The 65,578-nt window shown below is 36.6% G+C and overlaps 2 protein-coding genes across 3 annotated transcripts; both read left to right on the top strand.

Moving 5' to 3' along the window:
• The first annotated feature begins 16,965 nt into the window (after positions 1 to 16,965).
• On the top strand, positions 16,966 to 27,570 carry LOC112506951 (protein SCO1 homolog 1, mitochondrial). Of its 2 annotated transcripts, XR_003068497.1 has the most exons (8): positions 16,966 to 17,188; positions 17,269 to 17,454; positions 18,065 to 18,155; positions 23,820 to 24,032; positions 25,615 to 25,704; positions 25,803 to 25,944; positions 26,677 to 26,880; positions 26,966 to 27,570. XR_003068497.1 is itself a non-coding variant. In XM_025111297.1 (7 exons), the coding sequence occupies exons 1-7, from the start codon at positions 17,048 to 17,050 to the stop codon at positions 26,792 to 26,794; spliced, it is 981 nt and encodes a 326-aa protein (XP_024967065.1). In that variant the 5' UTR covers positions 16,966 to 17,047; the 3' UTR covers positions 26,795 to 27,570. The 2 variants fall into 2 exon arrangements, 1 of the variants encoding a protein (XP_024967065.1); XM_025111297.1 differs by having other exon boundaries at positions 26,677 to 27,570.
• A 7,038-nt stretch (positions 27,571 to 34,608) lies between these two features.
• On the top strand, positions 34,609 to 40,907 carry LOC112506489 (chlorophyll synthase, chloroplastic). Its single transcript, XM_025110580.1, has 15 exons — positions 34,609 to 34,805; positions 34,904 to 34,951; positions 35,242 to 35,330; positions 35,680 to 35,767; positions 36,136 to 36,221; positions 36,318 to 36,404; positions 36,487 to 36,552; positions 36,626 to 36,709; positions 37,294 to 37,355; positions 37,914 to 37,989; positions 38,449 to 38,511; positions 38,606 to 38,687; positions 39,528 to 39,604; positions 40,085 to 40,132; positions 40,593 to 40,907. Exons 1-15 carry the CDS (start codon positions 34,685 to 34,687, stop codon positions 40,653 to 40,655), a joined length of 1,140 nt encoding a protein of 379 aa, XP_024966348.1. The 5' UTR covers positions 34,609 to 34,684; the 3' UTR covers positions 40,656 to 40,907.
• Positions 40,908 to 65,578: the final 24,671 nt, after the last annotated feature.

Genomic DNA, 65,578 nt, shown 5'->3' with positions numbered 1-65,578 from the left:
GCCTTAGTGGTTGTTATGTTAATTATTTACTTAATGTAACATGATCTTATGATATCTTCGACATACAAAATGTTGAAATCGCCATAATCAGTTTTTGTTACCTTGAAGAATATTGATTCATGAGTTTATTGACGTTGGAAATCCTTTGTATACACATATATTTTACTTGAGTTCGTTCATGGGATTCCTTTGTGTATGTGTATGTGTATGTATATATATCATAATATTCAAATGTTTCCCTATGAACTCACTAAGCTTTATGCTTAACCTCTTAGATGTTGATTTTCTTTTACAGGAAGGATAGAAAAGGAGTAAAGGTCTAATGTAGGAATGTCGAGCTTGAAGAAGTTGGTCGCTATGTAAAGCTCGTATTTTGGGTATTTTTTGTTTATGTACATGTTATTTATATATATAGTATGTAAGGGTAGTTATATGCCCCTTCATCAACGATACTTATCTCTTTTGGTGAATAATTTTGTATCCCGTTTTGTTTTAGAGTTGTATATTGAATCTAATATTACCTGGTGAAATTAGCTTCCGTTTTAGTGTGGTGTTACATTCCAGCTTCTAGAACAACCAGTACCTGTCCTTGAATGCTCCTTTAGTGAAGCTGATCATCATCAGCTGGATATGAACCTTCAACAGACATAAGCTAATGCCTCCATGGAACAGTCGCTACACAACCTGGTTTCTCGCCTCCTCTCTCCATTGATGATGACAAAGAGGGGAGAAGGCCAAGAACGATGATGTTGTGGTTACAACTAACCATGAAGACCTTCCACCTCTGCATTTCCAAATGTCGGTGAAGATTAGGAGGATGAAGACGATAATGATGAGGATCCTAAGCCCCAAATCCTAGATGCAGGTACTGACCTTGGTGGTGATGATGATTTTTCCTTCCAAGTCATACCAAGACAAACTGCTAAAGGAATCTCCTTCAAAGAACCTGCTTCCCAGGGGGAGAGATCCTCACACCAACGCTCCTACTCTGGCAAAGGGAAAGGGGTTGCTGGAGATAATTTTGCCCTACTTATTGGAGCACTCAGCCATTCTGAAGAGGCAAACACCTCAACCACGTTTGTACCCTACACCTCATAAGTTAAACCCTCTTTTTCTCTACCTTTATCTTTCTCTGCAACACTTATCCTTAATCTCTCAACCCATCTTTCTTCTTTTGAAACCCCTGAGAGTGATAAAGGTGAAGATGAAGTCTACAACCTCATTCCCAGGAAGTCGTCAAGACATCTTGTATGCTCAAAGGATGAAGAATACTTGAGGATGGCTCAGCTTATAAGTAAACTTGACCAATCCAGAGTAAAATTTTCTCTTTGTACCTCTGGATGTGGTGAGTTCGACTCCCTTTTTGAAGCTCAACGCGAGGAATCCCTAAAAGCTGAACAAGATCTGAAGCAACATCAGTAACAATTGAAAGACAGCTTGGAGTTAGCCAAGACTCTAGCTGATCAAGCTCTTGAAGAAGGGATGTTCAAGCAAAAAGATCTTCTCAATGCTCAAGCCTCACTCGTAGAAGAAGCTGAACAGAAAATACAAAGGGTGCTGAAGTTAAAGAATCATGATCTGAATTGGTGCAGAGAAAGGATCGAAACAAGAATGAGCCCTCATAAATTTCAAACGTCACAATCAGTAGACGAATGATAGATGGTGGCCTTTCTGGTTTCTATGGTCCTCTTTCGAGAGAACAACGATGTTGTCACTAAGTATCATTCCTCTCTCAGTCAGTATGGTTTATATGAATGGCTCGAGATTTGACAGGCAATTCAAAATTCCAAATCTAAGCATAAGGATTATATTGAAGAAGTTCTAAATGAACAATTCAACAAAGTGTCGAAGATCGTCGAGGTTTCTCCTTTGCCACAGAAGTCCTCTCGAAGAAGAAACCTTTTTGCTCATGGAGAAGGTTCATCCCATAGAAACAAGCATGAAACAAAATTTTCAGTGGATGAGCTCTCCAAGAATAGGAAGAAGCCCTATATCTCAATATTGAATCTATCAGTGCCTGAAAAGGACCCTTTATTCCCAATACAATGCATGTGAAATCTGAATATGGACTTATGTTCATTGACTATTGTTGGTCCTTTGAGGGTCTACAAGATAAGTAAAACAATTTGTAGAAGGGGGGGGGGGATGAATACAAACACAATATTTTCAAATTTAAAATGTATATTAATAAAGAAGATCAATACAAATTTTACAAGATTGTTTGCGGCAAGATAATGTAAGAAAACCTATCTAAATAATCTTTAGTTACACACATATTCTTAGCAAATGAGAAAAGAAATGTTGTAAAGAAAAGTTCTTTTACTTAAGCTCTAGAATGCTCAAAGTAAGAATTAGGTTTAAAGAGTGAGTTGCGTGCACTCTGCATGGAGAAGAAACACTTCTCTTTATACCCAATGCATTAAATGTTCATTTAATGCAATATGGTAAGGTTAGAGTGTGTATCAAGCCTTAAGAGGAAGGCTTGTCCTTTGCTACGGTGAATAGTACAAAAAGGACTATTCATGAGCAGACATCCTTACCTAAAGTTGGTAGGCAATAGAGTCGACTAGTCGGCTCTGTACCGTACTAACTATTAGAAAGGGTATGGTTTTGTCCTTTGTGTGTATAAGGACAAGACAACAACAATCGTGCTTGGCAAGCTTCCTTTGATCACTGAATGCTGGAATGACATGGAAGTCTCTTCAGCATTTGCTGAGGCTTGAGCAGTCTTCACACATGTGTAGACAGGATTGTAATCACTGAGTACCGCTTCAGATCACGTATTCGCCAGTCTCTAATCTTCAGTTTCAGTCTTCGACGTTAGCTGAAGGTTCTTTGGTGTGAGTGTTGTCTTCTTGAAGTGTCACTGTCGCTGATTGAATTACAATACAAGTTCTTCATAGGTTCAGTGAAAATCGCTGGAACTGAAAAGACAAAAACATAAAATACTTCATATAAGTGAAAAGAGATTATCATCAAATCACTGAGAGAGAGGATCAACAATCTCCCCCTATTTAATGATAACAAGACAACATAAAGAAGGTTGTCTTATCAAATAATAGTAAAGAAAAGTTATATATAAAGTACATGTCCCTTTTTACTATTTTGGGATTTTTTTCAGTGAGTCAGTCTTTACTTGAGAATTTTCCTTAAGTCATATCTTAGAGAAAATTATAAGTATGAAAACTGAAACTGAAAGCATATTCACTGACTTATAGATCGTCAGTGAATGTAAAAAATAACACTATAACTCATAGACTTGTGTCCCTATTACTTTTTTCAGGGATCTTTTTCAGTGAAGTACAAGAAATACTCATTTTATTATCATTTGTAATATTACAAGTAGTTCAGTACATGTCTAATACTTACATACTAGAAGATTAATCACTGAAAGTAGACATAGTAAAGAAGAATTGCAAGGAAAAATTAACTGTATTACAAAGAGAAACTATTCTAGAACACCTAGATCTATGTACCTAGGTACATCTTCACCAAGGTTTATTCGACGTAGGCATTCCCCTTGTATCTTCAGATCCACGACTTTTCCAGGCATGCTATCATCTATCCAGAGCAAGAGGTAAACCAAATGACCCATTGGACATAGATGTAGCTCTGACATTGTCTGAAATCTGACTTCACCTTCATAGTCAAGGAATATAACTCCTAACTCAGGTTTGAAATGCACAACATTGGGTGTATAGGGACCCTTATCTGGCAAGTCAAGATTCATCATAGAAATGTCTATACTCTCATGACCCTTCAGGACTTCATCTAAGGAGAACCTTGTTTCATGTTCGTTCTTTAGGAATGGTCCATCATTAGGATTAGAGAGCTTTTGTTTCTTCTTCCTACCTTTCTTTAGAGAAGGCCTGTCAGGGACTGTGACATACCTGGACATTTGTTTGATGAGATCGCTGATGGTGTCCTCGATAATCGCCTTATGTCTTAACTTGGATCGCTGAATGGCTTGCCTGATCTCCATCCATTAACTGTATCTATATCGGCCAAGGTAGGAAAGGTACTCGGTGATGGCATCAAGATTATCCCTGATGAGGATTGAGACCAGTGTTCCACCATCTTTTGAACGTCTGATGATGCTGACGCTGATAATCGGGCGGGGACTGACTCTTTTTTTCAGTTTTGCTTTGCCATCGCTTGTCCTTTTCCACCAGCTTCAGGTTATTCTCATGCTCAGCTTCTTCAATAGAAAGAAGATTAGCCTGGCTTGGACAGCATTCACCTTCTTCTTGGACTTTCTCTTGGGAATAATCTTTTCAGCTAGTGACTTGGCCAGCTTTAAGCTGTCTTCAGTCTGCTTCCTCTAAAGCTCTAGCTCTTCTTCAGCCCTTAATGCCTCGAGTCTTTCAGCTTTTGAAAGAAAGTCAAACTCACCACCACTAGAGGTACGAAGAGAGATTTTTACTCTAGTCTGGTCGAGTGACTCCTTTAGCTGAGACATCTGCTGGTCGGTGGGAGCACTGGAGACAGGGTTTTCAGGGACCCACTCCAGTCGACCGCAGGTGGTTGATGGAATTTGAAGTTGATACAGAGAAGTGACTACTACCTGAGAGGTAGAGTATTCAAATAAGGGTTGAGGGATATTAAAGAGTACCTTCAGATTCCCTTCTTCAGCGATCGCTTTGTCTTTCGACTTCTGGTCCTGGTTATTTGATGGAGCAGACTATCCTTCCCTTTGCTCCCCCTGGGATGCAGAATCCCTGAGGGTGACTCCCTTGGTAGCGGTTGTTGGCTTTTGATACTTGATGGTAAAGTCATCTTCATCATCATCGTCATCATCACCATCTAGGTCACTTCCGGGGTCTGGGATGGTAGGTTCGTCATCTTCATCGTCATCATCTTCGTCTTCATCATCATCACCAGCAGCAGCGGTGATGGGAAGAGCATCATCCCTAGGGATAACATCTACTGCCTCAGCTGAAATAGCTTCGATGGTCGGGATTACAGGAGCAGTAACAGCTTCAACTCTAGGAGCTTCAGCTGCAGAGATTGCTGGAGCTGCAGCAGGATCATGAGCAGCAACAGCATCAGATGGTCTAGCAGCGTTGGACCTAATCTCCCCCTCTCTGGCTAAGACATGAGAGTATAAGCAGAGAGTTCGTCCACGCGCTGATGCTGGAGAACCATCATCTCCTCTAGCTTTGACAGAGCACTGGCTAGAGTTTTCGTTGCCTCACGTGTCTCATTGAGCTGAGCGCGATCATTAGCAGAGAAAGAAGGCAGGATCACTGGAGCTGGTTGACAGACAACATCCAGGATCTGCTGAAGAAGTCTCGTCTGCTGAAGGGCGAGAGCCTGAGCATCATCAGCCCCGCTGGAGAGAACAGCAATGGCTGTAGTGTTGGCTCGAACAACTTCTTGGAGAGTTAGGAGGTGACTCTGAACTTCTTGAACGTCTGCTTGGAGAGCTGAGAGGTTCGCATCAAGTTCAGCCTTACGGGGCATCTCTTGGTGAACTTCAATTATCCTACAGAGAACTGAATCAACGGCTGATGCATAGAAGAAGGACCTGCAACAGAGGAAGTGTGAGCAACCAAAGGCTCAAGGTTAGTAGAAATGAAAGGGTAGGAAGATGGAATACCTGAAGGGCCATCAATGACATCCAAAGGATTGTCACTGGCGTGAGCAAAGATGTCGTCGAGAGGATGGACATCTGTATCATGAGGAGCATCGAGAGGAGCAACCTCGGGTCCAATGGTGTGTGTTTCAGTATTAAGGAGGACGATCGCTGATACATCATCAACACGTGTAAAGACCAAAGAAGGAGAAGAAGTGAAAATGGTTGAGAAGAGACGTGGGTGTTCAGCGGTGGCGGCGCTGATATTCACACCTTCAGTAATTTGGGTCACTGAGGCGGTTGGGATAGGTATCACTGATACGACAGTGATGGGAGGAATCACTGAAGAGCTATGAGGGTTAGCTAAAGGTGCCTCGGGGGTTAAAGCTAGTTTCAATAACTGAAACCTATCGAGAGGCTTCAGCCAGAGACGTGGCTATCCCCTTTTTGGACTTCTTGGCTCTCTAAGGAGAACCAAGAGTTAGTTGAGAAAATCGTTTTGAAGAGGTTTCGGTGGCTGGGCTAGACTTGGGGGGGATTTACCCTTGTCTTGGCCACCTGAGGAGAAGAGGTAGTGAAGGACACTATAGAAGAGAGTGCCACATCATTGTCCCTCAGCTTATGATCCAGAATCCTGGATCCAAGCTTGGAAACCTGGAGGTTACCTTCCGTGGAGTAATGATCTCCAAAGATCTTAGCAAAGACCATCGAAAAAAACCCGATGTAAGGCACCACCTTTTCTCGCTGGCGCTTGTTCAGCTTCAGCACCAGGTCATCGAAAATGACCGCAACATAATTTATATTGCAACACTGAATCGCATATACGCCAATCGTCAAAGCGATCCTAGAGGCCTGGTCCTGGCCTCCAGTCTTTCCACCCATGGACTGGATGAAGTGAGAGAACAGGTATTGCCAGATCGCTGACATCTTGTTCTTCTCAATCTTCGATAAGGACTTTATGGGAGCATTTGAGTCCTTCTTCATTGGCCATTGATAGCCAATGGCATCGAGACACTCGATGATCTCGGCCGTTGTGGGTTCGCTGTCGTAGGAGCCTTTGGGAAGGTGAAGAGCCGTCCTCAAGGTGTTCACGCCAAACTTCATTTCCATACGGTTGAAGGTGAAGTTGACCTGTTCAACTTGTCGTCCAGGCTTGACCTCGACGTCCACAACCTCAACAGTGAACCAGAACTGCTAGAGAAGTTCTTTGACCATGATGGGTTCATGGTTGAGAGCGAAACCTAATGACGACTGTTTGAGAAAGTCGGCCGCTTCTTGGTAGTCTGCCTTAGATGAGGGGATATCCAACAAGGCAATGTGATTGTTGGCCTTGAAGGATACCTCATCGAGAGAGAAGCTAACATTCTTGGCAGCCATATGTTTTTAATAAGAATAAGATAAAACAGATTATTAGTAAAACCAAGATTTGTTTTGGAGAAGAATATAGGTAAGTTTTTTAATCAATAAAAACTTCTTTTGAAAAATCTTTAAAGAAGATTTAGAGTTTTTCAAGTAGAATGTGTTTACAGAAATAAGACTATAACCAAGTAAGAGTTGGTTAAATAATCATCGTTGTTTAATATTTTAAGAGAACATGTTTCTTAAAAAGATTAAACATATTTCTTAGAAGAAGATATAAGAAAAGAGATATTAACCTTAAGAGTTTAGATAATAAGGTCGAGAACTTCTTGAAAAGATTGAGAGAGTTCTTGCTTTGGAAATTTTTGCAGAGGTTCGTCTTAGAAATTTTGAAAGCGTAAAGAGAAAAGTGGAGAAGAAGTCTCATATTTATAGGTAGGAGGAGAGAGAAAAGACGATGGTTGGGGAAAGGGGCCATGATGAAAAATGGTACGTTCTCATCCATGATTGGATGACATTAAATGAGGTAGCGTATGACAGTACCTTTTTGCGCGTCTCAAAGCGTTGCGCATTGTAAATAGAGAATGTAGTCATAAAGACGGTTCATTAACTATTTTCTTTTAAAAACGAAGGGTTTTTAAGAAAACGAAGAGTCATACAGTGTTTAACTAAACACTGAAAAGATCATTTAAAACAAATTCCTCACTGAAGAAGAAAAGCTTCAGTGAAGGTTTTAAGACATCAGTCTCAGTGATAATAGAATCACCGAATTTGGCATTTAAAACCATTTTAATCATTAATCAAAAAGATTCAGTGATCATTTTTGATTTTTAAGAGAATAAGTATAAAGATATACTTATAGATATGGTCAGTGATAAGAGGATCACTGAAACAAACTTTTAAAACTTTAGTCACTGAAGAAGAAAAGCTTCAGTGAAAGTTTTAAGTTGAAGAAAAGAGAAGAATAGTTATACCTTAGAGAGAATAGATATATTTACTCAAAAATTCAGTGTCAGAGATAGAGCACTGAATCATTTCACTTACTGAGTGATGTTTAATAGCTGAAGATTAGTCTTCAGTGTTTAGCATCCCCAGTTCGCTGATCAAGATGTTGAATCTTGTCTCATCAAGAGGCTTGGTGAAAAGGTCAGCGAGCTGGTACTCAGTTGGAACAAAGTGAACTTCAATATCACCATTCATAACATGATCTCTGATAAAATGATATCGGGTCTCAATATGTTTGGTATTGGAATGAAGTATAGGGTTGTTTGCAATTGCAATTGCAATAGCACTAGTGCTATCGCAATATATAGGAACCTTTGAAAATTGAAGATCGTAGTCCATCAGCTGGTTTTTTATCCAAAGAATTTGGGCACAACAACTATCAGCGGCTACGTATTCAGCTTCAGCTGTTGATGTGGACACTGAGTTTTACTTTTTGCTCGTCCAGCTCACCAACTTTCCGCCTAGAAGCTGACAGCCTCCAGTGGTGCTTGTCATATCAATTTTGTAACCTGCAAAATCACTATCCGAATAACCGATTAGGTCAAAATCTGAACCTTTAGGGCACCAAAGACCCATGTTAGGAGTTCCCTTAAGATACCTGAAGATGCGTTTGACATCAATTAGATGGGATTCATTTGGTTCAGCTTGATATCTTGCACATAAGCATGTAGAGTACATGATATCGGGTCGACTAGCTGTTAGATACAGCAAGCAGCCGATCATTTCTCTATGAACAGTAACGTTTACATGCTTTCCATTTGGATCCTTGTTGAGAGAGAGTGGATGAGCCATTGGAGTCTTCATAGATGAACTGTTTGATAGATCAAACTTTTTCAACATGTCATGAATATACTTACTTTGATTGATAAAGATACCTTCATCTGATTGTTTGATTTGGAGACCTAAAAAGAAGGTTAGTTCTCCCATCATGCTCATCTAATATTCTTTTTTCATGCGATCAGCAAACCGAAAACATAAAGAGGGATTAGTGGAACCAAATATAATATCATCAACATAAATTTGGACTAGAATGATGTGACCCTTAACTTTCCTAAGAAATAAGGTATGGTCAATCTTTCCACGAACAAATTTCTCAGAGATGAGAAATGAGGAAAGAGTATCATACCAGGCACGAAGAGCCTGTTTTAACCCATAAAGAGTTTTATCCAACCTGTAGACATGGTTTGGATACTTAAGGTCGAGAAACCCTGGAGGTTGTTCAACATAAACTTTCTCTTAAAGTTTCCCATTTAGGAAAGCGTTCTTTACATCTATTTGGTAGACTTTGAAGTCTCTATGGGCAGCAAAGGCTAGAAAAAGTCGAATTGCTTCGAGTCTAGCTACTGGTGCGTAGGTCTCATCATAGTCGATCTCTTCTTCTTATCTATAACCCTGAGCAACAAGTCGAACCTTGTTACGGGTAACCACACCATCTTCATCCAACTTATTACGATAAACCCATTTGGTGCCTATCACTGATTTGTCAGATGGATGTGGGACAAGGTACCAAAATTTGTTCCTATCAAACTCAATGAGCTCTTCTTGCATGGCAAGGACTCAACTAGGGTCAGAGATAGCATCATTGATTTTCTTGGGTTCAACTAARGAAAGAAAGTTGACAAAGAGACAGATATTTCCTAGACCTCGATGATTCTTAATACCTGCATCTGGATCACCAAGAATTTGATGAATTGGATGGTCTTTTGTCCATCGCTGAGCCGGTAAAGGGATTTCATCTGAATAGGTGAGTTTAGGAACAGAAGATGAGACTTAAGCTGCATTATCTTCAGCAATAGGAACTATCGCCAAAGGAGCCTCAGATTTAGCGACTGAAAGAGGTTCAGATATTGAAGGCATTTCATTCACTGATTGATCAGTGTTTGAAGTAGAAGGAGGAATACAGCTAATGGGCACGACATCGATCTCTGAAGAAGATGCGTTGGAGTGACTAGCTGTAACTGGAATGATGAATAGATCATTTTCAGCTTCAGAAGATTCAGTGTTGAGAGGAGCACTATAAGAAGCTTCAGGTTGTCCATAGTGAGAGAACATCCAGTTTTCTAATTCATCCTCATCATTTAAGATGGGTTTTGAATTAGCTGATTGAGATTCGTCAAATGTGACATGAATAGATTCTTCTATCGTTTGTCTTCGTTTGTTGAATACTCTGAAGGCTTTGGATACTGAAGAATATCCAAGAAAGATTCCTTCATCAGCTTTGGGATCAAACTTTCYAAGTTGGTCGYGRTTGTTGAGAATGTAACAAGTACAACCAAATATGTGAAGAAAACTTATAAAAGGCTTTCTTCCATGGCAAAGTTCATAGGCTGTCTACTTGAATCTTTTTACGATCAGCGATCGATTTTGAGTGAAACAAGTGATGTTGACAGCTTTAACCCAGAATTGAGTAGGGAGATGGAATTTGCTAAGCATTGATCGAACAGCCTCAATGATTGTTCGATTTCTTCTTTCAGTGACCCCATTCTGCTGTGGAGTCCTCACTGAAGAAAAGTTGTGAGAGATTCCCTTATCCTCAAAAAAGTTATCCATAGTACTGTTTTTGAATTCAGTGCCATGGTCACTTCTAATAGATCGTACCTTGATGTTGTTGAGTACTTCTATTTTTTTGATGAACGAAATGATTTATTCAGGTGTTTCATCTTTGGATCTGAGGAAGAAGATCCAAGTGTACCTGGCATACTCATCAACAATGACAAGTGTAAACTTCTTTCCAGCTATGGATTGCACGTTGACTGGACCAAAGAGATCCATGTGCAATAGCTGAAGAGGTGTAGTCACTGAAGAGATTTGCTTAGACTTAAAGCTAGCTCTTGTGTGTTTTTCTTTTTCACATGCTGAGCAAAGAGATTCTTTTGCAAAAGAATGTTGAGGAAGACCAGTGACAAGATCATTTCTTGACAGCTCGCTGAGTGTCGTGAAGTTGAGATGAGAAAGTCGTTTGTGCCATAGCCAGTTAATGTCTGACGAGGCTTTAAAGAAGAAACAGCTATTCTCAGTAAGAGAGGAATTCATATTGATGATATATACATTCTCTAGGCGAGAACCGGTTAAAGCAACCTTATCATCTTTGTCAAGAACGTGACATGAATTCTTCAAGAATTTTACTGTGTAGTCTTTATCACACAGCTGACTGATGCTAAGAAGATTGTGCTTCAGTCCTTCAACATATGCAATGCGTTTGAAAGTTGTTGCACCATTGGTTAATATACCAAATCCTCTGGTATATCCTTTTCTGTTACCTCCAAAGGTTACGGAAGGTCCTCTTTCTTTTTTGAAATGAGTTAGCAGGCATTTGTCTCCAGTTATATGTCTTGAACATCCTCTATCAAGATACCATATACCTTTGACGTCCTGCATAAGGAAACAATTTAAGAATGCTATTGGTACCCAGCTATTAGGGTCCAGCTTTGTTAGAGGCATCATCCACTAGTGTTGAGGAATCAGTATCAGCAGATGGCATCACTAAACCTGAAGAGGTTTGAGTGGAGAGAGGAACAACCTCTGACACTACTAAAGTAGTTTCAGTGGAAGTCTTCACTGAGCCTGAAGAAGAGGCTTCAGTGGTAGGAACTACAACGTCTGATACTGAAGACTTATCAACAGGAGTTGTCTTCACTGAGCCTGAAGAAAAGGCTCCAGTGGTTTGCTTCACTTTGGTTGCTTTTGCAGCCTTAGTGGATGATTTCGCCTTGGTTGATTTCTCAGCCTTGGCTACTTTCTTGCCCTTAGCTGGTGAACCAGCCTTGGCGGCAGAAGAACACTTGCTGGCAATATGTGTTTTCTCACCACAATGTTTGCACTTTCTAAAGCTGAAGGTAGCTTTAGGGCCAGGAAGTATCAGATTATAAGAGGGACCAACTTCAAGGATTCCCTTCTCATTGGTTCTTGGAGGAACCTTTGAGGCTTTGGATTCCTTAGGTGAAAAGTTCACCTTGAGTTGAGACTTGGATTTCTGAGAGGGTCCAGATTTCCTAGTCCCTGAAGAAGAAGAAGTTTTACAAGCTGAAGGAATAGACCTTGATCTATTAGACTTGTTAGACTTCTTAGGAAGGGGTATTGTGATAATGGATTTACCTTTGTCTTTGCAACCAGAACTCGAAGGAGTTCCTTCAAGATGACTCTCAGTAAAAGAAGACTGAGAGAAAAAAATGTTAGGAATGGAAGAGACGAAGGTGCCAAACTTAAGCATAGACCTGTCTGTAACACGTTCTTCCTGATCATAGGAGAATCCTAGACCAATCGTTATCTTGGCGGGGATCTGAGCGTTGATGATCTCAGAGGCTTTGATATAAGCTTTACACCATCCTTCAATGGTAACCTTCTCAGCCTTAAGTTCAGCGATTACCCGCTCACGTTCTCACGCTCAGCGACAGCTTTTTTGCATTCAACGGTGATGGCTTGGTTTACAATAACCTGATCCTTAAGATTTTTCTCAACAAAGGTCAGCTCTTTGATCTTAGAATGACAAATATTCAACTATTCTTGAAGATCAACATTAAGCATTTTTGCTTTAGATTTGCCATTGAGGGCATTGTAAAGATCCACCATCAACGTATCTAGTGCGGAGAGACTAGAAGAAGAAGATGGTTCATTCAGGAAACATACCTAAGTAGTAGAAGAGGTAGATGGCTCAGAAGAAGTAGATGCTCCTAAAGATTCTTCATGTGCATCTTTGGCCATCAAGCAAAGATAGGCTGTATCTTCCTCGTCAGAAAATGATTCATCGGATGAGTTAGCCCAGTCATGCTCTTCAGCGACAAGGCCCTTAGCCTTTCGCTGGTTGTTTTTCACCTTCCTGTACTTCTCCTTCAGTTTTAAGTACTTTTCATCCTTGGTCCTGAAGGAGGACGGGGTTTTGGAAGATGGCGTCGCAGCTTTCTTCGATCTGCATTCACCTGCAAAATGTCCAGGGCGATGACAATTGTAGCAGACTACTGAAGCCTTGTCTATTCTTTCAGACTTTGGCTTTTCCCTTATGGACAGCCGAGGAGATCTATGGTAGTTGCTTTTGCTGGCGAACCTCCTGAAAGATTTAGTCAAGAGGGCCAGGGATTCATCAAAATCTGCTAGATCAGATTCTGGAATATCTTCATAGATAGAAGAGTCTATCTCTGTAATAACAACATGAGGAAGAGAAGAAATAAAAGGGGTAGAAGGGGTTTCAGCTGAAGAAGCTTTAGAGATCAAAGCTAAAGGAGAGCTTTTCATTTCTCTGGAATCTTTGACAAGATTCCTCTTCAGTTGACGAGATTGCTCATGGTTAAGCAGAATCCCGTAGAGAGTAGAGAGAAAAAGAGAGGACATGCCATTGGACATCTTGAGACACATGGAAAAGATGTCCCAAGACTCAGGAAGACATTCTAGAAACTTAGTTAAAGTTTCAGAATTGGAATATTCCCTGCCTACAGCCCTTAAATCAATGAGTAGATAATTAAAACGTTGATGTACTTCGGACAGCGTCTCAGACTTTCCACATAGAAAGCTTTCGTACTGTCTTACTAAATTGATCTTTCTGGTTTCTTGAACCTGAGTGGTTCGTTCATATTGAACACAAAGTGTGTCCCACATGGATTTAAAAGTTTTGAGCTTCATCACAGAGTGATAAATCTCGTCAGGAAGAGACATATCTATTATAGACCGAGCGCGTGTGTCTATAGCTATCTTCTTCTTGTCTTCATCGCTCCACTGATGAGGGAGCTTTGGAATCTGTTGTTCAGGAATCACGGCAGTCGTAGCTGTTGCTAGAACAGCCGGAGAAATAGCAAATGGTACATATGGTCCATTTTCTATGTAATGTGGAATTTMAGGATCCACACCTTCAAGAAAGAGGGACATCCGGTTCTTCCAGAGACTGAAGTTGTCACGGACGAACCAGGGAGTTTTGGTAAGAGAACCATTGTCTTGTCTGTGTGTGTTTGTAATTTGCAAAGCCATTTAAAAGTTGTAAAGTTATCTAGAAAAAGAGATAAACAAATATAGAAAACAACCAAACAACTTAGAGAAGATAAAACACTGCTCTGATACTACTTGTTGGTCCCTTGAGGGTCTACAAGATAAGTAAAACAGTTTGTAGAAGGGGGGGATGAATACAAACACAACATTTTCAAATTAAAAATGTATATTGATAGAGAAGATCAATACAAATTTTACAAGACTGTTTGCGGAAAGATAAATGTAAGAAAACCTATCTAAACAATCTTTGGTTACATACAGATTCTTAGCAAATGAGAAAAGAAATGCTGTAAAGAAAAGTTCTTTTACTTAAGCTCTAGAATGCTCAAAGTAAGAATTAGGTTTAGAGAGTGAGTTGCGCGCACTCTGCATGGAGAAGAGACACTTCTATTTATACCCAATGCATTAAATGTTCATTTAATGCAATATGGTAGGGTTAAAGTGCGTGTCAAGCCTTAAGAGGAAGGTTTGTCCTTTGCTACAGTGAATAGTACAAAAAGGACTATTCATGAGCAGACATCCTTACCTAAAATTGGTGGGCAATAGAGTCGACTAGTAGGCTCTGTACCGTACTAACTATTAGAAAGGGTATGGTTTTGTCCTTTGTGTGTATAAGGACAAGACAACAACAATCGTGCTTGGCAAGCTTCTTTTGATCGTTGAATGCTGGAATGACATGGAAGTCTCTTTAGCATTTGCTGAGGCTCGAACAGTCTTCACACATGTGTAGACAGGCTTGTAATCACTGAGTACCGCTTCAGATCACATACTCGCCAATATCTAATCTTCAGTTTCAGTCTTCGATGTTAGCTGAAGGTTCTTTGGTGTGAGTGTTGTCTTCTTGAAGTATCGTTGTCGCTGATTGAATTACAATACAAGTTCTTCAGCGATCACTGAACAGGTTCAGTGAAGATCGCTGGATCTGAAAAGACAGAAACATAAAATACTTCGTATAAGTGAAAATGGATTATCATCAAATCACTGAGAGAGAGGATCAACAACTATGATGGTCAATACAAGGGGTCCCCAAAATAGTGTGAGAACTAGCCCTTTCAGCGAGTGTCTGAGTTCCATCTCTGCCCAATAGATCACTTAGAGTATCTTCGAACTTGGCTGAATGAAGATATCTATGGAGAGATGATGGATCGCAAGATTCGAAAGAAAATGCTCAAAAGAAAGATTTAAGGAGAAGATGTCCCTGACTGCATCAACTTCGACAATCTAGATTAGAAAACCTTTCAATCTTGTAAAACCTTGTATACCTTTTATCTCTTTCTTTTGGTGTATAGCTTTTATGTATTAAGCCTACCTAAAACCAATTGTAGTTATTTGTAATATTTTGTCTTGAAATATATTTCAATAAAATGATTGGTTCACTGAAAAAGATCCCAAAAAAATGGGACTTATACTTATACTTATGAGTTATGAGTTATATTTATTTCTTACATTCTCTAACACCTTTCTTGTCAGTGAATATGCTCTCAGTATTAAGTTCTTCGTATTATGTAAGTTTATTCTTTCCTTGTAATCCTTTACAATTAAAGTAAATTTCCATAATAAACTTTATCATTGAAAAAGATCCCAAAATAATAAGAAGAGAGATGTATTTTACTAGTACCTTTTCCTTACTATAATACCTAAGAAATTTTCTTTATGTTGCTTTGTTATCATCAAATAGGGGGAGACTGTTGATCCCCTCTCTCAGTGATCTGATGATGATCATTTTTATCTTATGAAAAGTACTTTCTTTTTGTTCAGTTTCAACGATCATCACCGAGTCTGTTCAGTAATCGCTGAACAAATATTGTATATCTCATAGACAAGTATTTCTCAAGAAGACAAAACTCACACCACAAGAACCTTCAGTTATATCGAAGATAAAGCTAAAGACAGAGACAAGCAGTTCGTGATATGATGCGGTTTCAGTGATAACAAGCCTGTTTACAAATATATGAAATCTACTCAAGATTCAACATACACTGAAGAAACCTTAGTGCTATTCCAGTGTCAACGATCAAATAAAGCACTCGTATGGAGTCACTTTATTGTCTTCAAACGTGCTTACCTACTTTGTGAAAGACTACTGTTCATATACGGCAAAAGGCTGTATATTTGAAAACAAATGACAAGTCACCTCTAGAAGCTTGCCACGTGCCTTGTACTATATGACTTGCATTTAATCAATGGGTATAAATAGTTAAGAAGCTCTTCCTTATCACTACCAAGAAGCCAAGAAGCATATATCTTGAAGATCAACTTTCTACCCAAGAAAGGACTTCTTCTCAAGCACAGACTTCTTAATCTTTTGAAGTTTTCTTTACAATTTAAGTGAAGAACACCAACTAAGCTCTTCCTTTAGCGAAATTATTGTTTTTTCTTTTAGAAAGTCTTTTCTTTCTTGTTTTCTGTATCTTGTGTGTTCCCTAAATTGTTTTAGATAAGTTATGTATCTTATCTTATTCTGCAAACAGTCTGTAAATTATGTATTGATCTTCTTTATCAATAAAGAATTTTAAAAAGTGTTACATTTAAACTCTTGTAGATCCATCTAAGACCAACATAAGAAACATAGAGAGATCGAGACTGAATTATATTGAAATTGAATCAAAACAGGAAGCAGACGTTGTGCCGGAAATATTATATTATAGTATAAAAAATAATTTTATAAATATTATGGATAAAATTATTCATTACATATGTTTTGGTTGATTTGTATCATTTACAACTATTATATGATATAAAATAATATCAAACAGAATTCACAGACAATTTGATCATTATAACAGTTTTGTATTGTCTTATCCAACTTACCAAACGCAAGACACAAGACAATTAATTAGTCATATATTGTTTTAGTCATACCAAACATAGGACAGACAATCCTGTCCCATCCAATTCTTTCCCATATAATCTGCGTACCAAACATTACCCCGGTAAAATTTATGATAAAGCAAAAGATGAAGGACGATTGATGTAAATCCCTAGAAATGGACAAAACTATTGGCCCACGTACCAAGATATATATACGGTTTTTTCTTTCGTATTTCCCGATTTATTTACGAATGAAACTATAACTCCGTAACAAGCCGCCGCGACAGCCACCACCGTTACTGCCGCTCCACCAACACCAGTTTCATGGCTGCCGTGCTATCAAGAACAGCTCCTCTCCGTCGTGCTTCCAGACTTTTCTCCTCTTACGCGACGTCATCTCGTCTAACACTTCACCTTTCCAAGGAAATTCCCAAATCACATCTCCACCGACCTCTCCCTCAGTCGGTTCGTCTTCCCTCGTTTATCTCTTGAAACACTCGTATGGTTATATTGTAAGATTGTTTTACTAGTTGTTAATTTTTCAGGATGTAGGATCATTTACAAAGCTCCCTAGGTTTCTATCTACTAATGCTAATGCGGCTGGTGCTGCTGCTAATGCTCAAGCTGATTCAGCATTGAAAGGAACGGCGTCAGATGCTCACTCTGATCAGGGGAAGCAGTCCGGCGATTCGCATCATAGTTCAGAGCAGGGAAAATCTATTCGAGGCGGGGTAATTATTTTTGCCACATCTTGATTTTGTATGTCAATCTCGGTATCAACAAAAAGAACTAGTTTTAGTTTTGTTACCAATTTAATATATCTATTCTGTTTGTAATACTTAATCTGAGGTTTAATTGGTTATTAAAAATCCTAAATATTTACATTCTGAGTACTATATCGGAGTTCTATTTTGGCGGAAATAAGTAACAAGATTTAGTGCAACCTTTGGAAAGGCTTGAACCCTTGACCTCTAGGGAGGTTGGGCTCTATCGGCAACCTGGACGCTGCTGGGCGAACACCCTTAATTTTTTTAGGCTTTCTGGAAACTGCTATGGTTGCAACATGGTTATTTGATTGGTGATGAATTAAGATAACCTAAGCTAGGACAGGTTCTTGTATCTTCTTAGATTTTAAATTTATATTATTTTAAAGATATTTACCGGTGTCTGGTGATTTGGTTATTGTAGTATTGTGATCCGGTAAAATAAACTGCCATGTTTTCATGAGCAAATCCATTTCATTTGAAATCGTAAAACTAAATTAGATGTTATCTTTGATCTACGTGTTCATGCACTTTAATTCACTGAGCATAAGTTAACTGGTAGTGTAATGATCTACAGCCTATTTCGTGGTTGAGCTTTCTTTTGCTGGTTGCCAGCGGAGCAGGGGTTGTCTTCTACTATGATCAGGAAAAGAAACGACATATTGAAGGTAGATAACTATGGTGAGTAGGATATATGTATAGCTTCAGGGTTGATTTGGTAGACTATCAGACTCTAATATATTTATCTGAACTGCTTTTCCTTCAGTCTCGTTACTAATCAATAGCTAAGAAATCTTAATTAGTTACCTGAAATCTTGCCGGAAAAGTTTCAAGAAGATGAGTTTATGCATATCCTATGAATTTCTTGGGATCTGGATTGATATTTGATATGCTCACCAACCATTAGCTCTCCTTGTAAATTTGTTACCTCAACCAACACGTGCTTCCTATATGTCGTGTTAGACTTATAACAGCCTTGAGCTTTTTTAGACTTGTAGTTGTCTTTCGATTAGATTAGACATTAGTGCACTATTATCTATAAGAAGAAGAAAACTGACTAGAGTACAGTTTCACATGCATTTCCAATATTTCAGCATGTTATATTGCTACATGTGTTAGAATCAGGGATTTGGGTGATTAATATGGCTTGGCCTAATAAATCAAATTTCTTGCTTCCAACCATGGACTTCTCTCATTATTGTTGCTCATTATTTCCAATCACGAGCTTAGATATCTCTAACAACTTCTAATTATTGAACCCTGTGAATTGTGTGAAAGTAGGATACTCCAAATTTGGGAGTCAAAAAGTTTTGTAAAACGTTCTTGGTGGAAAAAATATGTGTCTAGGATTGGGCCAGGAGGGTCTCTTAACGCCTTCTTTTTTTTCCGCCAAGATCTCTTCGTTAGTTGGGGGAAGAATCCGCCCGAGAAACCATGAACCAGAATAGAAGAGCTTGCCCCACCCAAGGGTGTAGGATCGAATTCTGGCGGGTGCGTGTCAGTATGGAATAATTTAGAAATTTTGTTCCCGTTGCTGTGGTGCAACATCAAGAACACTTTTTGCTTTTCTTCTTAAACTAGCAGGGGTCGCTACCTTTGTTCCCCTTACCATAAAATAACTAACTCCGGATGCTAACAATCACATTGATTGAAATCTAGTCAAACTCACCATCAATATTATGCGTACATTATGAATTTTCTAAGCTTCTATATGGTTATTTCAGCTAACTTTGAGGATATGTAATATGTGAAGCCATGTTTGTTGTCACTTATAGACTTGTGCAAGGAGGAGATTAACTGAAAATTGCAGAGGTGGCAAAAATAGGCTGGTCGGGCTAGTTTGTATAAGGGATCAAAATGGATGATAATAGGTCAGGTGGCAAATTTTTTCTATGTTAGAATAGGTCATGGTTTAAATGGATTGGGTCGACCAGTTGGTGCCTGCACCTTTCTCTCTTATATCTCTTGCAAAAAACAATTGACAGGAAAACACACATTCATCAAGAAACAAAAAAAAAGTGAATTTATATAAATTAATTAACATATTAAAACATCAAATTGTATTTCTTAGATAACAACTACTGTATTGTAAATATAACATTATATTTATATATTGATGAGAATAGTTTGATTTAGACTATATTAACTTATTTTTGACTTTATCAGACCCGCTTGAGGTAAAAAGTTACGCCTTTGTGTAAATTTTGGACTTAAAATTAATTGATTTGAATTTTCAAATTGACTAGAACTGGTTGTATAAAAAGTCTCAATTTCTGTTAGCATTGTACAAAACAATAATAATAATTTAATACGAAAAAATGAATGTTAGCGAGTGCCTTCCAAGGTTCAAAATAATAATTTAATACGAGAAAATGAATGTTAGTGAGTGCCTTCCAAGGTTCAAAATTGCATGAGGCTTGGCGTGACGGCAACCTCAAGCCTTAGGCCTTACACGCCATGGTGAGAACATGGCTTTTTTAAGGCGTGACATAAGATGACAAATCTGTATGTCATATATATAATTTAATATATGTACGTATATGTTTTCTACTTATTATTCAATAATATAATGAATGATATTATAACTTTGTACATTCTTATATATTAATTACTGTTTTATATAAAAAGTTTGTGATCAAATATTCAAATAGAATTGGACAGTTTTACAACTTTGTTTTAACCGTGAGCCCATGACATGTTTGAATCCAAGAAGTTGTGAGTGATGTGATTAACTAAGTTTGTAAATGTATAAAATCTAAAGTTAAAAGTGTAAAAACACATAAGTCAAAAAAATTAATTTTTTTTTAGAAGAATCACGTCTTGAAAAAACGCCATGTGAGCCCTGCCTTACACAAATCTATGGGCCTTATCGTAACGGCGGAGACCCGTCTTACGCCATGGCATGCTTTTTTGAACACTGGGGCCTTCAAATAATTGAAGCAATCACATTAGAGTAAGAAAAATTGTACTACACAATTGCCACCAATTGGCCATTGCTATCTATAGTTTTACCCATTTGATCCATGTTTATTATTGCATTATCAATTTGATGGCCATTTGAACTACAAGTCATAATACCTAAACCTATTGCAAAACTTCTTTCTAAAACTAGTAGGCTGAAGGGTCAATTTTCTTCAGAATTGTTTGCTTTTGCTACTTGTACAAAATACAGTTGTAGGTTTTAGGCAATGTTTGAAGTAACTTATAGACTTGTGGAAAGAGGAGATTGGAGAAAATATGATCATAGATTTGTCTGGTTCAACAAGAGCTTCCTATGATTGCAAAAACTCCACAAATAGGGAACTAAGAAATAGTAGCTTACCCAAAAAAATGTAACAGTAAATGAAGCGATTCTGCACTTATCAACTTCCTATGGGACTTACTGTAGTAACATACTAAAATCCTGTAAAAGACAGTCTGATCATAAAGCAAGGTTTGTTAGGTGATGCAAGTATCGAGATTCTGTGTACAACAATACATACATTGTCCATCGAGTTAAAGATGTATGCATGTTCCATAATATGTTTCTGTGTAAAAGGAGATGTGACATAACTATTGTCATAATTGTGGAAGCAGAGAACACGATATCACCCTGCTCCTCCCAAGCAAGATAGTGGGCTGACCCATTGGTGTATCACCTTGAGATTACAAATTTAAGAAAGCAAACCCACACTTATTATCAATTTATCAAAAAGGTGAGGCTGTAGGTCATACTTATATAAAAACGGACATTTCTGTGTTGTCTCATGAGAAGGGCTCGGTTTTCATCATTTTCAGAAACCAAAGTTCAGCCACATAAAACACACACACATATGTGTGTGTGTGTATGGAGAGAGAGGTTCAGGGGAGAACCTCAAAAGAAGAACCAAAGAACTTATCAAATCGTTAGATTAATTGATCCAAAGGATGTGATTAGAGGGGTGGTTACAACTTATTTCTATTTCAACCCCCTTATATTTTTAATGGAAAATAGACAAAATATAATCTGAAGTGGAGCAAAACAAATTACACATAAAAACAATTTGTAACTTTTCATCAGTTTTTTTCATGGTAGGGTTCTTTCTTTTTAGGGTCTACCATGAAACCCCCCTCTCTATATATATCTCATTTAGAAGTAGGGTCAGGGGGTAAGATGTATGCCGACCTTTTCTCTATCCCAAGGAGTAGAGAAGTTGTTTACATGAAGACCTATGACTTGCATAAAATGTTTTGGGATGCCATTAAAACTTTAGAAGATTTTGAAAGTTATTAAAGAGAACGAGACACTATAGAATATGTTTAAAATTAGTGTGCCAAGACGTGGTACAGTAGGAGCAGTGGATCAATAGAACAATTTGGCAAGTAAGTTCGCTAGAATGCAAGGTCCTAGCTAGCTATCACACATAGGGCACTCCTAACTACCACAGAGAGCCCCCTTTCTAAGTTCTATCTATCCCTGGAAACTGTTGACCTATTCATCGGCTCTATAACCCTCCCCCCACCCTCGTCCTGCCATTTGCAATAGCTAATAGTCCCTAAGAATAATCCGTTACCCCAGTCATGTGTCTTCATGAACTCCTATCAGAAGTCATCTCCTTTGAGAGGTCTAAGGCAGCCACCGCCTCAGTTGTTCATCCCACCATTCTTCTTGATCTTCCCTTCCTCCTCACCCCTTTGACTGTTACGCTCTATTAGTCCCTTGTGTTGCTAAAAATTTCTGCCAACCTTAAGCATAACACTTTTTACATGTTTTTTTTTCCTAATCTTTATATCTATGAAACTTTTTTAGTTGGATATTATTGTTGTCAATGATTTTATAAATAAACCGTTTTTAATTGGACATCAACTGCTTTTAAACATATCTTATTGAACTTACATTTTCTCTACATTACATATATTTTTTGTTGTCTGTTGCTCTTTAATAACTTTTCAAATTCTTCTAACTTTGTTCTTGACTTCCTAAAGCCTTTCCTCAAATCGGGTTAACAACCTCTCTTCTTATTGGAGTAGCGAAAAGATTCGCTTACATTCTACCCCCCAAATTAGACCTGAATTCTGAGTGGGATATAGTGGATACATTTGGTTTGGTTTTATTAATTTAAAATTGTATGCAAACACTAAACTTAACTTTTCTTTAATCTTTATATTGATCAAAGTTTTTTTAATTGGAGATTAAGATCAATTGTTGTTAATAATTCTACAAGCTTTTTTGAGTCGTGAAAATTCTGGTTGGCTATTTCTGTAATGTTAATTTAACATCTAACCCAACTAAGAAATATACTAATAAACAATAATCTTTTGTTATTTCTTTCTTGAAAATTTCCATTTACTATCAAGTAATAGATGTTGATCAGTTTATCATGTCTAGAGGCAAATCTACTTCTTGAATACACAAGTTCTTGTACGTTGATTTAATACTATTTGGAACATAGCGTAATTTTTTTTGGGGGGATGCAGTTAAATTCAATTCTGTGACCTTCAATAAGTTTGTATCCAATTCAATTGTTATTGGTGATGCTCTTTTTATTGTTGTTGCACACCGATGAAAATAAAATGGTTTACCTCAATTTTGAAATCAAAACTCAAGCATTTGTATGATATTGATGTTTATGCATGATTTATTTGTGGTGTGATTTGTCAACTCATAGAAAAGTTGCAATTTTGACTATAGACATGATGTAAGTAAGTAATTTGTCTTCCTCTAAAATATTTAAAATACTCGATCTCAATTACTACTAGATCATTGTAATGATGGAAATAAGCAAATGCAAATTTTAAGATGGAAAATCTTCAAAGAAGATGTTGCAATGTTCTAGGACATACAAAATTATTGTAATTTTCATGATATGAAATGTGTAATTTTAATATGAGAAGTTTCAAAGAAGGTGACACCACACGTCGATAATCCTGCTTTTGCACTTAAATGAAACAATTGCATCCTTTTCTCTTCTTTCCTCCCTCCTTAAACAAGGCTTCAAGCAATTGGATTGGTTGTGATTAAAGGACCATTTACATTTCACTTATTTGAAGTTTGCCCACACACCATATTTGGGGGTTGCCCCACTAGTATTAACTATAAAGTTGGTCATCTTTTATGCCTGAATGATGTAATAGAAGCGAAATATGGTAAATGATGTTTGTTATTCTGTTCATTCTTGTGCTTTACCAGTTGTGTTGATGACTCTTGATTTCAGTCGGGAAATTATTTGGTGCTTTACCAAATATGCATCTCTTTCTTATTATAGTTGTTGATATAATTGTTCCCTTACATTGCGCAGCCTATATAACCTTGGCCTTTTGGGCTTTTGCCATGTGTAGTTGTGATTATCATGAGCACTTTGTTATTGCTGCAGATATAAATACTTCTTCAACTGCAGTGAAGCAAGGGCCTTCGGTTGGTAAAGCAGCCATTGGGGGTCCATTCAACCTTCTTGACCATGATGGGATATCTGTCACTGAGAAGGACTTCAAGGGGAAATGGACCTTGATATATTTTGGTTTTACTCACTGCCCAGATATTTGCCCAGATGAGCTACAAAAGCTTGCTGCCGCAATCGACAAAATAAGTAAGTTCATGATCATTCTTATCAAAATCAAGTAAATTAGGGTGATTCGACATGTTAATGGAACCTTATGCCACCATTACCTAATTTAGGGGGTTTTCAACTTAATAAGCTTAATGGGGTTTTAGCTTAATCTCTTAAGCTACATTAAAATGTTTGATTTTAAATTCATACTAAGCGCTGAGCTTAACTTGTTCAGCTACCCCACCCAATCTTTATGTATTAAGCTAGGATTTTTTTTTCACAATTACTTTTGTCCGACAACTTGTAGTCCCATGCCTCATTAAAAAATTATATAGTCTACTAGCAAATGCATAAACTAAATTGTAATCAAACAATGATGCTGAATACTTAAGTATTGTGTGATGATTAATGAACACGTTGAATTAATATTATTTTGAATAATTCATAAAAGGTTTTTTTTACCATTCAAATGATTTATCAAACCACTTTTTTCTTTTCTTTCATTCAGACTATTTTAACAAAAATCAAATGGCAATTCATCTTAATTCATTCAGAAAAATTAATGCTTACCGATGACTTAATCATGGGTGGACCTACTCATAGAGTAGGGGGTGCACGGGCACCCACTCGATCGTCCCATCATAATGGAAATTTTTTCCCGGTCGTAACTTTGCACCCGCTTAATTTTGAAGTGTACTCTTATATGTTTTTAAAACAGGACTTGAAACAGGAGAGTGAGGTTGCTGGAATGGTTGGGGCACTACTTGCCTTCCTTAAGGTCATGGGTTCAAATTTTTTTGACAACAATTTCTAGTTTTTTATATTGAAGAAAAAGGCAAACAAATATACAACAAAAGAATTGAACTCAAGACCTCAACTATAAAATAGCAAAGTCTTACCAATCAACTACAACTATTTTCATTTATAATTGTCTCAATCTTACTTTTATTTCTTTCTTTTTTGGTATTTATCTTCCTCTTTACCCATTAATCTTAAAAAAAAATTTGTCTCGTTCTAATGACAATACATGTTTATCTGAAATAACTTGAAAAGAAAATAAAATTAATTACATTTAACAATTCATACTTTATATGAGTTCTTATTTTTAATTTTTTTGATACTACTTAAAAATCGGTTATTATTCCTCTGTCCATGATGTCATCAAACATATTTATGTAAGAAAGTATAAATTATATATTGTTGTTGCATTTGTTGATCGTTATGGAATCAACCAAAAAAAATCCCGGGGGGTGGAATTCGGCCGAGAACACGCCGAGTGTAAGACGTAGTGTTGTGTCTTGCTCAAAAAGTCAAGGTTGGTTTCATTTGTATAAATGTATTGCATCAAATTGACACAATTGAATTTTCCTCTGGTCAAGCCATGTTGACTTTTCCCTGGGTCAAACCGCGGCTTTGTTGGCCTTTGGTTGATCTTAAAGGTGCACCCGCTCAGAAAAAAATTCCTGGGTCTGTCACTGGACTTAATAGATACATGGCTTAATAGAAAAACAATCTAACAACCCCTTGTATTTTACAATCTGTCAAATACTATGCAGTCTTCCGCTGTTAAAACATGTTCTAGGATGGTGAATGATGATCATGTTTATTTGCATGTTTGCAGAGGGGAAAGCAGGTTTTGAGATAGTACCGGTTTTCATTTCAGTCGATCCTGAGAGGGACACAGTAGAACAAGTGCGCGAGTATGTCAAAGGTATGAAGACAAGTTTTGAACCTTAAAGCTGCTTCTGTGAATCTAGTCTTTTACTTCATTAAGTTTGATACATTATGATTTTCTTTTTCCTGTTTCAGAGTTCCACCCGAAGTTGATTGGGCTTACTGGTCATCCAGATGAGATAAAAAAGGCTGCTCGTGCTTACAGAGTTTACTATATGAAAACAGAGGAGGAAGGCTCAGATGGCTCAGATTATCTCGTTGATCACTCGATAATCATGTAAGCGTACCTTTATTTTGTCTCTTTATTGTTTGAAGAAGTATGCCTTTGTTTTGCAGTGTCTTGCTTAATGTTTATTCTTAGAAACTCCATGTTCAATGTGCATATTATCTTGCCACCTTGGAAATTACTTTTATACCCTTATATGGTTGTTGTCTTTACTTGATTAATGGCATTGATATTGGGATGAACTTAGATGGGAGTTTGACTGATTGATTTAGAACAGTAAAGCCTTTGTGTGCATTAAAGGCAAAAAGAGATGGTCTCTTCACAGCTATTCTTATATCAACTGCCTACTTTGAACTGTCAACAACTTAATCCACATTCTTGAAGTGATTTTAAAAATTTTCAAGTTCAAAATACTGAAAAAAAGATGTGATTAGAGTTGGGTAATCGAGTACCCATTGCAAGAGTCTTAGGTCATGTTTTGCAACCATCAACTAGCTTATTGAAAAAGCCACGGTTGATAAGCTATAAGCTAATTTTTTTAAAAACTATTTTAGATAGTGTTCCAATAAGCCCTAGGGTTTTTCTTTTCTATATTTTTTTATTTTTTTTTCTTATTATGCCCTATATTTTAGAATTGAGTAATTTTTCAACATATGTTTTTAGGTTTGTCATCAAACTTGGGAACTAGCTTTTACCAAACATGACTGGGTTATTAGCCAACATATAGCTTATCCACTAGTTTGAAGAATATAGTCTTTACTGGATTACGTTACTCTTAATCAGGTACTTGATGGATCCGAACATGGAATTTGTGAAATTTTTTGGGAAGAATAATGACGTTGATGCCCTCTCTGAAGGAATCATCAATGAGATCAAGCAGTACAAAAAAGCTAAAGCGTAAATGCTTTTAGCAGTCACTCGAATTTTGCGCCTGGGATGTGCAAAAAGGTAGATGGGTCTACTTTTCTGCAGTCTCCATATGAAGAGGTATGGTTATGAACTGTCTCCTTTAACTATACAAAGATTGTTTAAGATGGATGACATCTGAGTATATTTTTTTTCTTCTTGGAAGGGATGATAGTATTAATTGGAATTAATCAAGTAACATATGTCCATTGTTAACTATACTTTAGTTCTTAATAAGTCCATTAATTAATACATACACAAAAATTCCATATGTTTGTTGGTTTCTATTATGATTATTTGTTTCTGCATCAGCTGATAGCAGATATAAATATAACCATTATGTTTTGGAAAGTGCATCACATCATCTAGTCTTGTTGGTGATGGTGTTTGTTCTGCTCATGGAGGGTCGAATAGGATCGAATCAGTTCATCTATGAGTTGTTCTATGTATGTAGACTTGGGACTCAACAAGATCGAGTGAGACAAAAATGCATTTTTTCCCGTCCACCAAAATAGGTGGAACAAAAATCAGGGAGATGGACAAGTTTGATAAATTACTAAACTATCCCCGTCGAATTAGACCTTGCAACCTTGTACAAAATTTTCATCCACCTATTTCACTCTCTTTCCCATACCCATTCTGTCAAGTTCAGTCTCGTCCAATAGTTATTTACTAAAAAAATTATAAATACGCAAAGGTTTGAGAAGTGAGAGAAAAATGACACAAGCCCAAAAGGAAAGGTTTGATTAAGGGGCCGTTTACTAAACGCTTGTCTGGTAAGTGCTTACCGAGTAATTTTTCTTATCTGATGAACATGGCAAGGGTCAAAAATCTTGCCCGGTAAGATCAATGATAAAGATGGAGAGTCTTACTCGGTAAGTGAGGGTGACGACTCTTACCTGGGTAAATTGTTGCATACTCTACCATTTTAATATACTACAATTTTATCCAATAAAATAAATTATAGTGTTGACTTCTAACGGTAAGTGCTTACCGGGTAAGCATTTAGGTAAATGGCCCCTAAGCTTCCATCTAAACCCTAATTCCAAAACTGTTTTAACTGTTTCTGTTATGTTTAGAACGATGGTTAAGCACTGTAATGGAGTGTTGATGTTCCTACAATTTGATCATGTGGGTACCATTGGAAGGTTGGAGTATTCATTCAGTACTGTAGACTGTACACTGTAGACTGTAGTTGTATCACAAAGCTGGGAAGCATTTATTGGAGAAGGTACAATTTTGGTTCTATGAATTTGCCCTTCTTTGTGTTCCACATGGATCGTTGTGAACAATTTCAGTTCAGTTAATATAATTATTCTACAACATGCATGGCTTCCAAAATCTCAACAATGGCGCACCGCATAAACCTCAAACCGTATACGTTGCAGTTTGTCCCTATCACACTTTATGCATACAATCCAAAAATACATTATAAATCAATGATAAAGTGATCCTAGTCCAAAAACATAAAGAGTTTCAATACATCCAGTTCTCAAATACATACTGCCTAACTGAAAAATAAACTTCAAACTAAATTAGATGTGTGAGTTGTAACGTGTACAACTTTTTCTTTCATCTCGATTCGTAAGCCCTGACTTCCGAATGACCGTATGCATGGGATGATAGGACTTTAGACCTTAAAGATAATTTATCAAAGTCCAAAACTTAGGGGCCGTTTACCAAACACTTACCCGTTAAGTGTTTACCGGTAAAATCTAACACTATTATTTACTTACTGAGTAAGATCTTAGTCCACCAAAACGACATTGTATGCAACAATTTACCCGGTAAGCGCTTACCATGGTAAGAGTCGTCTCCTTCACTTACCGAGTAAGACTCTTGGTCCTTGTCTCGTTCTTACCGGGTAAGATTCTTGGTCCTTACCATATTTATCCAGTGAGGTAACGTGACTTGATAACCGCTTACCCGGATAAGCGTTTGCTAAACGGCCCCTAAAGTCCAAAAATATTACATAAATACTAACTAAATTATATATATATATATATATATATATGTTATACATAAAATTAAAAAAATATATACAAAATGTGCAGTGCGGTTTAAACCGCGGTTTGATAACTAAAAACCACAAATCGCACCGCACAGTGCGATTTGGTAAAAATGCAAACCATAAACCACACTGAGAAAGTTCTAAACCGTGCTTTGCGATAAAGTATGGTGTCGATGGTTTGTGCGGTTTGGATAAACATCCCTAATGACTACGATAGTAAATTTGTAATTTCCATTCTCATCTAATTCCCCTTGAATGTAAATGGAAATTTCTTTTTGACAAGTGTAATGTAATTATCGGTGTAAATGAAGAGTTTATTGGACGAAATGAATCAAGGAGGTGTTATGAAAAGTTGATGACACGAAATAGTCTCTTAAATTATGTAACGATATTTTGTTTATTGTTATTATAAATGTAACATGTAAATTGCTTGGATTAACACAACATCTCCAATGGGTCACTAAGGGGGTGTTTGAGATTGCTTATAAAAGCTGTTTTTTAATTTACGGTAAACACTAAGTTTGATATAAATCTCATTATTCACATCTCCAATGATATCACTATTTTCCACACCAAAATTTAATATAATGAATAGTATTATACTGTATTTGAAGTAACACTCTTCATTTACACTATTTTTTACACCACTTTTTCAATTACATTTTTGATCTCTCAATTTTAAGATTTATTATTTTTGTTGTTTAAAGTGTTCAAGTTTTAATAGGTTTATTATATATATATATTATAATTATTTTTATATTAATTTTTTTATTTATGTTTTAATTAAGTAAATAATATACAACATGATAAAATATTTGATGAAAATAAGCTAATATTAAAAGATGAAAACATAATTGCTGGAAATTTAAAAATACATAATAACACTGAAATGAAATTACTAGAAATCTAATAATCTGGTAATTCGCTTCCGGATCCTTCAAGATCATTAAAGATCGGTCCATATGAAGTCGATGTAGGCGGGGTCTGTTGATGTTGTTGTTGAGTCATTTTCTCTAAAATTCGTGCTTGTTCAGTCGCGACATATGCTCGTATGTTGGGATCATGTATTGAATTCACATCCCTAAACAATATTTTATTTTCTTCTTTGGTTTGTTGCATTTCCAAAAAGAGTTCCCTTTGTGTCAATGCCTTTTTCAATTGCTCTAAAAGTTGTCGATTTTCTTCTTCAATGTTATTGACGAGCATTGATGTTTGGTCATATGTTTTTCGTTTCAACTTTGCTTTTTTCACCCTTATGTATTGGTCGTTGAAATATAGAACCACCAATGTAAATATATCCATAGCCAACATGTAAATTATTTACTACAAGGGTGAAAAGTAGCTAGCCAAGAAGTGAAAGACTTTTCATATTCTTTTCCATTATCCAATACATGCATTTGTCCTTTTCTTATCAAAGATTTCTTTCCATTATCCAAATACATAAATCTAGTGAAAACTACAACACATTTTTAATTATCCAATGCATGCAGTGTCCAGACATTTGTACTTTTTACCATATATTTCTTTTTTATTATCCATCACTAATAACAACTTGCTCATCCAACACATTTTGAATCAACAAAATAATCAGGTGGCTCAATACGGGTATTAATTGTAAAGTTAATAAATATAAGGATATATAAATTAATATAAAAAGGATTTGGTGATAACTATAAAAATAGGGTTGGTTACTCATTGGAGAAGATTTATTATTAACACTAAATTTTACACTACTTTTGATATTTGGTGTAAAATATAGTGTGACCCATTAGAGATGTCCTGATACGATGTTTTTAACCAACAAATGTTGGTGATTAGATTATCCATTGATATAAGATATCGAAACGAAGTTGTCAAAAATATAAAAAGCATAAGAAGGCTAGGCATTTAAGCAAATCTTATGCGATTTGCTTGTCTTCTAGTAGCCTTACAAGACTAAGGGGCTGTTTATCAAACGCTTACCCGGTGAGCACTTAACGGTAAGAGTCAACATTCTCACTTACCTTATCGGGTAAGATTTTAGTTCGTCAAAACGACACCGCATGCAGCAATTTACCCGGTAAGTGCTAACTAGGGTATGCGTCATCACTCTCACTTACTGGAAAAGGCTCTCGGTCCTTGCTATCACTCTTACCGGGTAAGGTTCTCGGTCTCGGTCTTTGCCATGTTCATCTACTAAGGTATAAGTGACCCAGTAAGCACTTACCGGGAAATCGTTTGGTAAACGGCCCCTAAGAAATTTTTGAATGTGTTTTAACTTGATAAATACCTAAAAGCAAGTATTAATGAGTCATTTATCAAATGGTTATTGTGTGTTGCTTATATTAACGGATGGCCATGTCAAAAACTGAAAATCTTACTTAGTAAGAGTTATAGCGATAACCAATAATTTTACCAAGTGAGTGAGACGACTCTTATTCAATTATGTTTACCGACATTTCATTTGATGACCGAGAATGTTACCCAGTAAGGTAAGTGATGGTGGTTACTCTTAAGTTATAAGATACCTTTCCAATTTACTCCCTTCATCCCAATTAAATGTTCACATCTCTATTTTAGTTTATCCCAAAATAAGTGTCCACTTTTAAAATTGTGTATTTTCCTATATAACCCTTATTTATCTGATGGAGAAAATTTCTCTCACTATTATTAAGGGGTAAAAGTGTCATTTAGGTGACATTTGTTTTTAAAGATGCTGAAATTTGAAGTCTTATTTCACTTCTGATTGATAAAAGGTCGTGCCGAAGTTTGAAATCTAAATCAATAAGATTGTTTGTTTTTGCAAACCAACAAACTTCTGAAGTTTGAAATTTGAATCAATAAGATTATTTGTTTTTGTAAACTGACAAACGTCTGAATATGTATAATTGTTTATTTTATCCCTCAAAATGTTGTTGAATTTATAAAAACATCAATTCATTTTAATTATAGATTGTACTTCCATCCATTTCTGACACATTAAAAAATTCAACTGAAATAAATCAATTGATTCAAACACAATAGAAAACATGAACAAAGTCTCATAACAACTAAAATCAATATTAATTTTGCATTAAATTGTGTCGCAAAATCTTCTTTTAAACTAGCCATATACGTTTGGTCATCGATACTCCTATGCGATTGAACCTCTTCAGCCTCATCCTCGTCATCGTCCCCTTGCTCATTGTTTTGATCATATTCAGAAAATAACTCATCACTTAAACCTTCCTTTCGTATGAAGTTGTAAGCCGCAAAACATGCCATAACAACGTCTCTTTGAACCTCAAATGAAGATTTTGTCATTTCTTTCAGGACATCATAAGCACGTTCAATAACATTTCTAAGTTTTGCATGTAAATGATAAAACTTTTCATACTTGTTCATTGCACGTCGACAATGAAAATCTCCAAGCCAATAACTAACATTACAATATGGTGCCATAAATCCTCGAGTACTCATATACGTGACATCAAATAGGTAATATTTATTTGAAACTATAAATAAAATAGTTATTGATATGAATATGGTAAATATATTACCTCTAAATCGTTAGCATACCTGAAGAAGGAAATGAAAATCCAATAGCACAATCTGTTAAATCTTTGAACAAAACTCTGTAATCATTTGCAACCCATTTCCACCCGGCAACAACAAATGTAAAAACAATGTTGAAGTCACAAATTGCCAAAACATTCACCATTTCTTCGTCCTCTATATAAACATTGTTCTTTAATAGAGACGATAACATGTGTTAAAGTTTCATCAAGGGCGTCAATTACTCCCTACATTAAAGCTAATAGTCAAAATAAATTCATTAAGAAAATTTATACAACTATTATTTTTAGTCACCTTACATGTACATTCTCGTCCATCACTAAGTAGCACACAAAAAAGAATTACAACCTTCATGTAATTACGAATAAGAAACAAATATTGCATTTGATTTGATAGAATCAAAACACATAAATCAAGTAATTGCAAATATGAATCACATAGCTTGCACATGATATTCATAATAGTAAGTTCCCATCTCATTCACAATTGCCATAAATTATGCATTGTGTTGTCAAATAGATTTTTTTTTATTGACCTGGATATCCAACCTGCTATGCGAGCCGATTAATCCTAGGACGACCGCCTGCTTTGCAGATAGCCTAGAGTCACTGCATTTGAACCTCCATGACCACAAGGGGACTTTTATTTCTCCTTGGATTTGAACATGAGATCTCCAGATACTTTTGACCTTTGGAGCCAAGCTCAAACCAATTAGACATCACCCTTGTGGTTAGATTTTAACACAAGTGTATTGTGTAAATATGTCCTCAATCAGAGTTACATGTTTGGATACCGACCAACCATGATTTTCGAACTCCATTGAAAGTGATACTCTCTCTGTCCCATGAAAATTATGATGTTTGACATGGTACGTAATTTTAAAATGTTTGATTATTTATTAAAGATGAGATATACAAAATGGATTGTAGATCCCATTTACAATTCAACTGCTTACACCACAAGATGGGATACGTGTAACAACTTAGACCATTTTAACATATTCACATGTGATTATAGATCCCATTTACTTGAATTGAGATGGGATCTACAAAAAATGGAGTCGAAAGAACCGAGATAAATTGTGGATAGGAAAAGATATTATGATTGTGGAACATCTAAGCAAAATACTACTATAATATTGAACATGATATTGTAGAACACCTAAGCAAAATCACCATATATTTCAATACTCGAAAGTTCTTGGTGTATGCATCTAACATTCAACATATTAGAGCGACATATGTGTTAGTTCAATTACAACCCAGGAAAACCCACAATAGAGAATCTAAACATATTCAAATCATAATGATTTTGAGTCTGTACCACTCAAAAATCGTGAAGATTCAAAACAGAGACGACATACGATTTGGGTAGACAATCGTAAAGATTCAAAACATATACGAAATAGAGCAATAAAGATTGGGCATATTCACGATTTGGATCTATACCACTCAATCAAAATAGAAATTGAAGATTCGAAACAAATTCAAGTTCATAATGATTTTGGGTCTATACCACTCAAAATAGTGAGGATTCAAAACGGAGACAAAATCAACATTTATCTAGAAGGAGGACGACTTACCTTGAAGATTTACGATTTTGGTCGAGATCCGTTAATCAATCAACTAGTTTTCAACAAATTTGGGTCGAGATGTATGAAGATTCATGATTTGGGTTTGAGAGAACTGGAGGCGATGATGGCAGGGTCTAAGCGAATAAGAGATTAGGTTACCACTTTTTTATCCATACCATTTTAAAAGATAAGAAAAAACGGTCTGAATTCAAAACATCTGACTAAATCAAACATAAGTGGTGATTAACAGGTAAAAACAAAAAAACAAACAAGGCTTAATATTCATACATTTCTAAAACTGTATATATTTTCATAGTGAATATCTATTTTGGGATGGAGGGAGTAATACTTATCAAGTTTTCTACCAATGTGGGGTAAACTACACTAAAATGAAATGTTAAGTTCGAAAATGTCATATTATTCCGAGCTGTTACTATATACATTCAAGAACACAAAAAGGAGTCTGATTTTGATGCTAAGGCGAGTCTTTGAACCGTACTTCCGTTTGGTATGCCAAAAACGGAGTTAAATCGTTCGGATCATACTGTAAACACCCTTAAAACTAACCCTAGTTAGAACTAGGTTTGAACCTAACCCTAGTTAGTTGGTCAATTTAAAAAGTCAAAATAAAAGATGAAAAAGGGTCAAAGTCTATGATGACATAAGAGTGTCACCCGTTAGAGCTAACAAAGGGGGAAGCCAACAAACGTATCGAAGAAAAAGAGTTATCTCTTTCTAAAAACTGCCCATAACACTCCTTGGCTTCAATGGCTACCATGGCTTCTTCTTTGCTCAATACTGTCTCTTCTTCTATTAGACTCTCCAATTCCAGCTCAAACCCACGGCGTACTTTATCATTGCCAACACCCATTTCTCTCTCTCGTTCTCGTAAGCTCAATCCCAAGCTTTTTATAAGTTTTTCAACTTTCAGATTAGCTGCTTGTATGTGCGTTTAAGATTCGTTTACTTTTGATTGAATTGATTAGGGAAAAGGATAACAACAATCAGAGCAACGGAGACAGATGCAAACGAAGGTTTGTTGGGGGGATATAATATCCATTTAACTTGATTAAATGCTCCTTCTATGTCCTAAAAACGCTACACTTGGATTTTTGTGGTCAAACATACTAGCGATTGCTATTGATTTTGATTGAAATCAGCGACGAACGGTTTAGAAATCTATATAAATTACTATATCAAAAAATGGTTTGACATCCAAATTCAGAGTGTATGTTTCTGGGTGTTGAGCTTGAATGTGTATTATTGTTTGGGATTAATCTTACTCTTTGTTTTTTTCCTTCTTTTCTTGGGTTTTCTAATGCAGTTAAAGCTAAAGCACCAGAGAAGGCGCCGGCTGCAAGTGGCTCGGGCTTTAATCAAATTCTTGGCATCAAAGGGGCTAAGCAAGAAACTGTTAAGTTTTTCGTTTCTTTTGTTCTTCATGTATTATGATTTATGAATCTATTTTTATTTATTTTCTGTGCTTACTGAAGTGCCCAATCAAGAAGCTTTGAGTTTCTTTTGCTTCTCAATTACACTTTTTCATTGTTTTCAACTATACCACACAACTAATCGACTTGTGATTACCAGCTTGGATACCGATTCTACTACACAGTGTCTTGAGTTCTTTCCCCATCATGGTTTTGCTGAAGAGCAATATTTTTAATGTAGTGGGATTGATTATTTAGGCTAACACTCACCTCGTTTAAGCTTCATTTTGGATCTTAACAATGCTTTTTGTTTGCTTTTGTTTTTGGTACAGGATATTTGGAAGATCCGTGTTCAACTTACAAAGCCTGTTACCTGGCCTCCATTGATTTGGGGAGTAGTCTGTGGAGCTGCTGCTTCTGGTAATTTACACTCTTTTTGAGTTGGAACATCTTCAAGGCAACTAACAAGCCACATTAAGAGAAACCTGTTGAATCTTGAGATTTTGAAGTGAACATTAGGCTATTCATTTCGTGTATAAGCCTTATCTGCATAAAGTTTATGAATTAGTTTAACTGTCCCCCATTCACAGAATGAAACTGTTAAATGGCTAAAATGAACTGAATCTCAAGCCACTTGGGGACATCTGAATGCTTCCAGAACTGTATTCTATTATGTATGCGTTTATAGCTAAGTGATTGTGATAGAAAACTCTTGAAACTTTTGATACTTACCTCAAAACCGTATGTGACTATAGATTATGAATGACATAACTTTGCTTGGGTTGCAGGTAACTTCCATTGGACTGTGGAAGATGTTGCTAAATCAATTGTTTGCATGATGATGTCCGGCCCATTTTTAACTGGTTACACACAGGTAAATATCTCATGCTAACAAGTTACCATCTCCCAATTTTATGCAACTTTTTGACGGTCAAAGTAGATTAGTTCATCTTCTTATTCCATTCTTTAGACAATCAATGATTGGTATGATAGAGACATTGATGCTATAAATGAACCTTACCGGCCAATTCCTTCAGGAGCCATATCTGAAAATGAGGTCAGCTTTTTTTTATCATGAATTTGAGTATTTCCTTCATTATTTTATGGGATTCTCAGTTGGATCTTTTCTACACCTTCAGGTCATCACTCAAATTTGGGTGCTTCTTCTAGGAGGCCTTGGAACAGCTGGTATATTAGATGTGTGGGTATGTCTCATCATGTGCCTTTCAATTTTGATTTTGCACTTGACATCATTTCCTAAGGACCATTCTGTTTCAGGCAGGGCATAACTTCCCCTCAATATTTTATCTTGCTCTGGGTGGATCGCTGCTATCTTATATCTACTCAGCTCCGCCTTTAAAGGTAAATTCCTTCTCATGTCTAACTTAAATGTCCTCTCCATATAGAAAAACAATAGCCATGTTTTTCTTTTTCCTCTTTGAAGACTCGGGAAATCTCACCCAAAGGTGAGTAAATTGAGGGGGTAAAAACTTCTCTCTTGCACCCATTAACGTACCCCACAGTCACTCACTGGACAACCCACATTGGATCTGATCAGACCTCTAGGTTCTCATGAGTAAGCTCTAACCATCTGAACACACAAAGCTTGTAGCCCTATTTCCAGCACAATTATTGTGTTTAGAGGCATTTTGTGACACTATTTAGCTGGATTTGATCATTCTGCATATGAAGCAAGATCACACACAAAAAGTAAAAGGGAAAAAGAAACTCTTTTGCTCTTTGAAGCCCAATGGCATGATTTTGTTTTCCACTGTATTTATATAAAAGGGGCAAAAGGGCAACTGGTCTAGCCATTTCTTTTTTCAGAATTCTTCTTAAACCGAGGGAAGTAATGGAACATGTAATTGGGATAGTAGGAGCATCAACTAAAATGAATTTGGTTTGAAAGCAAAAACCTGACTATAATATTCCTTTTGTGATTGCAGCTCAAACAGAATGGATGGATTGGCAACTTTGCACTAGGCGCAAGCTATATTAGCTTACCATGGTTTGATTTCTTATTCCATACCTCTTTGGTTTGACGGTCATCATCAAGTAATATGTATTACGTTTGCTTAAGTTCAATCTTCTGATACCCCTTTCATGCTTGAAAACAACCCCTCTACTCTTTGGGGTAGTGGTCAAGTCTGTGCATACATCTTACCCTCAGACCCCAACTCCGGGTGGTATATTAATGGGATCGTCTGGTTTTTATGCGTGGTAAACTTGTGTTTGACTATGACAAACCCTGAACTTCTCGAAAAGTTTAAGTTCATATGGACCCTTTTAAAATAGAAGCATACAATTGTTTCTATTTGTATGCTTGCATGCATAGTTTTCAATTATCTTTTAAATTTAAGCAAATGCAGATCAGTTTTCAAGTTTAAAGTCCATTGCAATATTGAAAGTCAAAGTTGAATTCTTTCTTTTGTGATAGACAGAGTAATGCTTTCCTTTATGGTATGTTTAAAACTGAAACCTAAGTTGAGTTCAAAATTGAAACTACTACGTGCTTTAACTCCAAATCTAAAAGCCACGCTCATCTACTTTGAACTCTTCATGACAGGTGGGCTGGTCAAGCATTGTTCGGAACCCTTACACCTGACATAGTAGTTCTCACACTATTGTACAGCATAGCTGGGGTATGTAAACTGAATTACCATATTTTATACTCCTCCTTCCTGTTAAATTGCAACAAATTCCATTTTCCAGGATGCCTCCTTGTTACTATTTCCAACATTTCTTATTTGGAAAAATATTCAAGTTAAAGTTGACTATTTGATTAGTATCATCATTTATAAAAAACAATGTTCAAAAACCCAGGCCATTCCTTGACCCAGAATTCTTAGCAGGGAAGGGGTCAGTGGGTCAATTGTGGTTTAATCATTATTGACCTGTAACATCATAAATTAATATTGAGAAATAGTATTGATATTCCTGTTTTTTCGTCATTAAAGAGTATTTTAGGCATTTGATTAATAGTTGAGCGCTTAAATTAAACCATGCTTGGATTCACTTGCTACAAAGTTTTATGGGATGAGTAAATGATAAATGTGAATTATAATTGACCTTTTTTGCTGTTTTTTCTCTTCAAATTGAAGCTTGGTATTGCGATAGTAAATGACTTTAAAAGTGTCGAAGGAGACAGAAAAATGGGACTTCAGGTATTTCTCTACACTTTCTTTTGCATTGTCATATAATTATGTTTGACTTTGATTTAAATCACGATGATTTTTGACTTTATGCAAATCTGATCAGTCCCTTCCAGTGGCTTTTGGCGAGGAGACTGCTAAATGGATATGTGTTGGTGCCATAGACATAACTCAACTCTCTGTAGCAGGTTTGACCATTATTTGTATTTGGCTAATGATTCGATATTTTCCCACTTAAATGTAGGATAACAATGAAGTTAGTAATGCTCCCCTCCATCCAATGAAAAATGCAATGAGTTCAATTTTGGAATTTCCCATTTAATGCTATGGTTGTACCATTTAGTTGTGATGACTTGTTGCAACAAACACATCAAATTTTCAGTAAATGGCATAACAACTCTCTAGCACATGCTGCACCCATATAAGGTGTAAGAAAGTGCTATTCGGTGGTTGTACCATGTCAGCATGATTACATTACAATCTTTAGATTCAAGTTTTTCTCATCAACTAGAAATCAAAAATATATTTCTTTAAAAAAAATTAATGTACCGTATAGTTTGTTTCTGGAAGATAAATTCATAAAGCTGAGATTTAATCCTTGTTTCGTTGGTCATGACTACCATATGATTCTGTTGACCTTCAAGGTCAAACCTAGAACTTATGACATGCGTACATAGATACAAAATGAAGATAACACTGCATTTTACTATTCCAAGTACCTAGTTTATTATTAACTACTTTCTTGGTTTATTTTTTTTCCTACTATGAAAACTGAAATCCAATCCACCTCTATCGTCAAATTAAAATGTATCTACTTTTCTGCAATAAGAACAGTATATATATGTTGCCATATTTTGTCCAAACATTGGTTCGAGTACATCTTACCTTCCCCAGACCCTACCTCAGTGTAGAATTTTCTGGATTTGTTTGATTTATTCTACCAAAAGCTTATGCCATTCGTACGTATTATAGAAAATGGTGAATAAATAACGTTGATGAGCTTGATATTTATTCATTTTTGGTCGCAGGGTACCTTTTAGGAGCTGGTAAACCATATTACGCCTTGGCGCTTCTTGGGTTAATTGTTCCACAGGTCTTTTTTCAGGTAAATGAAATTACTTGCAAAATGGCCATGTCACTGCCTTAGATTGCTGAATTTGATTCTTCAAAAGATGGAAGGATATTCGACAAAGTTACAGTGAATAAATTCTACCACCTTCGTCTCATGAAATTGTAAATTTCAACAAGATCGCATTAACTAAACACGTCCACCTTCAGAAGTGTGGCTTCTAAACAAATGTCTACAATACCCTCTTACAGTGACAAATTGTGGCAATACCATTAAGTAGTTAGTAATGATGACACTTGGTAGAACAGTAATTTTAATTAAAAAAATTTCCAAGAAAAGATGTCCGATATCCCATGATAATTATTGCAATTTGCATGAGACCGCAGGGACTACTAAGTTGAGCCCTCGGCAATGTAATTAATAAAGTTTAGAAAAATGTTTTATCAATCTGATAAAGCTTGTTAAGATAGATATGATTTGAAACTGATAGCTACCAATTCTTGTTTCTTGCTGCAGTTCAAGTACTTCCTCAAAGATCCAGTCAAATATGATGTCAAGTATCAGGTATGTCCTCCATAAATCGTAATCATCCCATCACAAAAGTACCCGTTGACCTTTGAGGTCAAACCTATTACTTACCGAATCCATAATTCATATGGATATTGTCACGGAATGATTTTGCATTTACTATGAAGTTGAACACCATCCTCAAAAAAATTCATCAGTTTGAAGTGTTCAGATAAGTTTTTTAGTTAAAACATGTAATCTCAAAAGTCAATTTTAAATTGTTTGGACTCTTTACTATTCAATAAATCATTTCTCGGACTAAAAAACCAAACGGAGCGAACCCAGTATATCCCACTCAAAAGTAGAGTCAAAGAGGAGGTGCGATGTATGGAGATCTGTCCTCAACGTCAAAGGGTAGAATGACCGTTTTCTTCTCTTTGGAAAGAAGTCTGGTCATGATTTAGATGCTAATGTGTATGAAATTTTGGTACTAAGCTGTGTAATCCTTTGGTTTCAGGCAAGTGCTCAACCATTTCTGATTCTTGGTCTTCTGGTGACTGCCTTAGCTACTAATCATTGATATACAGTTTGAAAATGTATCAAGATAACTTAGAAAAAGGTGCGAAGTCCCACATATGGAGGACGAAAACCCGAAGCAAGTTTCACATTCTCCCCATAATTGTTCCCGATTTTGTTTCACTCTTGCTTTTTATTTTTATTTTGGTTGTTAAAATCTCTCTATTTTCGGATGGCCGAGTCGTTGGTGTGATATGAGACGGTGATTGTTGTATATATAGGATTATTTGACAATTAAACTTATGATTTGCCTTTCTTTTTGCTGCATAATTCATGCTTATTTACAATGTTTCTGGATGTGAAAAACCCAAAAATGGTAACCAACAACCCCTCCGGCATCCCAAATCGCCCCCAGAACATCATATAAAAGACAAATCAGTTATGTAGAGGACTCCCAGAACATCGTATGATAAATTTAATTATTTTTATATTTTGTTTTTATAAATTATTCATTAAGAACGTAATTCAATTCCATTCCAAATCCTACAAACCAAACATACGAAAGATTCAACATCCATTTAAGTGTCCCTGAAGAAATTGGACATGTATATTACATCGAAATGAATTGTGCTACACCCTGAGGTTAGTTATTAGCGTCCATCTTCATTTACTTGTATTATACGTCATGAAAACGATACTTTGAAAAATGAGATGATGAGTTTTACATCTCCATTCATCGCTCTCATCTTCATAAAACTTAAATAAGCTAAACTATAAACTTGTTTATTAAGGCGAGTAAATGACTAAAGCGTCGTTCCATCGTGTAACTTGCATACATCATATTTCGCTAAATCGTTTGTTGATAACTTGATATTTTTATGACAATATAACAAATTTAAATAAATGAGTTCTTAAGTAATTGATTCTCCATACGGGTTTGGGTTCGGGAATATCGTTTCGAGTATTGAAATATTATTATTACATCCGTTCGGTAATAAACGTCCACGTTTAATTTAACTTAAGTTGATTTGTTCAAAGATAAGTGTTCGTTTAAAAAAATAAATTTACGTTTGATTATGACACGATAATATGTTAGAGATCGAAAAATGTTTGAAAAATTTGTTCTAAAATTATTGAGGAAATATTTTCAAAAAAGACATGATTCACAATTAATTGTAAGTGAATTACACTTTTAATACTCCATCCGTCTTTGATAGTACATAAAAGACTGATTTGTTTCTCATAATCGTTGTTAACATCTCCAAAGAACCTCATTGTTACGAAATTGAAAAGTTAGGAGCCGTTTACCCAAATGCTTACTTGACAAACGCTTACAAGTAGGAATCAACATTATAATTTATTTTTATCTGATAAGATTGTAGTACATCAAAACGATATCCTATGCAATAATTTACTCGGTAAGCGCTTACCCGGGTAAGAGTTGTTACCCTCACTTATCGGGTAAGACTCTCAATACTTGTCATTGCTCTTATCAGATAAGATTCTTAGCCCTTGTCATGTTCATCTGGTGAGGAAAATTGCCTATTAAACACTTACCGGGTAAGATTCTTTGCTCTTGCCATGTTCATCCGATGAGAAAAATTGCCTATTAAACACTTACAGGGTAAGATTCTTGGCTCTTGACTTTTAAAAGTCAAGTTTGCTACCAAGGAGTCTTTGAAAAGAAAATATGGAAATTTTCTTATAATTATATATGGATGTTGGAATGAGCTTGTAAGAATCACCATTGATCTCACATTGTCTCATGTGAAGGGACTCGAACCGGTGACATTTAATTGACCTATACTTAAGTTAAAATTTGTTCAATAACTCTACATATATAGGAGAAACTTCAAGAAAATTTTGTGATAGTTATGCAGGATTTTGAGTATCGACTCACAACCACTACTAGAAAACTGACTATTTAAGACACCCAAAATCCGCCGGAAAATTAGTGGCAGGTTACCAACACATTTCCAGTGGATGTTAAAAAAGTCAACTTCAGTTGATCTCCATTGGTAATTCGCCATTAACTACTTAGAGAAAATAAAAAAAAAATCATTTCGGTAAGATTTCCAGCAAACATCTGAACTTTAGAATTTAACAGATTAATTAACTCTAGTTACGTTATTTTTCTGGCGGATTTTGATTAATCAAAAAGCCGCCGGTAATCCACCGGTTAAAATAATGTAATTTTAGTTTTTTTCTTTAAATTCGCTGGAAATCCGCCTGAAAAAAGGCCGCGGGTAATCCGTCAGAAAAGCAAGCTGCCACAAATCTGTCGGAAATATTGATTTATTAATTTTTTCTTTTTTTAAAAATTTTAAATTTTATAAGTTAAACATATTTCCAACGACAGATACTTATCCACTGGAAATCCGCCGGAAATGTGTTAAAATTATAAAACTTCAATTTTTTTGGTAAAATGTTTTCCACGGATCCGGCGGATTTGTGGCGGATTTTAAAAAAAGAAGGCTTATTTGGTGTTTCTTTTTCCCTTTTTTCATGGTTTTAGATTATATATATAATATTTGTATATATACCACATAGTAAATATAGTGGATCATTATTCTTTTATTGAATGCAATACACACACATACATGTGCAATATATACCTACATATAAACACCTAATCCTATGTCATTGCATATTATTGGTTTTTTAATAAATCATAAACATGGGCTTTAATGGATCTTAGTTGAACCAAATACACACCATATACATATATGCAATACATGTATTCTCAAAATACCCAATAGGTCACCCCAATGATTATAAAAAGGATCCATTGTGCTTTAATAGACCCATCGGGTTTTAATAGATCTATTGGACTTGGTCTAATTGGGCTTAAATAAATGTTATTAGGTTTTAATGGATGTTAGTTGCGCTTTAATGGATGCTAGTTGGGCTTTAATGGTTCTTGTTGGGATTTAATGGATCTCTTGGGCTTTAATTGATCTATTGGGTTTTATTTAGTCTTATTAATTGATGTTAGTTGAGCTTTAATGGTTGTATTAGACTTTATTTGGATCTATTGGGTTTTAATGGATGTTAGTTGGACTTTAATGGATCTATTGGGCATTAATGGTTTTTGTTGGGCTTTAATGGATGCTAGTTGAGCTTTAATGGTTCTATTAGGCTTTATTTGAATGTTAGTTGGACTTTATTTGGACTTATTAGGCTATAATGGATCTATTAGGCTTTAGTTGGATCTATTGAGCTTTAATGGTTTCTTGCTGGGATTTAATGGATCTATCGGGCATTATTTGGTTTTATTGGCCGCTGGGAAAAGTGCTTCATTTGATAGTGAACCATGATTTCATATGCTTTGTCGTTGCTATTTATTCCTTGAAAAATACAGATTTGGCACTTTGCAGACCTTCTCGATGCCTACGTCAATGATTGGTTTGCAATCAATCGAACGATTTAACTTAATTACCACCCTAACCTGGTAATTCGAGTCTATGTGACTCATATCTATGTTCTTGGACTCGTACTTTTAATGCAAACATTTCAAAATAGAATCAAACGGAGAATAAATTTTAAACCGATAATATGATATGATATTTTAAAATTGCTATGTTTATCAAAATCAAACAGGTTTAATTAGATAAACTTTTAAAAGCAAAAGATTTTAAGATAAAATCAAATGTTTTTTCTAGAAGGATGGAATGTTTTCCAAAATCAAACATTTTACAAATGTAGACTAAATGCCGCTCATTTAAGGTACTTGTCAAGGCTTATGGATTCTAGTATGGTCAGTGCCTAGCCAATCATACCGGATGATTATCGTGCAAGACAAGGTGATAGGCAACGAGATTTAAGTGAACAGTTGCATAAGCCACTCATAGTTGTGTTTTGCACGACTGATCCCAATAAACCCTAAGTCAAGCATTTAGGTAAGATCACGATACCTTAGTTTGGTAAGTTATTTGGAAATATCAAAGACAGTTGCATTGGCCATTTATGAGGATTTTTAAGGCGTTAAAGTGGGATCAAACGTGCCTAATTTGATAAATGATATATTGAATAGAATCTCACGATCACCTAAGAAATTATGTTGAATATAATTGGATGATTCCTACCCAAATAACTTATTCTCATGAACAATGCATTGGCCATCTATGGAAATTGGTGATATATGTATTTTAGCTCAAATTAAAATACTTTTGAAAGGTTAACTAATTTATTTGGAGATTTTAAAGTTATTAAAATTGATCTTAATTTTGTAGATGTCTGCTAATACCACAAATTATTCAAACTTATCCCAATTTACACTACGGTCAATCTTTGATAAGAAAAAACTGAATAGGTCAAACATCATCGAATGGTTTCACTTCCTAAGGGTTGTCCTTAGACATGAAAAAAAGTTTTATGTTCTAGAGAAACCCCCCCCCCCCCTTTAAACATTTCTGCTAGAACTGCTTCAGTTAAAGTCAGGGTTGCTTGTAATAAGTATGTAAATGACACATTGGATGTTGACTATCTGATGTTAGCCTCCATGACTCCTGAGTTATTGCGGTATCATGAATACATGACTGCTTGGGATATGATTTCCTCATTGAAGTCTATGTTTTAGTTACAAGCTTGGTAGTAGAGGTTTGATACAATCAGGGCAATCCTTGCATGTACAATAACTGAGGGCTCTTTAGTCAATACCTACTTTTGAAAATGATATGGTATCTTAACTAATTAGCCCATCTTTGCTTCCCAGTGAAAAGGGAATTAGCAATCGATTTAGTTCTCAATTCCATAACCAAATCATATGGTCAATTTCATTTTAAACTACAATATGAAAGACTTGATTAAAACTCTCATAGAGCTTCATGACATGCTTAAACCTGCTGATAAAATTATTAAATACAAGTTAGATTTATGCAAACCAAAATAGGCACTTTTGATGATCAAACCTAAAACTAGTAAAGAAAAAGAGGGTGGTTGCTAAGGAAAGAGGAAAAGTCGTAAGTTCCAATAAAGATAAGGGCAAAAGAAAGATTCCCGAGGATTCAGTATGGTACCACTGCAATCACAACGGGTACTGAAAGAAAAACTGCCTAGCCGGCTGAGCAAAAGAAGTAGAAGGCTGTTGTCGGAGCTTCAAGTACGTTTACCATTGATTTTTATTCACTTCAATTATGACTATTGGGTATTGGATACCAGGTGTATACTTACATTTGTACTACTTTACAGGTTTTAAGAAGTGAAGAGAAGATGAAACTAGACCAATCGGAACTAAGGATGGGCAACGGAGCTAAGGTAGTTGTTGTTGCTCAAGGGCACATATGATATGAAGCTGTCATATGGTGTTACCTTCGCACTTAGCAAGTGTTTTAAATGTACCTAGATTTACTAGGAATATAGTTTCACTTTCTCAATTACAACAAACTAAATTTATGTTTACTTTCAAGGGGTGTTTGGAATTGTTATTTAAAACAACTTATGTTTTTTTTGTAAAAGTGCTTATTAACTTATGTGGTATCAAACCGAAGTTAAATAAAACAGGGTTAAATTGTAAACTGATAATAAACAATTTTTCATAAGTCATGAATGATTAACTTATCAAAAACAGCTTATTACCAGTTTGGCACCGGTATAATCATTTTTTTTCTTATCCAAACACCATAAAACAACTTATCACCAGTGCTAGACTGAAATAAGTTAAAAAACAGCTGTTATAAGCAATCTCAAACACCCCCTCAATAATAATACAATTTCAATGTACCTTAACAATGTTTTGTATTATGTGGCCGAACCACTTAGTGGTATTTATAAAACTAATAGTTTTGGTTACAAATGAAATGAATTAAGCATGGCTTCAATCAAACCTACTTGTGACATATAAATAAGAAACGCATAGCCAAACTTCAGGCAGATGGGGTGTGGTTATCATGATGTGATTCATATGATACATTTGAGTCTTGTTTATTAGGCAAGATGTCAAAAGCACCTTTTAAAGGCAAACCCGGACTGCTAGAGTCATTCACACTGATGTATGTGGGCATTTCAGTTTAATCACAAGAAATGGTCATCGCTACTTCATAATCTTTGCTAATGACTTCAGTAGTTACGAGTATGTTTACCTAATGAGAAACAAGCTTGAAAACTTTGAAATATTTAAAGAGTTTTCAAAATGAAGTATGATATCAACTTGGTACAAAATAAATTTGGTCAGATAAAGGTCGTGAATATCTAAAGCCAAGAGTTTATTGGACATCTTAGAGATCATGGGATAGTATCACAACTAACTCCCCCAGGAACACCACAATGGTGTGTCCGAAAGGAGAAATATAACCTTTTTGGGACATGGTTTGCTCTATGATGAGTCATACCACTCTCTTAAAATTTTACGAGGTTATGACGTAGAAACAACTGCCTAAATACAGAACAATGCACCAACCAAAATACTGATAAAATCCCATATATATTATGGAGTGGGAAGATCCTAAAATGTCATGTATGAAAATATGGAGTTGTAATAGTTATGTTAAGCAAGACTTCTAAGAAGCTTGATCCGAGGTCTGAAAAATGCCTCTTTGTAGGATGTCCAAAAGAGACGTATGAATATTACTTTTACAAACCCAACGAGAAAAAATATTTGTTGTGCAGCTTGGTGAGTTCTTAGAAAATAATTTTCTAACAAGAACTACTACGGGGAATATAGTAGAACTTGAGGAAGTTCAAAGAACCACAAGATGAGACTATGGTTGACATTGAACATCAACAAGATGTTGAACCTCAAACAGGTTGTTGAGAAAAATGATGAGATATAAAAGATCAGGTAGGAATCGTCAAGAGTCTGAAAGATATGGTTATCTCATTGGTAGTGACGACACAATTCATGTTGAACCTGTAACCTACTAGGAAGCTGTATCAGGTTTAGAATATGATAAATGACATGATGTCATGAAGGCTAAAACACAGTCTATGTCAGACAACCAAGTTTGGAACTTGGTAGGTTCACCTGCCACCTGCAAAGTCAAAGTGGATATTCAAAAGCAAAATTGACATGGACAGGATTATGCGTACCTATTAAGCTAAGTTGGTATAAAAAGGTTTCACTCAGACTCATGGAGTAGATTACAGTGAGACTTTTTCTATGGTATCTAAGATTAAATCCATCAGGATTCCTCTGGCCATTGATGCATATCATGATTACGAGATATGCAAATGGATGTTAAAACCACGTTCCTTAACGGAACTTTGAGCAAGGACGTGTAGATGGTTTTAAGCATCTAAAAGTATCTAGAAAAGGTATGCAAGCTGGAATCTTGTATATACAAGAAGGTCAATGGGAGCATAGTAATATTCTTGATCCTATATGTCGATGACCTAATGACCATCAAAAACGACATCACAACGCTTGTGGGTGTTAAAGCCTGGTTAGGGAAGTGTTTCCTGATTAAGAATCTAGGAGAGGCGATATACTTCCTTGGCATAAAGATCTATGAAGATAGATCTAAGCTCATAATCAGATTAAGCCAGAGTACATATATTGACAAGATCTCGAAAACGCTTGAAGATGGAGTGTTTCCAAGAGAGGAAACTTGCCAATGGTACATGGCATACAACTGAGCAAGACTTTGTGTCCTATCACTAAAGAGGATATGAACCATATGAAGAGTATTCCTTACGCTTCGGTCATCGGGTCAATTATGTACGCATGCTATGTACTAGACCGGACGTCTTATACCTTAAGCATGACGAGTAAATATTAGTCAAACCTAGGTGATGCTCACTAGGTATCAGTGAAGAATATCTTAAAATATCTGAGGAAAAATAAAGATATGTTCTTACTATACGACTGTCAGGAAAGAGATCTGGGTACCAAAGGGGTGTACATATGCTAGTTTCCAAACCAAAAGAGATAACTTTAAATCGTGGTCGGGATACGTGTTTGTGTTAAAACTGTGAAGTTATGAGCTATAAGAGCTACAGGAACAATAGCAGAATTGACTACAAAATTGGTAGATCATCTTCTAAAACCTATGAGCCAAAGCAAACATGTTGTTCTCTGGTGCATAGGCTTGAAGTTGTTCTCTGGTGCATAGGCTTGAAGTTTTTTTTTTTTTTTTTTTGTAAAAACCTGATCTAATTATTTTAATAAGTTTAGTTGAACAGTAAAATAGTTATGTTTTTATCTAACTTTGGATATTGAATATGGATAGTTACATAAAAAATTCATGTGTTCAATATTAGCATGTTTAAGTATCGTTCAATAAATATGATGAGCATATTATTTATAACTATCCTTGATCGGTTTCTATCAAAGAACTAGTAATAAATAGAGCATTGTAAAGTTTGGTCATAGTACAATTTGGAAGTGCATTAGGTGCAACCAGAGTAACATGCATTTGTTCGGGGGACAAGTGTTGGACAAGACCTACAGTCAGTATCACCGCTTATTAATTAGCATCATAAGGTGAGTCCTAAAATGGTGGACATTCTTATCCTCAGACTTGACATATACATTGGAACCTAATGCAAAAAGAATGTTATATTTTGACATAGTCTAACATTACCTTTAACAAGGCAATCATAAGTGCTATATTGGGTATATCATGAATTATGATAAGTCATCTACATGCAATATTGGATTTTCTTCTCTCAAGTTGAGAGAGATATTTATAGGCCCCTCGATGACATAGTTCGATTCACATGGTAGTAGACAAATGGATTAGTTGAACTAATATCACTATCTGAGAATCAAATATGTTGGAATCAAGAAACATAATCTTCGAACAATAAAGGATGAGATAGATTTATACCTTAAAGTTCAAAACAAAATATCTTGAAGCAAAAGGATAAGGAATGATGCTACCATATGATTGATTGGATCAATAAAAATGTTATCTGTGAATATGTACAATTCTATTAAAGTTTAATATAATTACTAAACCTTATTTAATTATAATTTATCTTTAATTCAGACGAGATAAATAAGGCGTTAGGCTAAATCAATTCCAATGATTGAGAATTAGAATTCGGCCTTTCAGAAATTATACAGAAAATAAACCTTTTCTTTTCTGCAATACACATACAAATCTAGGGTTCTTTTAGGCTAGCACCCGGTGGGAGATCAACGCGTGTTCATGTGTGGATTAACTATAGAGGAATTTGTTGTTGGTTTCTAAGTGCCCCATCAGATACCTCACCACACCTAAAAAGATACAATTCTGAACACTCTATGGCGTGTGATTTAATTTAATGCATCATTGGATCTGATTGGGTTTTATTAGAAAAAGTTTTCTAATTTAGAATTGTAACCAAGCTTTTAAACTTTCGCTGCATCAAACGGTAACAAAATCATATTAAAAGGGTAAGAGGGGTAAACTAAGTTTGAGGTATATCGGTTGTTTTACGATCAATGATCAGGTTGGTAAGGTCGGTTACAGATTGGAACTTCCAGAAGAGCTAAGTGGTATTCACAATACTTTTAACGTGTATAATTTAATAATGTGTTTGGTCGATACTGAAAAAGCAATATTGTTACCCCAAGTTCAAGTGGATGAGAAACTAAACTTAGTCGAGGAATCGGAAGCTATTATCTATTACAAGGTTAAAAAGTTGAGAAAACAAAGAATTCGGTTTAGTAAAGGTTCAGTGACGTTATCATAAGGGTCAAGAGGCTACCTGGGAACCCGAATCAGAAATGAAATCTAAATACCCTCTCTTATTCGGTTGATAGAATTCCGAGGCGAAACTTCTATAAGGAGGAGATGTAATATCCTATTTATTATTATAGAAGTCTCATGGGCCATATGTGTTAAATTCCTATTTGTTGAGGGCTTCTTTTAGAAAAGTTGAAACCCATTTAGGTGGGTTTGCATCTTCTATCATGTTCCAGTGAAAGTTTGTGCTCAATATGTGTTTTAGTAACGATTGCTTAGCAAGTTTCAAGTAGGCTTAGGCTGTCGCGTAAGTCTGTGAGTCATTTTTCGTTTTTCTTTTTTGAATCATTTTGGGATTTATCAAAGGTTTATATTTGTATTTTTGAAGAGTTTGAAAGATTGGCATATTGGTTTTAAAAAGCGCAATGCGGTCCTATGCGTTAAGGGTCCCGGAAGCCGATGCGTGATGCGTGATGCTGATGCGCTCGCATCACGCACGTGATGTGCCCGGTATTCAAAAAATATTTATAAATTAATTATACATATCAATTTCTACCTTAAAAATACTTACCTATCAAAATACTTCATTTATAACATAAAGTAGTTAAAAAAGTGGCATTAGAATCTTAAAAAGTTCGTTTTCTACTTCTTTGTTGGTTGTCAAGTATCGACAACAACTCACGTCACGTTTTAATTGATATGCGATGCTAGGTCTCTCACAGTGCGACTTCTACTTCTTCGCTGTCGGCTTCTTATATTAGGTCTCTCACAGTCTCACGTTCTATTTTACTTAACTAAAAAGCCCAACTAAAAACTGAAAAAGGGAGCTCAAAAATGCAACATACATGATGTGCTGATGCATAAGTGATGCACGCATCGTGTGATGCGTAGGTGATGCAAGCGCATCATGGAATTGCAACGCATCAGACCCTTTGATGCGTTTTCTTCAGCGCATCGCGCATCACAGCGCATTATGCGCGCATTTTTAAACCAAGATTGGAATACGAGTTTTGGTATCACGTGGTTTGATCAAGGAATGGAGATCAATCAAGTGAGGCACACAACCTAGCCCGCGCGACTTAGTCATGCAAGCCACTAATTTGTGGTTTTTCGTTTTCTGTTTCGTGTCGTTTTGGGGACCTTTAAGATATCGAATATGTTCCTTACATAGTGTTTAGAGGTAAGGTTATCTATCTAGCTGGTAATCTACGCTTACTTTATCCAGCTGGTAAGTGTTTGGTTTTGATCATTCAAGTTGATTAAAGTTTATATTGTTGTATATCGTGATCAAGGTGAGTTTTCTTATAACCTTTCAAACTGAAATGCATATGTTATCAAAATATTACTACTTTGATATTATACCTTGTTGGTATGTTTAAATTGTTACCGTTAACTGTGTTACGCGACTGTTACAGCTATGTTACAATTAGTAATCCATGCATAGTGAATTTTACCTTCATCATGGTAAAATCTTACACCTTATTCGAAGTACTAAACTCATCATCCTCATTTTTGTGTATTCCACTGTTTTGGAAGTCATGAATTCTTGATCTGCTTTCATGTTCTGCATCTCCAAAACAATATTTTCAAGCTCTTGAAATTTGCACTTCAAGAAACTCGTTTAGATAAAGTAAGAAAGATATAATCATGCATGATATTGCCGAGTCAAAGTTACCAGATTGCTAGTTTTCATATGAAAATAGAATCTGGATTATGGCCCAAAAATTACATGGTTTTAAACATTTTAGGCTTCCATTTGATTCTCTGTATTATACATATGTGCATATACATACATCTGCCTAATCGTGGGAAACCCCATAGATTATGATGAATGTGAGATCCTGTTAGGATCCAAGCGCTTACCACTACGCCAAAAACAATTGCTGGTGGAGAAGGCGCAACTTATTTCCTTATAGCGTAGTAGTCAGCGCCACGTTTCGATTTAGGAATATGCTAGTCAATGACCCAACAATCCCCCTAACATCTGTCAGCACTAACAAGATCTTCGCTAGAAGTCAATGGTTGCACAACATGCCTTTGGCATTATTATGCACTCCATGGGATTCGAACCCGTGACCTGCTCTGATACCACTTGTTAGTTCCGAAGGGAATGACAATAAACATAAAGTAATTATAAAAGGGGGGGTTGAATACAATTACACAGACTTTTTTCAACTTTTTAATTCTTATTGATTTATATCTAGAATTAATACACACAGAAATACAAAAGATTGTTGTGGAAGATAGGAAAGGAAAACCTAATATAAACAATCTTACAAGGAGAAGAACTTTCATGAACAACACAAAGAGTTCTTGAAAGTAAATGAAAAACACTAAGATTTTCTTCACACACAGGAGAGCAAGGGAGAAAAAGAGAATAGCCGATTGCCTTAAGAATTCACTAAGTAATCTTTCAAAAGCCAGTAGTATGCATGGGAGATGCACACTGCCTTTTTATACCACCTTCAGCATTTAATGCATGGGGACAATTGTCACCATTAGGATAAGAAGGCAGGGGTTGACTTGACCATTGTTGATATCTCATTTTCATCGTACACAACGTGCATACAATACTGTTCATGCATAGACAAACTTTTGCAGAGATATGGTCAGTCTGTAGGAAGATCTTCTTTGGATGGATTAGTAGCTTCAAGCAGCTACTCACAAATATTCGGTCCATGAAGATTTTTAATCTTCGGTCCATGATCTTCAATCTTGAGTCCATGAAGATTTTCAATCTTCAGTCTATGAAGATCTTCCTTCAATCGGCTTGTAGCTTCAAAATATTTTCAATATTCATTTAAGCTACATTGGAGTCTTGGTGTGTACAATAGACAGTTGATCCACAACACCGCATCGGTAACCTTCGGTCTTCATATCGGCTAGTCTTCGATTTTGCCAATGGATTAAGTATGTGCCAAGACACCAATATACAAAGAACCAATAACTACTAAGTGTTGCTAAGTTAGAGGAACAGATCAGTGGGTCATCACCAAATCAATAGATGACCCAACAATCTCCTCCTATTTGATGATGACACAAACACTTAGAAAGAAATAAATACAAGATACACAAACTCTAAAATTATTTGAGAAGAACTTATAAATTATGTGACCCATGTACATATTCTTTTTGGTTCTTTTCTTTTTTTTTCTTTTTTTTTTTTTGATTTTTTTTTTGAATTTTTATAACTGTAAACGTATATACAAAACAAATAACGAATCAGAGATAAACAAATAAAGAATGAAAAATTTGAAGTAAATACTGAAAAATCAAATTGCGTCTATACTAGACAATTAATTAAATATTTATAGTGAATAAAGTAGTTCAATAAGAAGAAGTCACATAGAAAAGCTAGCAATCATCATCTACTTCCACAACATCTGTATCAGCCACTGCAAGAACAATTCTTCTCTTCTGTTCATCCGAGATCAACGTATAAAAGACTCTTCTGGCTTCACCAATTTTGATTATACTTAGTATCACGCGCAATAGCTGAGAATCAGCTATAGGCATCTCAGAAGCTCGGAAAAATCAAAGACAACTACTTGCATCCCAGACGAATATTCCATGCTCATGAGTGGACAAGATAGTTTCTTCCGGATGATAATCATTTGAAGGGTAAGATCAAGATGTGAGACATCAGGGTCCTTACCTTCCTTTGATAATTTCTGAATAAGATAATCTTGATTCTTGATGGACTTCGTGGTAGAAGCAGCATAAGCAGATTTAAAAGAACCAACTTTAGTTAACATTTGCTTTAGAAAGGAGAGTTATGGAGGGAAAGGCAGCTTGTAGTGCATCTTGATCATTTGTATCTTTTTCAGAAGGCGATACAAATGACTCAAGACAAATTCCTTGTACATACTTCTGCTTTTATTAAGAAACTTGATGATCTCCATCCACTCAGAAAAACCGTAGGCATTGATCCAAGATAGCTTTTCTGTCCTCACTACTCTGTTTTCTCGACCAATAATCAAATAGATCAGATTGGAATCATAGGTTAATTTTTGAGGACCTTTGATTCTGGCACTGACAATTCGAGTAGTAATGTAGCGTCGGAGAATTGAGTCATTAAACCATTTAATTCTTTTCTCTTTGGTTTCTTCAGACTCAGATAGTGGGACCAAAGAGTGAGATCTGTTGGCTTCCTCAAATTGCTTTTGAAGAGCAATTGAGTTGGCCACATCCTCAGCAGAAATACTTAGGAAATAAAGATCAGTTTCTTGAGGACATGAAGCTTTAAGCATAAGTTTGTCAGCTATAGAGACTTCAGATTAATATCTAGCAATTTTAGCTGCAGCAGCTTCATCTGAGGTCATAAGTGTCTTTCCTTCTCTGTGACTTGGGACTAAGTCCCTAGAAGCAGTGGGAATATCATCTTGAGAATGTATAGTACCAACATCAACAGATAATTAAGGCATAGAGCACGGTTGCTCCCCCTCAATAGGTGCTACAGCTCTATCAACATGATCAAGTAGCTCTCCCTCAATAGGAGCATCACAGTCTGACTCAGCTGAGAAAGAAGAGGTAGAAGATGAGTCGTCGTCCACGTTTTCACTGATGGTAGGGTCAACTGTCTTCTCCCCCTCAGTGGGAACAGGGGAAGGCACATGAGCAGTAACAGGAGGATCCTCCACATTGGCAATGGAGGAAGGCACATAAGCAGTAGCACGAGAAGAGAGAGTAAGGGGAGCATTGTGGCACGTAGCAGGCGTGATATACCGCGATGAAGACCACCAAGAAGATAATCGGACTCAACACAGCGACTGACGTTGGTTAACATAACACTGTCCTCTTCCGTGAACTGACTAGGACCCAAATCAACAGATAACTCTGTATCTTTGTCTAAGAACAACTTGGATATATGTGTCTGTGCATCCACCTTGGAGTGTAGATTTGCCAGAGACTGGAGAATGACCTGATTTGTAGAAGCCTGACTATCCAATCGAGCACGAAGGTCACCTACAACTGCAGAGACACTAGACTGAGAATTTGAGAGAGCAGTCATACGAGCATCAATCGTATCTCTAATAGCTGTAAAAGCAATGCCATGATCTTTCAAGGCGTCACTATGCTGACGCAGTTAAGAAGTAACGCTGGAGGCAAAACAGTTCAATCTCCCAGATAAATCAGTGCTGAGGGAGGCCAGTTGAGAAATAAGCAGCTGACACTGAGATGTGAAACCTCTAAACATGTCTACCACCTCAGTGGGTAAGGCATAGATCACCTTAGGAGGAGAGGGAGCTGAGAACTGAAAGCCCGATGCAGAATGGGGCCTTGAAGGAGAAACAACAGCTGGAGTAGGTGAGCAAGCTTTGATTGGGTTTGTTGACCCACTCGGAGAAGAAACACCAACACTCTAAGTACCATCGGCGCCCTGAGAGTCACCGATGGGAGTATCACTGATGGTGGCGTGAGGCTCAACATCTGTATTAACGATATCGGCCAGAGGCAATATCTGTATCAGCAACACTGGCGAGAGGCTCAGTGTCTGTATCACCGACACCGGCGAGAGGCTCGGTGTTTGTATCATCGACGCCTGCGAGAGGCGGGTCGCCGATAACCACTGTAGTAGAGGTAGTAGGCTGATAAGGCTCACCACCTACATCCATAAGAAGATAATGGATAAAAGGGATGTCAAGATCACACGGTGCTGATAAATTATCCATCCGTGCAATATCATCAAGATCATTGATCTCGGGTGATAAGCCTTGAATATGTGGAGGAGAGGAAAGACCTCAGAAAGGGGAGGTATCCGAGTCATCACCAAGGTCATGTAGAGATGCCAAGGTGGAGTCTTGTGGGATCCCCATATGTACAACAGTGTCCTGTTGAGAGGGCACCGAGGAGCTAGAGGGTGTAAAACAGATGTCCTGGGCTCAAAGTAGGACCAACTTCAACAACCTTGGACTGTTGAGAGTCCTTCGTTGGAAATGTGTTTTTAGCCTTTTTGGTCTTCGTAGAGGAAGAACCAAGAGTGGATAATCTAGAGTGACTCCGCTTTGAGAGAGAGGGGCGAGATGAGATTCTGAAGGCGCATTCGAAGTCTTAGCCTCAGAAGCAGATGCGGAGGATGGAGGAACAAAGCTATCTGCCAGCCGTCTCCGGACAGAGGAGGCGGCCTCTTTTGAGGCAGTAGCTGAAGAAGTAGAAGGGGGAGGGGCCACTGACATGGAGGAGTGTTGGGTGACCAGAGCAACATAAGGAAGGTCCCCAGCTACTGTGGTCACAGAGCACACTCCCCCCATACAGGGTGAGAAGAGGTGGCAAAAGAAACCATACTTGATGGAAGAGGAAAATCTGTAGATAATGATGTCTTCTTTAAATTCTGAATGCCAACTTGAGATACTTTGAGGTCATAGAAATTATCAGTATCGACCGGCATACATGACCCAAGTTTGTCAGCAATCAGCATAAATATAAATCTGATAAAAAACACAGTAGAGCATTTGGCACTACCCATCTTCTTTACCAACTCTCCAAAAAAATATCCAGCAAAATCAAATTTTCTCTAAAAAATAAGTGCATGAGCTAGCTGGATGACCGAAGTGGATGATTGATCCATATCTCCAGTTTTGGAACTCAAACATTGAATAAGATGAGAAAAGAAAAAGTTCCAAATACCATCCATATTTTTCCTATAAAGAGTGCTTTGTTTTATCAAAGCAGGGTCTTGCACATAGCCCATAGTGGAAGCAACAATATGGAGGTTATCAACAGATACAAGTTCATCATAAGAAGGATAAGTAGGAAGATCCAACACTCTTCTCAAATCATTAACAGTAAATGATACATCATTAGCAGATAATACAGTGGCATGCACAGCTTTGGTAGATGCATCAAATACACAAGTAGCCCAAAAAGCACGTAGTAGAGATTTACTCATCTTTGGAGAGTAAGTAAAAGCTTTGTAAAGAGGGCACTTACGTAGAAATTCGATGATGACGTAGAAATCCGGATACTTTTCATATGGCCAAGAACTGTCCCAAGAAAAGAATCTCTAGGCCAGTAAGAGAAGAGAAAGAAGAAGATACTCCTAACCCCAATGGATCCATTGTAAAATGGGTACCTAAAAACTGATTTATCTGTGTTTACAGGGCTTAGGACACCGATAGATATGGTACTTGGACAGTGGATGTTCAAGACACATGACTGGAAACAAGTCCCTATTGATCAACTATGTGTACCTTTGGCATTATCTCCAAAGGTTACAGAAGGACCAGGTTCAGACACATAGTTGATCAATAGGGACTTGTTTCCAGTCATGTGTCTTGAACATTCACTGTCCAAGTACCATATCTGTCGGTGTCCTAAGCCCTGCAAACACAGATAAATCAGTTTTTAGGTACCCATTTTACAATGGATCCATTGGGGTTAGGAGTATCTTCTTCTTTCTCTTCTCTTACTGGCCTAGAGATTCTTTTCTTGGGACAGTTCTTGGCCATATGAAAAGTATTCGGATTTCTACGTCATCATCGAATTTCTACGTAAGTGCCCTCTTTACAAAGCTTTTACTTAYTCTCCAAAGATGAGTAAATCTCTACTACGTGCTTTTTGGGCTACTTGTGTATTTGATGCATCTACCAAAGCTGTGCATGCCACTGTATTATCTTCTAATGATGTATCATTTACTGTTRATGATTTGAGAAGAGTGTTGGATCTTCCTACTTATCCTTCTTATGATGAACTTGTATCTGTTGATAWCCTCCATATTGTTGCTTCCACTATGGGCTATGTGCAAGACCCTGCTTTGATAAAACAAAGCACTCTTTATAGGAAAAATATGGATGGTATTTGGAACTTTTTCTTTTCTCATCTTATTCAATGTTTGAGTTCCAAAACTGGAGGTATGGATCAATCATCCACCTCGGTCATCCAGCTAGCTCATGCACTTATTTTCTAGAGAAAAATTGATTTTGCTGGTTATTTTTTTGGAGAGTTGGTAAAGAAGATGGGTAGTGCCAAATGCTCTACTGTGTTTTTTATCAGATTTATATCTATGCTGATTGCTGACAAACTTGGGTCATGTATGCCGGTCGATACTGATAATTTCTATGACCTCAAAGTATCTCAAGTTGGCATTCAGACTTTAAAGAAGACATCATTATCTACAGATCTTCCTCTTCCATCAAGTATGGTTTCTTTTGCCATCTCTTCTCACCCTGTATGGGGAGCGTGCTCTGTGACCACAGTAGCTGGGGACCTTCCTTATGTTGCTCCGATCACCCAACACTCCTCCATGTCAGTGGCCCCTCCCCTTCTACTTCTTCAGCTACTGCCTCAAAAGAGGCCGCCTCCTCTATCCGGAGACGGCTGGCAGATAGCTTTGTTCCTCCATCCTCCGCATCTGCTTCTGAGGCTATGACTTCGAATGCGCCTTCGGAATCTCATCCCGCCTCTCACCCCTCTCACTCAAAGCGGAGTCACTCTAGATTATCCACTCTTGGCTCTTCCTCTACGAAGACCAAGAAGCCAAAAAAGGCTAAAAACACATCTCCAACCAAGGACTCTCAACAGTCCAAGGTTGTTGAAGTTAGTCCTACTGAGCCCAGGACATCTGTTTTACACCCCCTAGCTCCTCAGTGCCTTCTCAACAGAACACTGTTGTACATACGGGGATCCCACATGACTCCACCTTGGCATCTCTACATGACCTTGGTGATGACTCGGATACCTCCCTTTTCCGAGGTCTTTCCTCTCCTCCACATATTCAAGGCTTATCACCCGAGATCGATGATCTTGATGATATTGCACGGATGGATGATTTATCAGCTCCATCTGATCCTAACATCCCTTTTATCCATTATCTTCTTATGGATGTAGGTGGTGAGCCTTACCAGCCTACTACCTCTACTACAGTGCTTATCGGCGACCCGCCTCTCGCAGGCATCGATGATACAAACACCGAGCCTCTCGCCGGTGTTGGTGATACAGACACTGAGCCTCTCGCCAGTGTTGCTGATACAGATATTGAGCCTCAGGCCGATATCGTTAATACAGATGTTGAGCCTCACGCCAACATCAGTGATACTCCCATCGGTGACTCTCAGGGCGCAGATGGTATTTAGAGTGTTGGTGTTTCTTCTCCGAGTGGGTGAGCAAGCCTAATCAAAGCTTGCTTACCTACTCCAGCTGTTGTTTCTCCCTCAAGGCCCCTTCTGCACTGGGCTTTCAGTTCTCAGCTCCCTCCCCACCTGAGGTGATCTATGCCCTACCCACTAAGGTGGTAGACATGTTTAGAGGTTTCACATCTCAGTGTCAGCTGCTTATTTCTCAACAGGCCTCCCTCAGCACTGATTTATCTGAGAGATTGGACTGCTTTGTCTTCAGCGTTACTTATGAGTTGCGTCAGCATAGTGCCGCCTTAAAAGATCACGGCATTGCTTTTACAGCTATTAGTGATACGGTTGATTCTCTTGATGCTCGCATGACTGCTCTCTCAAATTCTCAGTCTAGTATCTCTACAGTTATAGCTGACCTTCGTGCTCGATCGGATAGTCAGGCTGCTAAAAATCAGGTCATTCTCCAGTCTCTGGCAAATCTACACTCCAAGGTGGATGCACAGAGACATATATCCAAGTTGTTCTTAGACAGAGATACAGAGTTATCTGTTGACTTGGGTCCCAGTCAGTTCACGGAAGAGGACAGGGTTATGTTAGCCAACGTCAGTCGCCGTGTTGAATTCGATTATGCTCTTCTTGGTGGTTTTCATCGCGATATATCACGTCTGCTACGTGCCACATGTGCTCCCCTTACTCTCTCTTCTCGTGTTACTGCTTATGTGCCTTCCTCCATTGCCAATGTGGAGGATCCTCCAGTTACTGCTCATGTGTCTTCCCCTGTTCCCACTGAGGGGGAGAAGACAGTTGACCCTACTATCAGTGAAAACGGGGACGACGACTCAGCTTCGACCTCTTCTACCTTTTCTTCCTCAGCTATGTCAGACTGTGATGCTCCTATTGAGGGGGAGCTACTTGATCATGTTGATAGAGTTGTAGCACCTATTGAAGGCCAACCGTGCTCTATGCCTTCATTATCTGTTGATGTTGATACTATACCTTCTCAAGATGATATTCTCACTGCTTCTGGAGACTTAGTCCCAACTCACAGAGAAGGAAAGGCACCTATGACCTCAGATGAAGAAGTTGCTGCAGCTAAAGCAACTAAAATTGCTAGATATCAATCTGAAGTCTCTATAGCTGACAAACTTATGCTTAAAGCTTCATGTCCTCAAGAAACTGATCTTCATCTCCTAAGTATTTCTGCTGAGGATGTGGCCAACTCAATTGCTTTTCAAAAGCAATTTGAGGAAGCCAACAGATCTCACTCCTTGGTCCCACTATCTGAGTCTGAATAAACCAAAGAGAAAAGAATTAAATGGTTTAATGACTCAATTCTCCGACGCTACATTACTACTCGAATTGTCAGTGCCAGAACCAAAGGTCCTCAAAAATTGACCTATAATTCCAATCTGATCTATTTGATTATTGGTCGAGAAAACATAGTAAAGACAGAAAAGCTATATTGGATCAATGCCTACGGTCTTTTTGAGTGGATGGAGATCATCAAGTTTCTTAATAAAAGCAGAAGTATGTACAAGGAATTTGTCTTGAGTAATCTGTATCGCCTTCTGAAAAAGATACAAATGATCAAGATGCATTACATGTTGTCTTCCCCTCCACAACTCTCCTTTCTAAAGCAAATGTTAAGTAAAGTCGGTTCTTCTAAATCTACTTCTGCCTCGAAGTCCATCAAGAATCAAGATTCTCTTATTCAGAAATTATCAAAGGAAGGTAAGGCCCCTGATGTCTCACATCTTGATCTTACCCTTCCTTCAAATGATTGTCATCCGGAAGGAACTATCTTGTCCACTCATGAGCATGGAATATTCTTCTGGGATGCAAGTAGTTGCCTTCGATTTTTCCGAGCTTCTGAGATACCTATAGCTGATTCTCAGCTATTATGCGTGATACAAAGTATGTACCAAGACACCAATATACAAAGAACCAATAACTACTAAGTGTTGCTAAGGTAGAGGAACAGATCAGTGGGTCATCACCAAATCAATAGATGACCCAACAGATCCTATATCACCTCTTCACATGTTAGATCAATGATTATAACAAAATACCTAATATAACAATTAAAGGGAATTTTGGTAATCGAATAATAACCATTTACTCTCACAGTTCTCATATGACTATGCCATACATACACACGCACACATATATACACAGGGGACTAATCAAATGAGAACTCTATAATTTGTGATAACCGTAAGATTCAATGTGAGTCACTCTTTTAAGATAACTTAGGATATTTCTTAAATAAGGTAATGAGGATAGTTTAATAATTTTGTGTATTATAACTCATCAAAGTATATACTTAGTTTTCTAAAAGGAAATATTTAATTAATTTTAATGACCTAATATATTGCTTTCATCACCCAAAATATTGTATGTTTTTTGTTATTTTCGTTGCTTTACAAAGTGTATCACATTGTGCATCTTGTATTTTTTTTTTCTTCGTCTTTCTACAAAGAGTATCACAGTATGCATCTTGTATGTTTTTCTTTACTCCGTTGCTTTACAAAGTGTATCACATTGTACATCTTGTATGTATTTTGAGTATCATAGGTGAGTATCATTTGTATGTATCTTTTTTAGTAGTATCGAACTATCGATATTTAGGTATCATATTGTGTATCTTGTGTTCACATAACTTCGTCCATCTATAGTATTTCGTTGCTTTATAGAGGGTATCACAATGTGTAATGTTCACCGAAATAAGGTTCGCCGGAGAGAGAAGGGAGGAGAGATAAGATTTCTAAAATACCTAAAATGTTCTTTAATTTAAATTTTAAGTCAATATTACCAAAATTATTAATTTCACAATTTATCCTTTGATTTGCGCTTGAGATTGGATCTCACGCTTATCACAAATTACCGAGTCCTCCCTTATCGATTAACTACTAATCAACAGAAAGGCTAGTATTATTGCATGCCCACTCCCACTGCACTCTTAACACTCTTGTGTAGACACCCTTTAACATATAACATTGTACACTTGATGCATAACCACCCAAATTTCACTCTATCCATACAGACTCATAGCATTATGTACACATTCTAAACACATAATAATGTACATTTTGTACATAGACACCCTGTTTTCACAAAATCTATAGTATTTGTCAAAACAACTTCAAGAAATTCATGCATCTCTTACCCTACTTTGTCTTTTGTTTTTCTTAAAAAAATAGTTGCAGACCAAGAACAAAAAATCGGGTGAATGTACATTATGTACACACAATTAGTAGACAAAAATAAAGAAGGATCATAAAACAGTCAAAGTAGAAATCCGATATACATATATATATATATATATATATATATATATGGAATCAAAATCCAAAGAGTTTTAGATATAATAAGCAATCGAGAACTTAAGCTTAAACCTATTATGGTATTGAATTCCAAAAATCCATACTTCAAACCCTAAAATATGGATCCATTACATCAAACCTTGAACTTGATATGTGGTTGTGAATTGTGATGCATCGTGTTTGTGGTTGAACCAGGGGATGGAACAAGAGGTCCTCGACCGACAATGTGGTTCGTCGAGGTCTAATGGGTGGTTTCAAGGATAGTTGGAATGAGAGAGTGAGGAGTCATCATGAGTTGTTGCATTCATTCTGTTGTTTGGACGTTCTCGTTAGTCTTTGAGTTAGACCAAAAATGTAATTTATTCTAAAAATAATAATCTATACTACTTTACAAAGCATATTTGTCTGCCTTAAAAACAATTTATAATACCACTAGTTATGTACCCGTACAATGCGGCATGATGTAAAAGTTCTATCAGGATACATTTAACTTTCAAATATCATTTTTTTAGCAAAATATCTTTGAAATACTTGGTGGTTCACATGTTGTATCGTAAATACAAAAATGAAAAATTAATGCAATTTCTCATTCAAAAAGTCTAAAATTTATGTTTAAACAAAGTAGAAATTACAATAATGCTTTAATCATACACAAATCATTCAAAACTTCTTGATACACCACATTTGATGTGCAGACTCCTTTGTGATTGAACTTTTTGATAGATTTCACAAACACCTTTGTATTACCACGTGATATCCCTCTGGGCAATGCCACGTAAAGTTGGTCGTGCGAGAATATCGATTATTGTGTTAACCACCGAAATTGTCTTAGCCTTGAGCTTTTTTGATTGTCATGGCAAAACAAAGTCGAATGAGAAATTGTTTTCTCTTCATTTAAAGGGAAACATGTCATCTTCAGACGGACATATAGAGGAATTTTTGGTAAAAATACCCTGTTACCAGCATGTTGACCAACAACTATTTATGCATCGATAACATTCTGTTGAAAACCTCTACATATCAATTTCGTGACATTAACACAATCCACTTTGAGGGGTCGATATTCCGCAATAGTATTATCGGACATCCAATTTTAAGCCGGATGTAATGAGAGGGCAAACCGTTAACAGTCAGCGAGTTTAAGAATTCTATCGGATGTAAGTTATTCTTATCGTCTTCTGCTTCGTCAAAACTATAGTAAATGTTTTCCTCTTCGCATAATCTTTTGATCAACTAATCATTAATCTCATTGACATGCTTATTTTTAGTTGTTAGTATCGTTCTCGAAATGATATAATCTGAAGCAGTCTCGTTGAGTTGAAGAGAATGAAAGATTGCATCAATCAAAGCATCCTTCAATTCATTTTTATTGGTGTAAGGAATAACCATATCATCAGGTATGTGAATAAAGTTTATTCCCGCTTTAAAGAACAGAATTTCTAACAACAGAGACCACTAGAAGAAAAGAAACTATTACAGAAGACAGAGACGCGGGCGCTAGTAAAGCCCTACAAAGGGTAAATAAGCATCAAGAATGGGGAAGCTGCATATAAAGAAGGGGTTTGGGAAAAGCATTCAACCAGAATTAGCATATAGATTCCCAGATACGGATGATGAGGATTTGCAGAACACATGTGAGGTTAACATTAAGAAACTATGTGTTAATCAAATACACTGATTCTTCATCTCCATCGTCGACACATAACAGAAAATCCGAAAACCATTAAGTGCTCTTGTATTGATCGTTAACCGTAACTTTTTAAATGAAGACCAAATAGGTAACATTTGTAGGCTAGAGTCTACGATCTGTGCTCGAGTGTCATGTCTCATTACTGGAAGCACCTGTCTAAAATCATCATCCATAATCATTATTTTCCCACCAAGTGGGAGTCTCACCCCGGTGATGTATTGCATTGTTCTATCGAGTGCCTCTACTGCCTGCCTCTTTGCCATTGATGCTTCATCCCAAATAATTATTTTTTCAGCTCGAAGTACTTGAGCAGTTATGCTTTGTTTTTTATATTGCACACCAAATCATTACTAAGACTAAAGGGGAATCTTGAACCGAGAGTGAGTTGTTCTCCCCCTTGCATGTTATTACCGGCAACATCCAATGAAGCAGTTACGAGAGCAATAAGTCCATGGAAACGAACATTAGCTAGCAAAGCTTTGTACAAAAATGTTTTTCTAGTTCCACCTGGTCCATCTACAAAAAGCACACCTGAACAATCATTATCTACATGTCATATGCTCTCATCAAATACATGTTTCTGGTCAGAACTTAGAGTGTTTCGGGCATGTAAGTCTTCGTCTTGTACAATTATGAAGTACTCCTCTTGTGCCGCACAAAAGCCTCATGATTTTGAATTCTATGCTGTTAAAATCGCGATATATCGTCGATATATCGGATATCGGACTTGGGGGAAAAATCGCTGGTGAAATATCGGTCCCGATAATATCGCCGATATTTAGCGATATTTCCAGATATTTACCGATATTTTGATAGATATTTTGATAGATATATCGGTCCGATATACCGATTTTTTATTTTTTACAAGACAATTATTTGGACTTTTCTTATTTCATGATGATCGTGTTGGAGATGAAGGCAAAGAAGAGGAAGATTGGGAAGCTAACCTAAACGAAGAAGTGAACGTATTAGATGATGTTGACTCAGATGCCGAACCTATTGCTTGCGATTAGCTCATTTTTTAACACTTTAGATGATGTGATGTTCTAATTTTGAAACTATATTTCTAAACTCTAATTAATGCATATGTTATGACTATGGATGGATACATATTATTTATCTATACTATATTATAAAGCATTTGGCTAAAACTCTTAAAAACTCTTAAAACTCTTAAACTCTTAAAAACTCTTAAACCCGTTCATCCCATATCTGAATTCGTGTAACTAACTGCAGATAAACACAATCAAATACAGAATAAACATCTCATTTTAAATATAAAAAATCTAAAATATAATTAG

This window comes from Cynara cardunculus (genome assembly GCF_001531365.2).
Source record: "Cynara cardunculus var. scolymus isolate 2C chromosome LG 2, CcrdV1, whole genome shotgun sequence".
NCBI lineage: Eukaryota > Viridiplantae > Streptophyta > Magnoliopsida > Asterales > Asteraceae > Cynara > Cynara cardunculus.
This window is presented reverse-complemented; position numbering and strand designations above follow the sequence as displayed.

What these genes read in the sequence shown, in the direction of transcription:
- LOC112506951 (XM_025111297.1), top strand. Translation starts at nt 17,048, where the DNA reads ATGGCTGCCGTGCTATCAAGAACAGCTCCTCTCCGTCGTGCTTCCAGA. An exon ending in TGCCGCAATCGACAAAATAA is followed by an intron (nt 24,033 to 25,614) that starts GTAAGTTCATGA and finishes GCATGTTTGCAG; the next exon opens with AGGGGAAAGCAGGTTTTGAG. An exon ending in AGTGCGCGAGTATGTCAAAG is followed by an intron (nt 25,705 to 25,802) that starts GTATGAAGACAA and finishes TTCCTGTTTCAG; the next exon opens with AGTTCCACCCGAAGTTGATT.
- LOC112506489 (XM_025110580.1), top strand. Translation starts at nt 34,685, where the DNA reads ATGGCTACCATGGCTTCTTCTTTGCTCAATACTGTCTCTTCTTCTATT. An exon ending in GAGCCATATCTGAAAATGAG is followed by an intron (nt 36,405 to 36,486) that starts GTCAGCTTTTTT and finishes CTACACCTTCAG; the next exon opens with GTCATCACTCAAATTTGGGT. An exon ending in AACTCAACTCTCTGTAGCAG is followed by an intron (nt 38,688 to 39,527) that starts GTTTGACCATTA and finishes TTTTGGTCGCAG; the next exon opens with GGTACCTTTTAGGAGCTGGT.